Here is a 72,089-nt window from a genome sequence, read left to right on the forward strand (position 1 = left end):
TCTTTTTTTTTTCTTGATTGGGACAATCAAGTCCTAAGTTTGGTGTTGGAGCAAAAACCTTGTTTTGCTTGTCTTTCTTGCAACTCCATTTCACTTTCAAACACACTCTCTCAAACTCATGGCACCACCAAAAAGCTCAGCCTCAAAGAAAAGAAAAGTCAAGGAACCAACCTCTGGGTCCTCAAGCTCCTTCAATGATTACAAGTTCCTCTCCGCATTCAACCAAAACCAATTCTATGGTTGGGTGAGTGAGAGGGAGATCATTCCAGAAGTTGGGTTCCAATTAGGGAGGAACGAGCACATTAAAATCAACATTGAGATCAATAATAGAGGTTGGTCACTTCTATGCATCCCACCAAGAAAAGTGGTAGAGAGCTTGGTGAGGGAATTCTATGCCAACGCAGTGCCTCAACCAGGGCAACACTATGGCTACATTAGCTATGTAAGGGGGAAGTCCATTAACTATAGTCCCTCTAGCATAGAAAGGATGCTAATGGTGAAGAGGACAAGCTCCACTCAGAGCTATGAAGAAAGAATGAAGCAGCAAGACCCTGGGTTTGATGAGATCCTAAATGAGATTTGTGTGATGCATGTGCGTTGGATCAATGACAAGGATGGGGTACCTAATCAATTGAGGAGAAGAGATTTAAGCCCCCAAGCTAGAGGGTGGCTAGAATTTGTGAGGAGGTCCCTAATTCCCACATCCAACACTTCAGAGGTGACCAAGGAGAGAGCGGTACTCATTTACAACATCATGAAAGGAGAGAACATCAATGTGGGGGAGATGATTGCCAACAACATCAACAAAGTGCTGAAGAGCACCAGTGACAACACAAGGTTGTCATTCCCCAGCATTATACAGAGGCTATGTGATGAGGCTGAAGTTGAAAAGATTATTGATGAAGTGCTTGTGAAGCAAGACAAGTTCATAACTGCCAAAAAGATGGCCAAGGTGGTAGCTGTGCACCCACTCCACAGGGCCAGAGAACGAAGAGGTCAGGCCCATGAACAACAACAACAACAAGAAGAAGAGGAGGCAGAAGAGCAACCTCAATTCCTGGCACTTCAACCACCACCACAATATCAATATCAACAATTTCCAGAGGGATTCAACTGGAGCAACTGCAAGGAGATGTACACCAAATGAAGGGAGATCTACACCACTTGAGGGAAGATGTCAATCAATTCAAGAAAACTCAACAACAACAATGGAGTCAAGTCAACCAAAATATCCAACAACTCCAAGGTTATTGGGAGCATATGAGGAAGGAGCAGCAAGAATAATTTGACTGGGGAGAGGTGCGAAGTGCACTGGACAAAATAGTAAAGCAAGGTAAATGGCAACAGAGGAACCTGGCTGAATTCAGACATCTCTATGATGCCAAAACCATATCCAGGAGGTAGTATGACATTAACACACAAGCGAAGCTGAATCACTTGTGTAACGCCGTAGCCGCTCTGAACCCAGGATACCCAACCTTCATGCAAGGAATGGAAGAACTAAGTGCAAGTCAAGAAGAAATCCTAGCCAAACATAAGGAGGATGAAAGGAATTACATGAGGAGGGCAGGATTTTGGAAACCCAAGGATACCAAAGCACAAGAAGGCTCCTCCAAACCACATGAAGGTGGTTCTTCCCCCTCCAAGAAGAAGGACAAAGGGAAGGGGCCAATAAACTAAAGATGAAGCTGCTCAAGGTTGTTGAGTCCCATGGTTGACACTTTCCAATCTCTGAATTCTTGTTTAAATTTTTGCTTTATTTACTTTTTGAATAAATAATCATGCTAGGATAGTTTATGTTTTATGCATAGTTTTTAATTCCTGTTTGAAGTCTTTATGAGTTCTTCTTTTCAAGAAAGAAAATGCCATGTATTTCAAGTCTTCACTCCAACAAAAATAAAAGTAGAGTTTGTCTCCATAAGAGTCACTGTGAGTTGTGCAAAAATCATGAGAAAGACCAAGGCCAAGATGGATTATGAAACAAACTAAGATATAAGTGACCAAGTGTAAGACCTTGAATGAACTAAAAAGAAAATGAGTCATGAAAAAGCAACTAGTCCTAGAAGGTATAACTAGGGGAAGGTTAAGGGGTGTTCCTTGAATATCCATAGAACCAAGAGGTAGTAAGCAATAAAGACCCAAGGCTCTGGGCATCAACTACTGGGATAAAAAAAAGAGAGAGAAAAAAAAAGAGAAACATTGAAAAGCTCAAAAAGAATCAAAGATCTTAGTAGATGCTTGTGGTGAAGATGTGTCAAGAAGAGACCTGGGCAAGTAAATTCTTAGGGGTGTCTCAACACCTAGTACCCTAAAACCAACTGGTTTGGGAGTTCTAATTGAAAGCTTAATTAAAAGGTTGTCTTGAGACAAAACACTTAGAGTCGTGGTCAAGAAAGCAAAACAACCTTTACTACTTCAAGGTGATAATCAATAGAAAGGACCCCTAAAGCCTATACATGAAAGAACCCTCAAGGATCCAAGAGATTTTCATGACATTAAAACATTCATGCATGTGTTGAACACTTAGCCTTACTTTTAGTTGTATTGGAATCACTCAAAGCCAATGCCTCAAGTTAAAAAGGTTTACTCACATTGATTTGCTTGGGACAAGCAAAACATAAGTTTGGTGTTGTGATGACTTGCATCATCTACCCTTCTTTCTTACATAAAGAAGACCATAAAAGAGCATAAATCTCATTTGATCAGTACAATTCATGCATTATTTGATGAATATTATGGTACACTACTTTGAGATGAGTTGTGCTGAATTTCAGGTGAGAAAAGCAAAGAAAATGGGGAAGAAGACAAACAAAGAGCTGGGCGTGTGAAACTGGTGTGACACTTGAAGCAAACGCCACAAAAACGCACTGGCGTGGCACGCTAGGAGCTGGGCGTGGCACGCCAGGAGTTGGGCATGGCACGCCAGTACTAAAGTCCAGGGAAGAGATTCAAAGCATTCATATGGGCGTGGCACGCCAAAGACTGGGCGTGGCACGCTGATACAAAATTCCAGAGAGCTACAATGGAGGACACAAAAGGGGCGTGGCATGCCAAGCTGGGCGTGGCACGCTTGACTCATCAACCACTATGGGCGTGCCACTTGAGCAAAGGGGCGTGGCACGCCAACTCCCCATCCCAAGAAGAATCTTCACTATGGCGTGCCACTTGGTATCAAAGGCGTGGCACGCCAGCCCCAAGAAGTCACTTGGGCGTGCCACTTGAGAACCCAAGCGTGGCACGCCAAGCTTGAAGAGTTAACAAACCCATGGGCGTGCCACTTGAGCAGCATGGCGTGGCACACTGGTACAACAATCCAGAGAAGGGGCTGAAGGCAATTGAAGACTGGGCGTACCACTTGAGCAACCAGGCGTGGCACGCCAATGCACAAAAAACCAAAAGCAAGGACTGGGCGTGTCACTTAGTATCGAAGGTGTAGCACGCCAACCTTAGCATTTCACTATGGCGTGCCACTTGAAGGCTGAGGCGTGGCATGCCAACTACTGGAACCAAGACAAGATCATGGGCGTGGCACGCTGGTATAAGTTCCCAGAGAGGATTAAGGAGGCCAATTACATGGGGCGTGCCACTTGATATCGAAGGCGTGGCACACCAGTGTCATTCAGAAGAGGAGCATTAGGGCGTGCCACTTGAGTTCGTGGCGTGGCACGCCAAACAGAGGAACCACTCACTCACAAGAGGGGCGTGGCACGCCAGACCCTGGGCGTGCCACGCTAGTTCAACTTTTCAGAGAAGCCTAGCCAAGCATAAAGCAAGGGCGTGGCACGCCAGACTTTAGGCGTGGCACGCCAATACAAGTTTCCAGAGGTAAAGAGAAGTGAGAAAGGCAAGGGGCATGCCACTTGAGTCGAAGGCGTGGCACGCCAACACAAGAAATCCACTATGGCGTGCCACTTGAGCTCGAAGGCGTGGCATGCCAAGGTTGAAGGAGGGACGAGCGTGCCACTTGAAGGACTAGGCGTGGCATTCCAAGCTGGAAATGAAGGGCATGTGACACGCCAAAGTTACGCCAGCCACACGCCAGCTGAGAAGTCATGCTTATTGAGTGTTTTCTTTTCCCTCCAAAATGTAATTTTCCTTTTTCACTTTTGTAATTCTTTTATTTTAGTAGGAGTAGTATAAATACCCCCGAAGAGTACTGAAGAATGGGGTTAAGCAGTCAGTTTTAGATCCACTTTTACACTTCACTTTTGAGTACCTCTTGAGCTATGAGTAGCTAACTTCCCTCTCATTGAGAGAGGGAGCTCTGTTGTACTTGACGGATGAATGATAGTGAAATCCTTCTTCTCTTCATCTTCTCTTTGATTTGCTAGAAGGAATTTCGTTCTTAATGCTTAGTGTTCAATTATCTTGGGAAAGAGATTGAATGCAATTGGGTTTCATGGGAACCTTGGAAAAGGAAACATGAAACCATGCTTCAAATCCCTTCTCACACTAGAGTAGAATCTGGGTTTTGGTGTTTGGATATGTGACATATAATCTTGCCTCTACTTGGACCTATGATGGTGTGTGGTATAATCAGGGACCAAGCATATCTCTCTTCATGAGCAATTAGACCAAGGAATTGGCTATTTTGATCAAGATCTGAGAGATTGAGTCACCAAGGGATTGGGGCTCAATCAATCATGATTGCCAAGAGGTCAATGAGTTGCATGATTGAAGAGGATATAAGCTAGACTTGACCCAAAGAGACAACATCTCCCAATCTCAATGAATTTCCCCATTCTTATCTATCCATTTATTTATAGCTTAATTTTATATTCAGCAATTTTCCATTTTCATTTACTTTCAAGTCATTTATGATTCTGCACTTTACTTTCTGCCATTTATATTCCTGCACTTTATTGCTTTTCTTTATATTCTAGTTATTTACATTTATGTCATTTACATTTCTGCACTCTACAATTCTATTGATCCACTTGACTAATTCATCAATCGATTAAAATTGCTCGAATTTGCCAATCTCTGTGGATACGATCCCACTCCACTGTGGGTTATTACTTGACGATAATTTTGGTGCGCTTGCCAAAAGGACTAATTCACCAATTTTGAATGGGGTGTGAATTCCGGTCATCACAAATCTTTGAGAAACATGACTAAAGGAGAATTGAGTGACTATGCCCTAAACACTGAGCGAGTTGAGTGAATACACATCCGGTGAGGGGTTCAGTCGCTCAATTCTATGTTCTTGTGCATTATATTGTATCTTCTTGTAAGTTGTTTGTTGGTTAGTTTTGAAAATCTCAATTCAATTCTTTGGACTTTGTTCATAGTGTATTGACTCTTTGCCTTGGCCCTAAGGCTTGTTTCGGATTAATTGGGATCTCTTGTTTGTTTTGTACCAAATTAAATAGGAACCATAGTGTACATATATATAGATAGCATTTAGTGTAGTTGCATGCACGTAGTTAGTTTCATTTAATAAATTTCTTACCCTCCTTATCCTTCTCCTTTGATTGTGATTAGCATGAGGACATGCTATTGTTTAAGTATGGGGGAATTGATGAGTCCATATTTGACGACATATTTTGCTTTGATTTGAGTGGATTCTATCATATAAGCCCATATTTATTCATCCAAATAGCATGCTTTTGTGTTTTCTCTCTAGATTGTGCCTAAAGGTGAAAACATGCATTTTTGTGCTTAAACGAGTTATTTTAATCCCACTTTTATGCCACTCAATGCCATGGCATGTTTGATGAGTGATTTTAGGTCCTAAATGCAAGTTTAGCAAGGCAAAAGTGGAAGGAAGCATGTACAAAGGGAGAAAACTTGAAGGAAAACAAAGGAGAAGCACAAATTGGAGTGTGCATGCGCACGACCTAGTGTGCGTACGTACAAAAGCCACAGAACCATGTGTGCGTACGCACGACAACCTGTGTATACGCACAAGAAGAAAATTAGCATGTGTGCGGACGCACACACCTGTGCGTCCGCACACGTCCCAACACGTGACTCATTTAATGGAAATCGCTGGGGGCGATTTCTGGGTCTCCAGAGCCCAGTTTTTGGACTTTTTTATGCTGATTCTTCCTATATTAAGCAAGGCCTCACTCCATTTAAAGGGGGAGCAATTAGGGTTAGATTTTAGTCATGTAGCTCATTTTCTAGAGAGAGAAGCTCCCCCTTATCTCTAGAACCTAGGGTTTTTAGTTTAATTTCCTTGTAATTTCTATGTCTAATTCTTGTTTTGATCTAGTTTCTTCTACCTTTCTTTACTTTATTGTCTTATTCTCTTTAGTTTATCATGTTAATTTCTCATTTTGTTGCTTTTTATGCTTAAGAACACTCTTGTCATTTTAATTTACATTCAATGCAATTTTAGATTTCATGCCATTTATTGCTTTATTGAGTTGCTATCTTTACTTTTCTTGTTTGGTAGTTGTAGCATTTATTATTTCTTGTTATTTTACCATGCTTTATTTTCACACCCACCAAGTGTTTAACAAAATGCTTGGTTGGGTTTTTGCTTAGTTTCTCACACTCTTGGATGGGAATTTGGGTGGTTGGGTAAACTTGAGTGGTGGATGTCCACTTCCACATTGTGCGAGGGTTGTTAATTAATATAGTTTTCCTTGACTCTAAGTGACCCCTTTAGTGTTGACTTAGGACTTAAGGATTGAGGTTAATGATAAACCCTGATTTTGTGGTTTATCTTGTGCTTAATTTTTGTGGTTTTATCAACTTTTCTCACATTTATTCAATGAATTAGCATGATTTTGCAATTCTCCCTTGATTTGTGCTTAAATGTGAAAACATACTTTTTAAGCCCTAAAATTGGTGATTTTAATTCACTTTAATTCAATTCAATGCTTTGATGTGTTTGTTGAGTGATTTCAGGTTTATAAGGCAAGTATTGGATGGAAGGAATGAAGAAAAAGCATGCAAAGTGGGAGAACTCATGAAGAAATGAAGGAACTGTAAAGCTGTCGAGCCCGACCTCCTGGCACTGAATCGACCATAACTTGAGCTACAGAAGTCCAAATGAGGCGGTTTTATTTGCGTTCGAAAGCTAACATCCGGGGCTTCGAAATGATATAAAATTTTCTATATGTTTCTTGACGCATAGGGGCGCACACGCGCCATGTACGCGTGCGCGCTGATGCTGCTCGTGGGTCCACTTTAGTGAAATCGCCCCCAGCAATTTCTAAAGCATTTTGGGCCCAACCCAACTCATTTCTGATGCTATTGAACCCAAGGATTGAGAAGAGAATGAAAAAAGTAGTCATAGTGTAGTTTTCATCATGTTTTAGGTAGAAATTCTAGAGAAAGAGGCTCTCTCCTCTCTCTAGATTTTAGGGTAGTTTTAGTTAATTCTTCTTGGATCCAAGTTTTAATTCTTGTTTTGATTTAGTTCCTCCTTTTAATTTCTTGTTGTTACATATCTACTCTTCTAGTTTTACTTGTCATTTCTTTTATTTTGTCCTCTTTTATGTTTATGAACAATTGTTGGATCTTAATTTTCTTTAATGCAATTTTATGTTTTCATGCTCTCTTATGTTGATCTTGATTGTTATTATTGATCTTTAATGCAATTTTATGTTTTCATGCTCTCTTATGTTGATTCTTGCACTTTTATTATTCTTTCCTTTATTACCCACCAAGTGTTTGACAAAATGCTTGGTTGGATGTTAGAGTAGATTTTGAGCATTCTTGGCTTGGAAAGAGTAATTGGGCAATCTTGAGTCATGAAAACCCAACCTATGTTGGTGACCTAGAGTTGTTAGCTAATATTGTTTCCATTGACGCTAATCTTTTGCTAATTTAATTAGTAAGTTGATTAAGAGTTTTGGATTGAGATTAGCTAGTCTTATTAGACTTTCTCTCATGGAAGATAATATGATACCTTCTTCCAGTGTTGGAGATGACGTAATAAGATAAATTCTTGTTATTATTGTGGTATGATTGATTAGTCTTGTTTGACTTTCTCCCTATTTGTTGGAGTTGACTAAATAAAATGAATTAATCATTGCATGACTAGGATAGAAAGCCTATGATCTCAACACTTGCCATGAATGTCTCTCTTTATTACTTGCTTTCTTTAGTTACTTGTTTGATTTACTTTTCTTGTCATTTATTTTGTTGCCCCTCTTATCAAAATCAAACCCCCCTTGCATTTTCATAGCCGATAATTGACCACTTCATTGCAATTCCTTGTGAGACGACCCGGAGTCTAAATACTTCGGTTAATTCTTATTGGGGTTTGTACATGTGACAAAACCATATTTTAATTTGATGTGAGAGTTGTTTGTTGGTTTGGAGCTATGCTTACAACGAAATTTTTCTTTCTATGAGAGAAATTCCTTACCGACAATAATTTTTGCTATCAATTAATTATGCCTAATTGACTTATCCTCGATGTAGGGTTGACTAATTAGGATTAATTCACACACAATTACCATGTTTGTGGTCCAACACTAGCATAGGAATCCTTAATTACCCACTTCTTGCCAAGAGTTCTTTTTAGCATTTAATTTCCCATTCTTGCTTTAATTGATTTGACTTTCAATTTCTTGCATGCTAAGTTACCTTCTTGCGCTCTAATTTCTTGCCATTTTAATTCCTTGCTCTCTCTTGCATTCACAACCCCCAATTCTCCCTCATCGCCAATAACATGACATTTCATTGCAACTTCTAGGGAAGACGACCCGAGGTTGAAGTACTTTTGATCTCGGTTATTTTGTATTGTATTTAATATTTGATCTTGAGAATTCATTGTTGGTTTGGACTATGCTACAAACGAATTGATTCTTGTCTTTGATCGATTCCGAACCGACATAAAATTTTCATTGTCAGCAATCTACCTATATGAATGCAACTAAAATGAATGCTACTATCCACTTGGTCAAAAGCAAATCAATCTTCCAAGAACATATATGAGTACGTAGGGCAAAATGATAAGACAATACATGAACTCTACCAATTCAAACATCAAAGTGAAGTGCGCATATCTTGCGTGAAGGACTCTCGTGAGAGCCGGGAGCAAGGAATTGGACTTCGAACCCTCACCGGAAGTGTTTGCACTCTATTCGTTCGGTGTATAGGGTTAATCACTCAATTCTCCCCCACTTCATGCTTTCCAAAATTTGTTCTTCCTCTAACAATCAATAATTATTCTATGCATGCATACATATATCATGAGATCTTTTCTTAGGTTGTAATGGTGCTAGGGTCAAGGTAGGGTTATATATATGATTAAGTGGACTAGAATTTGAGTCTTTGATTAACCTAAGCTTCCCACCTAACCCATATAGCAACCTATACAATTAAGTGCTAACCTAGCTACCTATTATCCACTTTTTCACATACTCATGCATTTTCTTTTCACTTCACAACACATATGCATTGATTTTTATTGAACTTTACTTTGGGGCATTTTGTCCCCCTTTTTATTTCTTTCTTCTTTTTTTTCTTTTTGTTTTCTTTCTATATTTTTTTCTTTTTATTATTTATTTTTTTCTTTTCTTTTTGTTTTTCTCTTTTTTTTCCTTTTTTATGTACTTATATATAAAGGTATCAATGCATATGGTTTACACATTTAATTAACACATGAGTATGTACCCAATTTCCAATATTTTCAACAAAAACAAAAACACACTCTTACCTCAACCAGTGTCCCCAAGTCTCCCCACACTTGAATGACACACACACACACACTAGCCTAAGCCAATCAAAGATTCAAATAAGGACATTTATGGTTTTCCACTTTAAGCTTGTAATGTGCTAAAATTAAGAACAAGTGGGTTAATCGTAGGCTCAAAGTTGGCTAACAAAGATTGTTGTAAGGTGAGGCTATTTGGGTGAGTGGCCAAGTGAAATGATGGCCCCAATCACACACATGCATTCATACACACAATAATTGACATATAGAGTCAAACAAATCAAGGATTACAATCATAGAAGGAGAACAATGCACACAAGAAGGAAAATAAGTGGTTATAAGGTGTAACCATGCAATTAGGCTCAAATCTCACATGCTTGTGTTCTTAGCTCAAAACCATGTTCCAAAATACATTCCTCAAGCAAGCTTAACACCAAAAAAATTTCAAATTGGTAGGATGCCCTAAAAACACAGTTTCTTGGAAAAGAAATCATTACCCTAACCAAGTAGTCCTAATCAAGGGTCAACTATCATGCAAAAGGTGTCAAAAGCAAAAATATTCATGCAATCTATCCTACTTAACAAAAGAAAATCAAAGTTTATTTGGGTGTTACCTACGGAGATCAGTCGACCAACCTCCCCACATTTAAGAATTAGCACGGTCCTCTGTGCTATTGGTGAAGTGCAGGGGGCGATCGAGTCCGGAACTTCCACTATCCCCTTCATGATTGCTATCTTAACTTAAGTTTGAGGTGGATGTGGAGATCTCCGGGTCCTCCATAGGTGGGGTCACAAAACTCAAAAGCTTCTTCACATAAGCAAACTGGCATTGGTTCCGCCGTTCATATCGGTCCATCTTCTTATGGAGATCCTCAAGCCGTTAGTGGGATGATCTTGGTGGTGCGGATGAAGTGTTGGGGATGCCCGCGGGAATAGTGGTGCGGATATTTCTAACCCACAAACTAACCGGCAAGTGCACCGGGTCGTACCAAGTAATACCTTATGTGAGTAAGGGTCGATCCCATGAGGATTGATGGATTAAGCAACAATAGTGTTTGATAGGATTAGTTAGACAAACAGAAAAGAGTGTTTTGGTATTCAAAAAAAACATTAAATAGTAAATTAAGAATTTCAGAAAGCAAGCAGCAATGAGTTGTGAAATATATATATGGGAAAACAGTTAAGCCTTCAGAGTTATCTATTTTCTGGATTGACTTTTCTTATTAACTAATTTTAATCATGTAAGATTTAATTCATAGCAAACTATTTGTGACTAGACCCTAATTCCTTAGACCTTCCTAGTCTCCTCTAAAATTCATCAACTGCCAATCCCTTGGTCAATTAATTCCAATTAGAGGGTGATGATCAAATTCTAGTTTGTATGCCACAAGAATCCTAATTATCCAAAAATAAAGGGATTATATGTCACGTATCTCGTTAAATACAAACAATTAGAAATTCAGGATAATATGTTTTCAAGCTATTGTTCAAGTAAAGAGCTTTTCCAAGTTATACAAGAACTCAATTAGAACATGGGTCATACTTCCGTTCCACCCAAATTCATAAAATAAAGAACAAAAACAATTATTGAATTATAAATCAAAACATGAATAAAAATAGAAAAATAATATTATCAATCCATACAATAGACAGAGCTCCTAACCTTAACAGTGGAGGTTTAGTTGCTCATGGTTCAGAAAGAAAAATAAGGATTCAGGTAAAATGTACTGAGTTCCCATCTCCCCGGATTAGGTAGAATTCTCCCTTTTTATAACTAATCCTAATAAATTTAAAATCTAATTTTTAAAATTAAAATTAAAATAATATCTTTTTCTAAAATTAGATTTGAATTTAAATTTGAATTAATTAACAAGTCTTCAGTTGATGGGTGGGGACCAGTTGCTTTGTCCATTCTGCAGCTTCTAATCTGTGTTTTCTGGGCAGGAAACTGGGTCAAAACAGCCCAGAAATCGCCCCCAGCATTTTTCTGCATTTTCTACAAGTGGGGCATGTCACGCGTACGCGTCAGTCACGCATACGCGTCGATGGTCTTTTTCGCGAGTCACGCGTACGCGTCATTCACGCGTACGCGTCGCTAAACGAATCTTCAAATCACGCGTATGTGTCAGTCATGCGCACGCGTCACCATGGATACTTCCAAATCACGCGCACGCGTCAGTCACGCGTGCGCGCCGATCCTCGCTGCCATCTTCTTTGCTTCTTGTGCTGCAGAAACTCCATCAAATCCAGCCGAATGCTACCTAAAATAAACAGTATTGCATAAAACTCAAAATAGCATCCATAGTGGCTAAAATATAATTAATTCTTGATTAAACTCAACAAATTACATGCAAATTCACTAGGAAAAGATAGGAAAGATGCTCATGCATCAAATAGCTATGTCAAGGTTCCCGGTTTCCGCCGGAAGCTTGAGATATTTTTCGGTTGGGACGACATCACCCTCTACCGGAATCATTGCCTTCCGATCCTTAGCCTCCTGGGGAACACCGGCTGTAGCAACTAACTCGGTCACCAAAGTCGGGAAGGGTAGGTTTCCCCTAGCATGGACACAACTCATGGCTTGTCGGATGATGAGAGGGATATTGACCGGTTTCTCCGTTAGGATGCACCAGACTAATAGGACTAGTTCTGCGGTGATAGATGACCCATAGATGGTTGGGAGCACATAATGGGATAAGATTTGGGCCCATGCCTAAGCCTCTACAGTGAGAAAATACGCGTCAATGCCCTTGGGCCAGAGTCTCATTCTCCCTTGGGTCCAAAATGCTTCCGGTTTGGCAATTATACGAAGAATAGCATCCCAATCGAAACCATATTCACAACGTTGTGATAATACCTCTTTGTAAGCATCCATCCCATCCGCCAATGGCACGGTCTTAAGCACTCCTTGAATAGCTTCCTTCGAGACAGGGACTTGTCTTCGACGCACAAAAACTGATGCAAGAGAGGGTAAGTGGTAGTTGGAGTAAAACTCCACCACCCAAGAAAGGTTGGCCTCCTGCGGTCTTCTTATGGGATTGCCTTTTGTGTGCTCAAGACAACTCAAGTGGTCCGCCACTAAGTTTTGCGAACCACTCCTATCTTTGATTTCTAGATCAAATTCTTGTAAAAGCAATACCCATCTTATCAACCTTGGTTTAGACTCTTTCTTAGCCAACAAATATTTCAATGCCGCATGATCTGAGTACACTACCACCTTAGAACCAAGTAGATAAGCTCAGAATTTATCTAAAGCAAAGACAATAGCCAACAATTCCTTCTCAATGATAGTGTAATTAGATTGGGTTCCATCTAGAGTTTCAGAGGCATAGGCAATGACATAAGAAATTTTACCTTCGCGCTGTGCTAGTGCGGCTCCCACCGCATAGTTTGATGTATCGCACATTATCTCGAATGGCCGACTCCAATCCGTCCCTCTTACAATGGGAGCTTAAGTCAAAGCAACTTTGAGCTTGTCAAAGGCCTCCATGCATTCTTCACTTAGATCAAATTCAACATCTTTTTGAAACAATCGAGAGAGAGGTAGTGCCACCTTACTAAAGTTCTTAACAAATTGCTGGTAAAAACATGCATGACCAAGGAACAAACGGACTTCCCTCATGGAGGAGGGGTAAGACATACTGGAAATAACATTGATCTTTGCTGGATCTACAGAAATATCATTATTAGAGACAATGTGTCCAAAAACAATACCTTGTCTAACCATAAAATGACATTTCTCAAAATTTAAAACAAGATTTGGTTTAGTACACTTCTCTAGCACTTTTGCAAGGTTGTCCAAGCAAAGATCAAAAGAGTCCCCATATACGCTAAAATCGTCCATGAACACCTCTATGCAATACTCTAGAAGATCCGCAAATATACTCATCATACACCTTTGGAAAGTTGCCAATGCGTTGCACAAGCCAAAGGGCATTCTCTTATAGGCATAAGTTCCAAAGGGGCATGTAAATATAGTTTTTTATTGATCTTCTAAAGTAATGTGGATTTGGAAATACCCCAAATAGCCATCTAAGAAACAGTAATGAAACTTACCGGACAATCGATCAAGCCTTTGATCAATGAACGGTAATGGAAAGTTATCCTTCCTAGTGTCCGTGTTCAAACGCCGATAGTTAATACACACCCTCCATGAGTTTTGCACCATTGTGTTTATGAGCTCTCCGCTCTCATTCTTGATCATAGTAACACCGGATTTCTTTGGGACGACTTGTACGAGGCTCACCCATTCACTATCCGAAATGGGGTAGATGATGTCCGCCTCCAATAACTGGGTTACCTCATTCTTCACAACCTCTAAAATTGTAGGATTCAAACGCCTTTGAGGTTTCCGAATGGGCCTAGCTCCTTCTTCTAAGAAAATACGGTGCTCGAATACTTGAGGGCTTATGCTTATTAGATCTGCCAAGCTCCACCCTATAGTCTTTTTGTTCCTCCTTAAGACATGAAGCAACTTCTCCTCTTGTTGAGGAGTGAGCTCCCTTGCAACAATTACCGGGAACTTTTGAGCTTCATCAAGATAGGCATATTTTAGGTGGGGTAGTAGTGGCTTCAACTCTACACTTTGTTCATGGCTTGGCATTTGAACTTCCGGTAAGACCGGAGTGGGTAAGGTGTTCTCTTCACATTTGTGGGGGCTCCCCACACTTGGACCTTCAATCATACTTTTCTCATCAAGATTAGCATTATGTACATCGGCCACAACATTGTCAATCAAGTCACACCGGAATATGGAATGATCCTCCGGTGGGTGTCTCATGGCTTCTGATGAGTTGAATTTTACACCGGTTTAGATTTTTTCCACTCAAGATAACGTACGTTGCAAGTATAGACCAATCCAGCAAATTAAATCCCAAGCATCAAAGTTTAATATTTCTGTTTTAAACCGAGAGTAATTCAACCTCGGGTCGTCTTCCCTAGGAGTTGCAATGAAATATACAATTATTGGCTATGAGAGAATTCGGGGGTTGGATGATAGCAATTGCCATAAAATTAAATTGCAAGAAAGTAACTTAACATGCAAGAAATTAAGTGAAAGCAAGTAAAGGCATTAAAAATGGAAATTGAAAGCTAGAAAGGACTCTTGGCAAGAAGTGGGTAATTATGGATTCCTATCCTAGTTGTGGACCACAAACATAATGATTGTGTGTGGATTAATCCCAATTAGTCAACCCTACATCGAGGATAAGTCAACTAGGCATAATTAATCTCAATCTCTAAGTCCTAAGTCAACACTAGTGGGTCACCTAGAGTCAAGAGAGACAAATTAATTAACAACCCTCACACAATGGGGAATGGACATCCACCACTCAAGTTCACCCAAACATCCAATTTCTCAACCAAGAGTGAGAAAAACTAAGCAAAAATCTAACCAAGTATTTTGTCAAACACTTGGTGGGCATGTAAAGAAAGCATGGTAAAATGACAAGAAATACTAAATGCTACAACTACTAAGTAAGGAAATTAAAGATAGCAACTCAATAAAGCAATAAATTACATAAAACATAAAATTGCACTAAATGTAAATTAAAGTGATAGGAGTGTGCATAAACATAAAAGACAACTAAAATGAGAAATTAACAAGATAAACAAGAAAATTAAGACAATAGAACAAAGAAAGGTAAAAGAAACTAGATTAAAACAAGAATTGAAAGTAGCAATTACAAAGAAATTAAACTAAAAACCCTAGGTTCTAGAGAGAAAGAGGAGCTTCTCTCACTAGAAAATGAACGACATGACTAAAATCTAACCCTAATTGCTCCCCCCTTCACATGGAATGAGGCCTTGCTTGATATAGGAAGAATTAGCTTCAGAGAGTCCCAAAATTGGGCTCTGGAGGCCCAGAAATTACCCCTAGCGATTTCCATTAACTGAGGCACGTGCTCGCTGTGACGCGTACGCGTCGTTTAGCGAAATGTGCTCCCACGCGTACGCTTAGGTCATGCGTACGCATCGCCGAACTTACGCGCGTGTGCGTACGCACGCATCACTGTGCGTATGCACGGAAGCTAAATCTTCCAAAACTTCATTTCTTCATGCTTTTTCCCTCTTTGCATACTTTTCCATCACTTCTTCCATCCATATTAGCCTTGTAATCCTGAAATAACTCATCAAACACATCAAGGCATCAAATGGAATAAAAGTGGAATAAAATTAGCTATTTTAAGGCCTAAAAAGCATGTTTTCACAATTAAGCACAAATCTAGGGAGAATTACAAAACTATGCTATTTAAAGGAATAAGTGTAGGAAAAGTTGATGAAATCCACCCAAATAGAGCAAATAAATATCATGAAATGTGGATTCATCACATTCCCACACTTAAACAATAGCATGTTCTCATGCTATACCAAAGGAGATGAGAAGGGGAGAGAACATTTATTCAAGGCAAGGAAACTACCTATATGCAATCTACCTATATTAATGCCACCACTTGGTCAAAATAAATAAATTTCCAAGAATACATATATACATGTAAGGGCTAAAGCAATCTCAACCATGTCAACTCCATAATTGATTAGAGTTATTGAAAAGCATTTACAAACTTGCAAGAAAGGAATTAAGTATAGGGGGAAACATAGAATTTGAGCAATCGAACCTTCACCGGATGTGTATTCGCTCTAATCACTTAAGTGTATAGGGTCATTTCACTCATTTCTCTTCCAATCATGATTTCTAAGATTTGTCTTCCATCTAACAATCAACACTTATTCAATGCATGCATACAAGTATCATGAGGACTTTTCATAGTTGTAATGGGGTTAGGGTGAAGGTAAGGTTATATATGGTTAAGTGAGCTTGATATTTGCATCTTTAATTAGCCTAAGCTCTCACCCAACATACTTAACAACCTATACAACTCAAAGCAAGCCTAACTACCCATTTCTCACTTTTCTCACACACTCATGCATTTTCTCTTTAATCACAACTCATATGTATTTTTATTTCTCAAACTTTGGGGCATTTTGTCCCCTTTCTTTCTCTTTTTTTTTTTCAAATTAAAATATATACAAAAGTGACAATGCATATGCTTAAGCATTTGATGCATGAGTATGTACCCAATTTCCAAGATTTCCAAAAAAGTGCAAAAATCCACTTTTACCTCAGCCAAAGTTCTCAAACTTCCCCACACTTAGATGATACACTCTCACTAGCCTAAGTTAATCAAAGATCCAAATGAAGGACATTTATTGTTTTTCACTTCAAGGATAGTAATGTGCTAACTTTAAGAACAAAAGGGGATTGAAATAGGCTCAAAGTTGGTTAACAAAGGAAGATAAAAGGGTAGGCTATTTGGGACAAGTGAGCTTAATGAAAAGATGGCCTCAATCACATAAATGCATATATACATCAAACAATGGACATAAAGAATCAAACAAATCAAAGATTGCAATCATAAAAAGAGAATAACACACAAGAATAAAGATAGTGGTTATATATTGTAACCACACAATGAGGCTCAAAAACTCACAAGATTGTGTGTTTATGACTCAAAAACATGTTCCACAATATATTTCAAGCAAGTTTCAATCAAAAGTCCCAACTCAATTCAATTAGGATGATAATGCCCTATCAAGAATTTTTTTTCTTGGAAAATCTCATTAAATTGACTAAGCTTATTATGCATATGCAAAGAAATGCAATAAACTGAGAGAAATGCAATTAAAGTACTAATACATGTACAAACTAAGAAAAGAAAAGTGCAACTAAAAATTCAAAAAGAAGATGAAAGTGTTAGGATTAGAGTATGTCACCCAAGACGGTCGATCCGTGATGACCTCTCCACACTTAAAGATTTACACGGTCCTCCGTGCACTCAAAGGTGAGCTTGGGGTGAAGTGACTTCGGATTGCCACCTTCAGCTGGCGGATCAATCTGCTGTTGCGCTCTTTTTCTCCCGCTTTCCTTGTTGCTTATGGTGACTCATCCATGGAAAATAGACAATAAGCTAGTAAGATCAGTGAATGCGAAAACAAGGAAGCAAAGAGTGTTGAAATGAGGTTATAAGCACTAGAATGAGTTGAGTGAATAAGTTGTGACATGAAGAGAACAAGTGTGTGAATTCTAAGTTGTGCACGATTTAGAACACACACACTAGCATGGTAAGCTAGGTCATAATTAGATAAAATAACATGCACTTCACTCATCCTAACGTGCTTGAAATACTTTAAAGAAAGCTTGTAAGTTAAGATGAACAAGCAACCAATAAAGAGGCATGAAAGTATTGAAGCATAAATTAAGAAATTGTGAATTGGATAATGAAGCGACACTGGTGCACGAAATTATGATTCACACTTTTCACAACTCTGCACAACTAACCAGCAAGTGCACTGGGTCGTCCAAGTAATAAACCTTACGGAGCACGCATGATTGGAAGAAGACAATAGGAAAGCAGAGGTTCAGGAGTAACAAAGCATCTCCAAACGCTTATCTGAAATTCCCACCAATGAATCACATAAGTACCTTTATCTTATTTTATGTTTTATTTATCTTTTAATTATCAAAAACTCATAACCATTTGAATTCGCCTGACTGAGATTTAGAAGATGACCATAGCTTGCTTCAAGCCGACAATCTCCGTGGGATCGACCCTTACTCTTCTTTTAGATCTAACCAAATTATCACCAGTTGAGCCCTTACATCTTTCTCTTGAAGTATCAACCTTGATAAGCCTTGATTTGTAACTCCAACCACTAAACATTCTTCTCTTACGCTTAATGCCACAAAGGTTCCTAAGTTGGCCGTCGTTTCAAGAATACCGTACTCAAGTGGGATAGGAAGACAAACAGAGATAAGTTTTACCCACTCAAGTGAAGGAGTAAACGACAACCTAGGTGGAGAAGTCTCCAACGTTCTTGACAAAGCGTACTCAACTCCCGTCCATCCTTTTCGAAGGGCTTCTACTTCCACATCATTTGCAGACTCAATCAGAGAAGAGTCTTTATACTCAAGGAGTTCGTTTGAAGATGTAGATTTATTACTAGGAGGACTTGATGCATGATTCTCATCACCAAGGGAACTTACTTCTTGAACTATCCCATCCAAGTCTTCATAAGGAATATGCCATAGAGGTTGTACACTGGCCTTCTTGACATCAATTTCAATCTTATTGGAGGGGTACTCTACAATTCTAGATTCCCATGGAGGTTCAGCATCTCCTAAATCTTCAACCACTTCTTCCTCTGCAACTATTATGGCTTCCTCCACTTGTTCCAATACAAAGCCATATTCCTCGTTGTCCACCGGAGTTTCTAGTGTCTCTTTCATGCTACGCTCTTCTTTTGATTCTCCACATGTAGCCATGGGAGTACTTTGAGTGCTCAGATGTTAGGAAGCTAATCGATTTACATTTACTACCTCGGTAAAGGCAGTCGCGAATTCTAGTACTCCCTGTTTCATTTCTCTTTGCCCTTGAAGAAGAACACCAATAGTATCATGCATTGAAGGTTGAGGTGGATGTGAGGGCTCATTATTTGGGAGGAAAGGTTCATGATAAGAGGGTGGTTCATCACTCTCCATCTTTTCCACTTGTTGCACAGCACACTTCAATTCCTTACTCTCAAATTGAGATTCCTTAGCCATGAAAGCTTCGGGTGCTATTTGGTTTATCGCTCGGTCCAATTGACGCAGGGTTGCTTGAAATTGATCCATTATTTCCTTGAGACGATCCCTTGACTCTTGTTCTGCTCGGATATCATAAGTAGGATCATAAGGCTCTTGGATTGATGGATATGGATGTGGTGTATATGAAGGTGGTGGTCCTTGGGAGTAACTGGGTTGGAATTGGGGTGGATCTATATATGGCTCATATGGCTCATAGGGTGATTGATATGGTGGATAAAGGTTAGAATCATGTGATGATATTTGGTAGTAGGGGGCTTGTAAGTATGGTGGTCCAGAGTTGTGTTGAGGAGGCGATTCATAATCATATGGTGGGCCTTGTTGGTAACTACAAGAGGGTCCACCATAACTATTGTCTCAGTATGCATTGTGGAATGGTCTTTGTCTGTGGTACTGTGGAAGGTGTTGTTGCCGAAAGGGTTGATCAGATCCTCGTGGCTCCTTCCATCTCTGATTGTTTTGATTTTGATGCATGTTCCTGTTATAATTTCCATTCCTTGCAACAACATTGGAACCAAACTCAAAGCGATGGGGGTGAAAACTCATAGCAAATAATAAAAATTAAAAACAAAAATAAAATCAAATAAACAAGCAAAATAAAATATTTATAATAACCAATAATAAGGCACACGTTTGCAATTCCCCAGCAACGGCGCCATTTTGAAGAACGAAACTCTCGCGCGATCTAGAATTTTCACAATAAATTCGCATTGTAAGTATAGCTTCTAGACCGACAAGAATTCCTTTCTTATAAAAGTTTGGTTGTCACAAGTAACAAAACCCAATAAAATTTATAACCGAAGTATTTAAATCTCGGGTCGTCTTCTCAAGAAATTGCAGAGAGGTATGATTTATTATTGGTTATGGAAAAAGTATATTTTTGGGTTTTCTAATGTATAAGATAAAAAGCAAGAATAGTAAATGGCAAGAAAGTAAATTGTAAGGAATTAATTTAAATAAATAATAAAACTCTTGGCAAGGTATAAGAATTTGAAGTCCTATCCTAGTTATCTTTATCAGGTGTTATGAGAATTGGATTCTGCTCCCACTTTAAATTAACCCTTGCTAAACAAAGGAGAGTCAAGTAGACTAATTAATTTGATCCTCAAGTCCTAGTCAACTCCTATGGAAAGACTAGAGTTATTGGAGTACAAATTAACCAGCAGAGAATCCCAATTTCAATCAATAGCTGAGTTGGATAACTCAAGTATTGCTAATTACTTAACCAAAGCCAAAAGAGAAAAATAAATCTAAATTGAATTGAAACCATCATAATTAAAACAATCATTAATCTGAAATACCTCAAATAATATTAAATAGAATATTCAAATCTTAATATGGAAAAGTTCATAAGCCAATTTAGGAACATTAACAAGTGAAAGCATTGGAATAAATAAAAATAGAAAATAAATTAAAGGAATATTGAACCTGTGATTGAAAAGAAGTAGCCTAAACATAATAGAAATCCTAAATCCTAATCCTAAGAGAGAGGAGAGAACCTCTCTTTCTAAAACTATATCTAATCCTAAAATTGTGTATATTAAAGCTTGATTTTATGAATGAATGGATTCCCCCACTTTATATCCTCTAATTTGTGTTTTCTGAGCGGAAACCTGGGCCAGAAACAGCCCAGAAATTGCTGGGGGTGAAATCTACCACGCTGATTTTCATCACTGCGATGCGTCCGCATAGAGCACGCGTTCGCGTCGTCTAGCTGTATGGCCACTATGACGAATTATATATCAAATCGAAGCCCCAGACGTTAGCCTTCCAACGCAACTGGAACCGCATCATTTGGACCTCTGTAGCTCAAGTTATGAACATTTGAGTGCGAAGAGGCCAGGCTGGACAGCTTTGCAGTTCCTTCAATTTCTTGTATTCCTTCCACTTTTGCATGCTTCCTTTCCATCCTCTAAGCCATTCCTGCCCTGTAATCCCTGAAATCACTTAACGCACATATCACGGCATCGAATGGTAATAAGAGAGGATTTAAACATAGCAAATTTAAGAGCACGAAGCATGCTTTCAATCATAGCACAAAATCAGGAAGGAAAAAGTAAAACCATGCAAATAGTATGAATAAGTGGGTAAAAAAAAGTTGATAAAAACCACTCAATTGAGCATAAGATAAACCATAAAATAGTGTTTTATCACAGTGCATATTTTTTATAGTGAAGTTTATGAATGTTAAAATTGTTGCCTCTTGAAAGAATAATGAAAAAAGAGAATATTATTGATAATCTCAAAAATCATAAAATTGATTCTTGAAGCAAGAAAAAGCAGTGAAAAACACAAAGCTTGCGAAAAAAAATGGTGAAAAATAAAGAAAAAGAAAGAAAAAGAAAAAGCAAGCAGAAAAAGCCAATAGCTCTTTAAACCAAAAGGCAAGAGCAAAAAGCCAATGACCCTTTAAACTAAAAGGCAAGGGTAAAAAAGATCCAAGGCTTTGAGCATTAATGGATAGGAGGGCCCAAAGGAATAAAATCCTGGCCTAAGCGGCTAAATCAAGCTGTCCCTAACCATGTGCTTGTGTCATGAAGGTCCAAGTGAAAAGCTTGAGACTGAGTGGTAAAAGTCGTGATCCAAAGCAAAAAGAGTGTGCTTAAGAACTCTGGGCACCTCTAACTGGGGACTCTAGCAAAGCTGAGTCACAATCTGAAAAGGTTCACCCAGTTATGTGTCCGTGGCATTTATGTATCCGGTGGTAATACTGGAAAACAAAATGCTAAGGGTCACGGCCAAGACTCATAAAGTAGCTGTGTTCTAGAATCAACATACTAAACTAGGAGAATCAATAACACTATCTGAATTCTGAGTTCCTATGGATGCCAATCATTCTGAACTTCAAAGGATAAAGTGAGATGCCAAAACTATTCAGAGGCAAAAAGCTACTAGTCCCGCTCATCTAATTAAAACTAATCTTCATTGATATTTTTGAAATTATTGTATTTTCTCTTCTTTTTATCTTATTTTGTTTTTGGTTGCTTGGGGACAAGCAACAATTTAAGTTTGGTGTTGTAATGAACGGATAATTTATATGTTTTTTTAGCATTGTTTTTACATAGTTTTTAATATGTTTTAGTTACTTTCTAGTATATTTTTATAGTTTTTATGCAAAAATTCATATTTCTAGATTCTACTATGAGTTTGTGTATTTTTCTACAATTTCAGGTATTTTCTGGCTGAAATTGAGGGATCTGAGCAAAAGTCTAATTCAGAGGCTGATAAAGGACTGCATATGCTGTTGGATTCTGACCTTCCTGCACTCGAAGTGGATTTTCTGGAGCTACAGAATCCAAATTGGCACGCTCTCAATTGCGTTGGAAAGTATACATCTTGGGCTTTCTAACGATGTATAATAGTCCATACTTTGGCCGAGATTTGATGGCCCAAACTGGTGTTCAACGCTAGCTAGAGACCCTTTTCTGGCATAAAACGCCGGAACTGGCACCAGAACTGGAGTTAAACGCCCAAACTGGCATCCAAGCTGGCGTTTAACTCTAGAAAAGGCCTATGCACGTGTAAAGCTCAATGTTTAGCCCAAGCACACACCAAATGGGCCCCGGAAGTGGATTTCTGAACTATTTGCACTTAGTTACTTATTTTCTGTAATCCTTAGTAACTAGTTTAGTATAAATGGCACTTTTTACTATTGTATTAGGGGCTTATGCCATTTTTCACATTTGGAGGCTGGCCACATGGCCATGCCAAGACCTTTTTCTCTTATGTATTTTCTACGATGGAGTTTCTACACCTCAGAGATTAAGGTGCGGAGCTCTGCTGTTCTTCATGAATTAATGCAAGTACTATTGTTTCTCTTTCAATTCACACTTACTTCTTCTCCAAGATATACTCTCGTACTTAATTTAGTTAAGTCAGAATGAAGGGGTGACCCATGACAATCACCCACTATCTTCGTTACTCACTTAGCCAAGATCCGCGTGCCTGACAACCACAAGCGGTCTATATGATGTTCAACGTAGTCATTGGACGACAGCCGGAGTATAGTCTCTTGGGTCTCTAATCCACGGATTTGATTTGCCTCTCCTAACAATAGAGCATTTGAATCCGTGAGATTAGAACCTTCGTGGTAGAGGCTAGAACCAATTGGCAGCATTCCTGAGATCCGGAAAGTCTAAACATTGTCCGTGGTATTTCGAGTAGGATCTGGTACGGGATGACTGTGACGAGCTTCAAACTCATGAATGTTGGGTGCAGTGATAGTGTGCAAAAGGATAGAGAGATCCTATTCCGACACAACTGAGAACCGATAGATGATTAGCCGTGCGGTATCTGTGCCTGGTATTTTTCATCCGAGACGAGAGATCTGATAGTTGATTAGCCGTACAGAAACCGTACCTGGACCATTTTCACTGAGAGGACGGATGGTAGCCATTGACAACGGTGATCCACCAACATACAGCTTGCCATGGAAGGGAGCACGCATGATTGGATGAAGACAATAGAAAATCAGAGGTTCAGAAGCAACAAAGCATCTCCAAATGCTTATCTGAAATTTCCACCAATGAATTACATAAGTATCTTTATTTTAATTTACGTTTTATTTATCTTTCAATTATCAAAACTCATAACCAATTGAATCTGCCTGACTAAGATTTATAGGATGACCATAGCTTGCTTCAAGCCGGCAATCTCCGTGGGATCGACCCTTACTCGCGTAAGGTTTTATTACTTGGACGACCCAGTGCACTTGCTGGTTAGTTGTACCGGAGTTGTGAAAAGTGTGATCATAATTCTGTGCACCATACACGACTAGCATAGTAAATGACATGTATAAACTTGCCTTCCCTCTATCCTAAAACAACTCCTATAGCATAATCACTGGCATCGCACATTAATTCAAACGGCAAATTCCAGTCAGGGGGAACTATGATGGGAGCAGAGGTAAGGTTTGCTTTCAGTGTTTCAAAGGCATGCAAAGAGTCAGCATCAAATATAAAAGGCACATCAGCAACCAACAAGTTGCTCAATGGTTTAGCAATTTTAAAAATAATCCTTTATAAATCTTCGGTAAAATCCTGCATGACCCAAGAAACTCCTGACTGCCTTAACATTAGTTGGTGGTGGTTGGTGCGCAGAAATTGTGATTACACTTTGATTATGTAAAATTCATCGCTCTTTCTTTCCCTGGTAATGGTGCCAAAAACATGATGCCAATACCATGGTTCACAACTTCGCACAACTAACCAGCAAGTGCACTGGGTCGTCCAAGTAATACCTTACGTGAGTAAGGGTCGAATCCCACGGAGATTGTTGGTATGAAGCAAGCTATGGTGACCTTGCAAATCTCAGTCAGATAGGGTTAAATGTGGTTGGATTAGATAATTAAAAGATAAATAATAAAGGATAGAAATACTTATGTAATTCCTTGGTGAGAATTTCAGATAAGCGAATAGAGATGCTTTCGTTCCTCTGAACTTCTGCTTTCCTGCTATCTTCATCCAATCAGTCTTACTCCTTTCTATGGCTGGCTTTATGTGATACATCACCACTGTCAATGGCTACTTTCGGTCTTCTCTCGGGAAAATGATCCAAATGCCCTGTCACGGCACGGCTAATCGTCTGGAGGCATCACCCTTGTCAATGGCTTCATCTTATCCTCTCAGTGAAAATGGTCAACGCACCCTGTCACGGCACGGCTATTCATCTGTCGGTTCTCGATCATGCTGGAATAGGATTTACTATCCTTTTGCGTCTGTCACTACGCCCAACAATCGCGAGTTTGGAGCTCGTCACAGTCATTCAATCATTGAATCCTACTCGGAATACCACAGACAAGGTTTAGACCTTCCGGATTCTCTTGAATGCCACCATCATTCTAGCTTATACCACGAAGATTCCGATTAAGAGATCTAAGAGATACTCATTCAGTCGAAGGTAGAACGGAAGTGGTTGTCAGGCACGCGTTCATAGGGAATGATGATGATTGTCACGTTCATCACATTCAGGTTGAAGAGCGAATGAATATCTTAGAAGCGAAATAAGATGAATTGAATAGAAAATAGTAGTACTTTGCATTAATCTTTGAGGAACAGCAGAGCTCCACACCTTAATCTATGGAGTGTAGAAACTCACCGTTAAAAATACATAAGTGAAAGTCCAGGCATGGCCGAGAGGCCAGCCCTCAAACGTGATCTAAGATAGCATACAACTGATCAAAGATACCTAATACAATAGTAATAGGTCCTATTTATAATAAACTAGCTACTAGGGTTTACAGAAGTAAGTAATTGATGCATAAATCCACTTCTGGGGCCCACTTGGTGTGTGCTTGGGCTGAGCTTTGAGTGTTGCACATGTAGAGGTCCTTCTTGGAGTTGAACGCCAGCTTTTGTGCCAGTTTGGGCGTTCAACTCTGGTTTTGGATCCTTTTCTGGCGCTAGACGCCAGATTTGGGCAGAGAGCTGGCGTTGAACACCAGTTTGCGTCATCTAAACTTGGCCAAAGTATGGACTATTATATATTTCTGGAAAGCCCTGGATGTCTACTTTCCAACGCAATTAAACTCGCGCCATTTTGAGTTCTGTAGCTCCAGAAAATCCATTTTGAGTGCAGGGAGGTCAAAATCCAACAGCATCAGCAGTCCTTCTTCAACCTCTGAATCTGATTTCTGCTCAAGTCCCTCAATTTCAGCCAGAAAATACCTGAAATCACAGAGAAACACACAAACTCATAGTAAAGTCCAGAAATGTGAATTTAACATAAAAACTAATGAAAACATCTCTAAAAGTAACTAGATTCTACTAAAAACATACTAAAAACAATGCCAAAAAGCGTATAAATTATCCGCTCATCACAACACCAAACTTAAATTGTTGCTTGTCCCCAAGTAACTGAAAATCAAATAGGATAAAAAGAAGAGAATATACTATAAATTCCAAACTATCAATGAAATATAGCTCCAATCAAATGAGCGGGACTTATAGCTTTTTGCCTCTTGAATAGTTTTGGCATCTCACTTTATCCATTGAGGTTCAAAATGATTGGCATCTATAGGAACTCAGAGTTCAGATAGTGTTATTGATTCTCCTAGTTCAGTATGATGATTCTTGAACACAGCTATTTTATGAGTCTTGGCCGTGGCCCTAAGCACTTTGTTTTCCAGTATTACCACCGGATACATAAATGCCACAGACACATAATTGGGTGAACCTTTTCAGATTGTGACTCAGCTTTGCTAAAGTCCCCAATTAGAGGTGTCCAGGGTTCTTAAGCACACTCTTTTTTTTTTTGCTTTGGACCTTGACTTTAACCGCTCAGTCTCAAGTTTTCACTTGACACCTTCACGCCACAAGCACATGGTTAGGGACAGCTTGGTTTAGCCGCTTAGGCCAGGATTTTATTCCTTTAGGCCCTCCTATCCACTGATGCTCAAAGCCTTGGGATCCTTTTTATTTGCCCTTGCCTTTTGGTTTTAAGGGTTATTGGCTTTTTGCTCTTGCCTCTTGGTTTTAAGAGCTTTTGGCTTTTTCTGCTTGCTTTTTCTTTTTCTTTCTATTTTTTTTTCCACAAGCTTTGTTCTTTGCTGCTTTTTCTTGCTTCAAGAATCACTTTTATGATTTTTTAGATTATCAAATAACATGTCTCCTAGTCATCATTCTTTCAAGAGCCAACATATTTAACATTCTTAAACAACAACTTCAAAAGACATATGCACTGTTCAAGCATACATTCAGAAAACAAGAAGCATTGTCACCACATCAATATAATTAAACTAAGTTCAAGGATAAATTCGAAACTCATGTACTTCTTGTTCTTTTGAATTAAAACATTTTTCATTTAAGAGAGGTGATGGATTCATAGGACATTCATGACTTTAAGACATAGTTACTAACTACTAATGATCATGTAATGAAGACACAAACATAGATAAGCACATAACATAGAAAACGAAAAACAGAAGAAATAAGAACAAGGAATGAATCCACGTTAGTGATGGTGGCATTTCCTTCTTGAGGAACCAATGATGTCCTTGAGCTCTTCTATGTCTCTTCCTTGTTTTTGTTGCTCCTCCCTCATTGCTTTTTGATCTTCTCTTATTTCATAAAGGATGATGGAGTGTTCTTGATGTTCCACCCTTAGTTGTCCCATATTGGAACTCAATTCTCCTAGGGAGGTGTTGATTTGCTCCCAATAGTTTTGTGGAGGAAAGTGCATTTGAGGCATCTCCGGGATCTCATGGTGATGAGCTTCATACGCCTCTTGAGCTCCATGAATGGGCTCTCTTGCTTGCTCCATCTTTTTCTTTGTGATGGGCTTGTCATCTTTAATGAGGATATCTCCCTCTATGTCAATCCCAGCCGAATTGCATAGGTGGCAAATGAGGTGAGGAAAGGCTAACCTTGCCATAGTGGAGGACTTGTCAGCCACCTTGTAGAGTTCTTGAGGTATAATCTCATGAACTTCTACCTCTTCTCCAATCATGATGCTATGGATCATGATGGCCCGGTCTATAGTAACTTCAGACCGGTTGCTAGTGGGAATGATTGAGCATTGAATGAACTCCAACCATCCTCTAGCTACAGGCTTGAGGTCCAATCTTCTTAGTTGAACCGGCTTGCCTTTGGAGTCAATCTTCCATTGAGCTCCTTCTACACATATGTCCATAAGGACTTGGTCCAACCTTTGATCAAAGTTGACTCTCCTTGTGTAGGGGGGTGCGTTCTCTTCCATGTTTGGCAAGTTGAACGCCAACCTCACATTTTCCGGACTAAAATCTAAGTATTTCCCCCGAACCATTGTAACATAGTTCTTTGGATCCGGGTTCTTACTTTGATCATGGTTCTTGGTGATCCATGCATTGGCATAGAACTCTTGAACCATTAGGATGCCGACTTGTTGGATGGGATTTGTTAGAACTTCCCAACCTCTTCTTTGAATTTCATGTCGGATCTCCGGATACTCATTTCTTTTGAGTTTGAAAGGGACCTCAGGGATCACCTTCTTCTTGGCCACAACATCATAGAAGTGGTCTTGATGAGCTTTGGAGATGAATCTTTCCATCTCCCATGACTCGGATGTGGAAGCTTTTGTCTTCTCTTTCCCCTTTCTAGAGGATTCTCCGGTCTTAGGTGCCATCAATGGTAATGGAAAAATCAAAAGCTTATGCTTTTACCACACCAAACTTAGAATTTTGCTTGCCCTCGAGCAAGAGAAGAAAGAATAGATGAAGAAGAAGAAAATAACGGAGGAGAGGGAGAAGGGGTTGTGTTTCGGCCAAGAAAAGAAGAGAGGGTTGTGTTGTGTGAAAATGAGGAAGAATGGAAGGCTTTATATAGGGGAGGGAGGGGGGTTAAGTTTCGGCCATGTAGGGTGGGTTTGGGTGGGAAATTGATTTTGAATTTTGAAGGTAGGTGAAGTTTATGAGGTAGGTTTATGGGGAAGAGTGGATGGATGTGAGAAAGAGGGGTGAGAAGAAGTGAGTGGAGGTAGGTGGAGATCCTATGGGGTCCACAGATCCTGAGATGATCCTGTGGGGTCCACAGATCCTGAGGTGTCCACAGATTCTATGGTAGGAAGAATTTAGACAAAAATCCAGTGACTACCTTATCCTAAGTGTCCAAGCTCTCCTTGGGTTGAGAATCTAGCTACAGCTTTACTTTATCCCTCACAGCAAATGGGAAGAGCATGAGTTTGTAAACCTCAGGATTCACTCCATTTGTTTTCACAATATCACAAATTTGCAGAAAAATAGAAATAAATTGATTTGGATCTTCCTGCAGGAGTCCGTGATACTGACAATTTTGCTGCACAAGAGAGACTAGTTGATGCTTCAGTTCAAAATTGTTTGCAGCTATAGGAGGCACCACAATACTTTTCTCATGGAGATCTGCATTGGGGGCAGTGTATGAGCCAAGCACTCTTCTAGGTTGTTCATTTTCATTCAGATTTTCCACATTGGCATCAACAGCTTCCTTTTCAAAGGTCTCACTTAGATTTTCACTAGCCTTGTAAAGTCTAGCTTGTTGCAAGCACCACCTCAAAGTCCTTTCAGGTTCAGGACCAAAATTTGTAAGAGGTTCCTTGTCTCTTTTCCTGCTCATAAACAGACAGAAAACAAGAAAAGTGGGATTCTCTACGTCAGAGTATAGGGATTTTCCAGTGAGGTAACCTGTGTAAAGAAATAAAATAAAACACTAAACAATTAAAGCAAGGGATTTTCGAAAATTATAATAAAAATAGAGCTAGAAATTTCGAAATATATAACAAATGAACAAGAAAATTAAAATAAAATTAACTAGGTAACACCAAACTTAATTTCAGAAATTAAGAAAAATTAATAACAGAAATTTTAAAAAATTATAGAGCAAAATTAAATAAAATTAAAGCTAAAATGCCTAATCTAGGCAATCAAACAACTGTAGTTGTCAATCACAGTCATTCCCCGACACCGGCGCCAAAATCTTGGTGCGAAAATTATATCACACAAACTAACCGGCAAGTGCACCGGGTCGTACCAAGTAGTACCTCAAGTAAATGAGGTTCGATCCCACGAGGATTGATGGACTAAGCAACAATGATTGCATGATTTACCTAGTTAGACACATAGAAAATGGTGTTTTGAGAGTTCAAAAGCATTAACAGTAATTCAGAATGACAGAAAACAAGCAGTAAATTGGTGTGAAATATATGGAAGAAAACAATTAAGGTTTCAGAGATATTTATTTTTCGGATTAACTTTTCTTACCAACTATTTTAATCATGCAAGATTCGATTCATGACAAACTATATGTGACTAAACCCTAATTCCTTAAACCTTTTTAGTTTCCTCTAACCTTCATCAACCGCCAATTCCTTGGTCACTTGATTCCAATTAGAGGGTTATTAAGTTCAATTCTAGTTTATATGCCACAGAAATCCTAATTACCTAAATATAAGAGAATTATATGTCATCTATCCCGTTAAGTCTAGATAATTAGAGATTTAGGAGAAATTGTTTTCAAGCTGTTGTTCAAGTAAAGAGCTTTTCCAAGTTTTACAAGAACTCAAATAGAACAAAGGTCATACTTCCGTTCCACCCAAATTCATAAGATAAAGAACGAAAACAATTCTTGAAATTGAAATCAATACATGAACTAAAATAGAAAAGTTATAGTATTAATCCATAGAATAAATAGAGTTCCTAACCTTAACAATGGAGGTTTAGTTGCTCATGGTTCGGAGAGAAAACAAGGATTCTAAAAAACTGTAAATTGCGGAATGTGGTCCGAGAGAAGAGAGGAGTCCAAAGGGCTTATTCTTTTCCCTTTTATATCTAATTCTAATTAATGTAAAATATATTTTCTAAAACTAAATAATATATTTTTCTATTTATAAATAAAATAAAAGTTAAATCAAAATCAATTAATATCTCGTGCAGGTCTCGATGGATGAAGGGGGACCACTTTGATTCCTATAGCTGGTGCCTAACTTCATGGAGGTTACGCCTAACTTGGAGGAGGCAGCAAGGATTGGGCGTGCATTGCTTGACCTGGTGCCTAACTTGGGATAGTGTGGCTCCTAACTTGGACCTGGCCGAATCCAATTGAGCGTGGTGGTTGTACCTGGCGCCTAACTCGAGAAACTCCAAGTTAGGCGCCACCTTGACAGCATCATCCGTTTTCTTCTCTTTTTCTACAAAAACTCCATCAAATCCATCCGAATGCTGCTTGAAATAAACAGAATTGCACATGACTCAAAGTAGCATCCATAGTGGCTAAAAGATATTTAAATCTTGATTAAACTCAATAATTTGAATGCAAATTCACTAGGAAAAGATAGGAAAGATGCTCACGCATCAATACTACTTCCTTCCTTGTAGATATCAATAGTGTCACTGCCTTTCTCATCAGTTACCTCAGCAGTGATGTTGTTGATGATATATGTTGTCTTAGTTTTGAGGTGTGGAGGGAAGCCATGCTTTCTGTAGCAATTGTCCACTAAATGGCCATCTCTGCCATAAAATGAGCATTGCCTGAGAGTGTTTCTTCCTCCATAACCTCTGCCTCTGTCACCTCTACCATCTCTTCTATTACCTCTGCCCCTAAAGGAGGTATGACTATTCTGATTGCTGATCGCATTGATTTGTAAGTTGGAATTCATGAAATATGAATTGGAAGCTTGTCTCTCTTATTGTATCAACATCGGAAAAAATGTATCTATTGGTGGGAGGAATTTCATCAGCATTATGCTGGACCTGATTGTGATGTATTGTTCATTCAATCCGTACAAAAATCTAACAACAAATATATCATCTCTATAGGTTCTGACAATGGAGGAGCAATTGCAATTCGAGTTACAAATGCGCGTGGGAAGAGGTCTATAATCCTCCAATTCTTCCCATATACTTTTCAATTGTGTAAAATAAGGTGTTATGGCTAGGTCACCTTGCTTGATCGAGAAAATATCCTCTTCAAGTTCTGCAATCTGGAACACATCTCCTTGGTAAAATCTCTTCTTTAAATCTTCCCATAAATTGTTAGCTACAACATTCTAAATCGCACTATTTTGAATTTCTTGGCTGAGAGACAAGTTGATCAAAAAAACTACATCGTATTACATCTTTCCCATGCTTCATAGGTTGGATAAGTTTTAATTGGTTTTGGAAGAGAACCATCAACAAATGCAATCTTGTTATTTGAAATTAGGGATCGCAACATCAATCTTGACAAGGAATTATAATTCTTGTGAGTTAATATTTCAGATATGAGAGAGTTACCTGGACTATCACCAGGATGAAGAAAGAACAGGGATGAGAGATCCATGAAAGGATTCGCTAGAGGACGAAAAGAATTTTCTTGAAAGGTGTTTATCTGAGCTACCAGATAAGTTAGCGCATTAAGATCGATGCCACTCGGTGCTTGTTGTGTGTTAACCGTTGTAGGATCCATGGCTTGAAATTGTGAGTAATGATCGTTGCAAATCAACGAATCTGAGAAATTGATGCAGATTCAGACCTTCTTTTGTTGATCTCGTTGATTTGGAAATGTTTCGCTTCAAGATGTGTAGTGTGTGAATCTAGGCAAATCTCATCAATTTATGTGGTATGAGTTCAAGAAAAGAGGAGAAATCAAGAAGGGAGAAAGAAATCGAAGAAAGGGAGAAAGGGAGAAAGGGAATAGAATTTCAAAGAAGAAATTATGGAGTGTTAAGGAGAAGAGACGGATCAGAAAGAGAGACTGAAGTGATTGCAAGCGGCAATTGCTCACCGCACCATGTTAAATCCATAGCTGGAAGACATTGAAAGAGAAAAGTAAACTTGAATTGAGGCTCTAATTGTGAAAATCCCACAAACCAGAGGAAGAGAGGGTGAAGTTGAGGGAACTAACAATTCTAATTCTCACTCTTCTGATATGATGACTTTGGACTAACTATTGATTATATACACTAAACTTGTAACTAACTATCTATACTACACTAGTATGTGCCTACTACTACTGCACTCACTCCTTATATATGTATTAGCTATATTACCTAAGTGACAGTGAGAGACGCAGAGAGAGAGAGAGAGAGAGAGAGAGAGAGAGAGATAGCTCGCATGGCCTACGTTGTTGCACCCTGCCTGCGTCGCCGTCGCCGATTGATGGAGGGTTACCATCACCAAATTGAATGCGCCGTGGTTAAGGTCTTCAATGTTGCCGTCAAAGGAGGTCTATCGCCGAGGAACAGAACGTGACGGAGAAGAGAGACCAAAGCGGTCACACACGGACGAGGGAAAACGGCGTCGCGGATTGGAGCTGGATCTTTCTGCCGCCGTTTCGTCACTACTACGGCTGGGTTGCCACCGCCGTCACCGTTGGGTCTGATCAGAGAGAGAGAAGGTGACGGTGGTGGATGTTGGTGCTGTTGCATGCGAAAAGAAAGGGCCGGTTGCTGTCTCAAAGCCGCTACGTCACCATTGGAGTTTCTTGTCGCCATTCCACCTGCCGAATGTCATCACCGGAGCTATAGCCACTCCGTTCTTTGGGTTCTTCTCTAAATACAGTAGGTTGTCTTACTCCAAAACCTTTATAGTCACTGTTCTATTATATATTACTAAGGTTTTCACGATATAAAATGTCTCAGGGTTGAGTTACTGTTGTTGTATGGTGCTTCTATGGGTATCACTGTTACGAAAAATGGTTGGATTCGATGCCGTTTATTTTGGGCCAATAGAAAAGGATTTTTAGACGCGTTTGGCTTTGTGGGTTTCGAGGAATTAAGATACGGACGATTTCTTAAACTCAATTTACTATCAAAAATTGTTATAAGTCGATATTAATATGAAAAATATATTTTTATGATTTCGTAAGTCTTATGAATTGAACTGAGTTGCCTTGAATGAATGTGAATGCTAGTTTGAATAGTTTATTGATTGATTGAAGATGTTTAGTTGGGTTTTGTACTTGGGTTAAGGTCGTTATGATGATGATTGGATTGTGACTGTTTCTGATTAATGAGTTAGAAAGTTGGTTTGATTTAGTACTATATAAAATGATTTTCTTAGTTTGGGGTTAATTTGATATTAAAAATGTATCGGCATTTGAAATGATTTGAGATATTGGGAATGGGTTTTGTTGATTTATTGGAAATAATTCTGAGAATTGAAAATGATTTTGACATTGGAATTAGTTTGAATTGTTGGTAATGAATTAAGATTTGAAAATGATTTATGGTATTAGAATTAGTTTGAGTTATTGGAAATGGTTGAAAAGAGGTTGAGATACAGTTTGGTTGAGGCTCTTGAAGGGTGGCAAAATCCGAATTTTAGAGGAGATGCTGTCGAAATTTTATAAAAATTCCCAGACTTTGTTTAAAGAATTATTTAAAATGAAAATTTGATTTAAGAATTATATTATTTGATTTCAATTTAATACGGAAAGAGTATGTTTTGAGTTCTATTGAGAAAAGATTTATGTTTTGAATTCGAACTATTAAGAAAAAGGATTATGCCTTGGGTTTGATTTATTAAGAAATGATTTATATCCTGGGTATAATTTATTCAGAAAAGCTTTATGTTCTGAGAATGATTTATTAAGGAAAAATTATTCTTTGAGTCTCAATTTATTAAGAAAAGAATGATGTTTCGGGTATGTGATTGAATGGAAACGAGATTGGTTGTCGCTCCCCTAAAGTTCAGAGACTTTGCGTAGAATTTAATTTAATAAATCTTGACTTAAGGCAATTTGATGAAATTTAATAACTTATTTTGTCTTGAGTTGCATAATATATGTGAGTATGATTGATGTTGTGAGGACGGTAGTTTTGTCCCGCTCACGGATTTGGCAAGTTGAGGGTGAAGGATTCCCTCTCTTGTCGTTGTATGAATGTGGAAAAGGTGCAAAGGCATTCTCCTTCGTATTATTTTCTCCACATCTTTCTCTGGTTGTAAGATGAAAAGACACACTCATTCGTTGTAAAAGGCACTCTCCTTCGTGATTCCTCTAGGAGAAGGTGGAAAGGCACTCTCTTTCGTTTGTGTTCCTTCTGGGAATGCGCAATCTAGAGACAACGTTTGGGTTAACTACCAGATGTGTCGGGTTCTGGTAGTTTAATAATTAATTTAACCTTCCTTTTTTAAATTGTCTTCGGGTTAGCTACCGAATATGTCGGGTTCTAGCAGTTTAATAATTAATTTAACTTTCTTTTTTAAAATTGTTGTTCAAATTGTTCAATATTTACATTGTTTACTTATACTATCTCATAATTAAAATAGTTACTTCATTTATTTTGTGGCTTTAATAAGAAATCAAAATCGAGTGTAAAAGGAAGATAATAAAGGGAGATTAATCTCAAGTCTTAACTTCAAGAAGAACATAGAAATGTAATATAATTTATCACTCCCCCTTTATTTAATTCACCATTATTATTTTTACCAATTCAAAAGGTGAACAATGTAGCTATTACATATTATTACTAACATTTTACACGACAAAAGCATTGACTTGTTTTATCGCAAAATGATGATCTTGCAAAGATTCCATAAAGCATCATGCATTCTCTCCAACAAAATGCACAGCTAACATCAAATGCTGCGCATATACAATCTTTTGCCTCTGTTATAATATGCATTCGGCTTCCTACAATATATTCCATTAGTCAAGAAACTAATAAACTCACAAAAAAAAATTTTATTGCACACAAAATTAGAAATAAAAATGTCTTCAATATAATTGGTTTTTTGGATGTGGTGCATACCAAAACCAATGAAAATAGCAAGCAAAAGGATGCAAATATAAAAGGAGATTTTCATGTTGTCCTTCTTTTGAGAAATAGCTTCAAGCTTTCAATAATGGTGATATCATATGCCAACAGAAGTTCTTATAAGTATTTATGTGCTCGGTCCAAACGATTGAAAAAATACTATTAACTTTCTTGCTGAATTCAAATAATCTTAAATTATTATTAAGATAATATTTAGACTGGTCTTTAAAATTACACTTGCGTTTTAATTTGGACCTAAAAATTTTGATTTGCTCAATTTAATCTTTTTGTAATTTAGTATTTGTAACTCACGTTAGTATATATATATATATTTTCTTGTATCACAAAACTGTTAGCAGTGTGAGGAACTGACGATTATCCTATTAGACTTCCTAACAACTACATGAAGTGACAATTGAAATTTTTTACCTCAATTTTCTCTTTAAGAAACTTTTAAAACTGTTAACTGAAATTAGGATTAGAATTTTAAATGCGTTATAGAGAGCAAAATAAGGTAAAAGATTTCGATTGTCACGTGAAATAGCGGTTAAAAAATTCAATATGACAATTGTCTGCTTATTTTAGTACACCATTAATGATTTTGTGACAAATAAAAGCTCAAAAACTAACATGATCTACAAACATTAAATTAGAAGATTAAATTAAATAAATTAAATTAAAACTTTGAAAACCACATTGAGACGAAAATATAATTTTAAGAGTTAATTTAAATATTAACTCATTATTATTATTATTCGAAATACAATTAATTTCGGTCAATAAGAAATACAACCTAATAATGAGAGCATTAAATACATTTTATTCAATATTCTTTATTTTGTCATTAATTAAGGTTTATTTGACCATAACAATAAATTTACAAAAATGTTCTCTATCTTATCATCTAAATTCAGCCACTAATTAACTACTAGTCACGTATATACGTTACCCCAACTGCTAAATCCAAAATTATTGCATCCATATCATATATAATTGATGTGTCTAAATTAATTTAAATGATCAACAGTAAACTCTGAAATAAACTTCACATCCACGATAAATTAATTTTTAGTTTGTTGAATTGGAGAATACTGTGGGCAACTAAAAAAGAAAGAAATAATATATAATCAGTATATTTCACCGTCTAATTAAATGCTTTCGACTTATTTCTAACGTTTTTTTCATTAATAATTTGTAGTCTAGCGCTACTCTTAAGTTATAATGTTGGTATTAAATATCTTTAGCGGCGAGTCGCACTAGTAAATTTAAATGCGCAATAAATACATTAAAAAATTAAATGCGCAATAAATACATTAAAATTTATATTTTGCATCTGCTTTTGTAAAGAAAAATAATTGATAACTTCAATATGTTTTTTAGAATTATATTAACTAAATTTTGGAATAAATTATTAGTTCCTATTCAAAATAATAAAAAAATAACATATTTAATGAGAATAATTCTTAAAGATTTATAAAAAATAAAAATTTATAAATAATTAAAGTGTCGATTTAATTTTTTTTTTTATAGATTAATGTAGGTGTTTTCTTAAATTTGTTAAAAAATAAAATTTCTAATTTAAATATTTTTAAAACAATTTGTATATATTCAACAAATAATATTGTGTCTCCTACACAAGACGGATTTATTTAGGCTGCATTTAGTTTTAAAAACAAAATATATAATTGTGTCTCTTACACAAGACGGATTTATTTAGACTGCATTTAGTTTTAAAAACAAGATATACAAGATAAGATACTAAAAATATGATATTAAGAATAGAGACACAAAAATTAATATTTTTGTATTTTATTTGATGATAAATTAAAATAAATTATAAAAATTTAATTTATTTTCACTACAAGAATTTGACAAATTAGCGACAAATTTTTGCGAGAAACATTTTTTGTCACTAATCCATCACTAACTTGCGAGAAATTAGTGATGCACTAACGACAAAATTTATGAGCGGTCACAAAATATCCAAACTTGAGAAAAGCGACTAATTAGCGAGAGATTTACGAGTAAGTTTGTTTCTCGCAAATTGACTTTTGTAGCTAAAAAAAGTGCGAGGAAAATTCTCTCGCTAATTTGTCATAAATTAATTAGCAAGTGACAATGTTCTAGCAAATCAGTCACTTAGGGTTCAATCGAATTAAAGTAAAGTAGCAAGGGATATTATTGTCACTATTCTGTTGCAATTGTTTGATATACAATTAGCGAGAAATAATTCACACACTAGTTCGTCGCTAAATAAACTTTGTGCAAAAAGTCTAATTAGTGAGGAACAATGTTACTAGCTAATCCGTCACAAAGACTTGAAATACATTTTGCGATGAACAATTTCCTAGCTAATTTGTTACCAAAGTTTTTATTTTTAGCGAGTAACTAGTTTCTGCTAATTTGTCGCATAATATTGTCAAATTCAAAATTAGGATAGCAACAGAAAATAGTTGTCGCTAACTCGTCGCAATGTATAAATCATTCAGCTAGGGAAGTGTTCTTTGCTAATTAGTCGCTAAAGTGGAAATACGGATATTGAGCACCTAGGACCTAAGTAGCGAGAAATTTGCGACCGTTTAACAACTGACATACTTCATTCCCTGATTTCAAGTCGCTGATTAGCGAGCGAAATATATTTGTCGCTAAATTGTTGCAACTTTAGTTTAGCAAGCGATTTGGCAACTGCAATTTCATCGCAAAGTAAAAGCTATATCCTACCTATTTTAGAGCAAATTACTCGCTAATCTCGTTGGAAATCCGTCGCAGAGTTATAACAAATCCAAAACTAACCGAGAAAATGTTAGAAGTAAGTGGTCGCAATTGAGTCACTAATCAAAAGCTTATTTAGCGAGGAATCAGTGACTGCTTAATAACTGATAGACTTTCCTTACTTATTTCATGTTGCTACTAATTTGTGAAGGAAAACATTAATCCTTATTCTATCCTTATTTCATGGTGTTACTAATCGCTAACCTCTATATAAATCCATGTGAAATTCATGAAAAGTTTGAAACAAATTTGCCAAGCACGCTAATGTAATTTGTCACAATTTTGTCATTAATCTAAGTCTATCTTAAATGAGAGAATAATTATTAATTAAAGTCCCAAAATCGTGACTAATAATTAGCTAGCTAATTTTTAATAACTAATAACTTATAATATTCTAATAAGATGTCAATTCTCAACAATTTCACAAATAACACAAATAAAAAGCTTTTCCTTAAAAATGGTTTTTTTTTCCAATTAGATCAAAAATTTATAGTTATTTTTAATGAGAAGTTTCTTGTTAATTTGAATTGAAGTTTAAAATTAGTATCATTTAAAGAAAAATTTAAAAATTTAATATTTTAGGAAATAGGAGCATAATGTTGATAATTTTCATTCATAAAATATACTAGAAAAATATATAATAAATAAGATAATTAAATTGTTATATATGAGGATTTATTTGTATATGATCGTACAAATTTTATTATTAATTAAATAGAATTATTTTGGAATTCATTCAATAAATATTAATCTAAGCTAGCTCTTGAATTAATTTGTAATTGTAACTCGCATTAACCCTTGAGTTGATTTTCGTTAACGATGTGTTAATTTGATACATTAACTTGCTGCAATTTTGATTTTTCGCTCAGGTTCTATATGATCGAGACCTATTAGAGCTTTTAGAAGCTTGATTGCTGCTCCAGAGTTCCAAAATTTTCAAATTGTACTTGTTATTGTCGTCTTCGTGAGAATATTGAGAGTCCATCAAATTTATAAGAAGTATAGTAGATCTCAGTCACATAAAACTTAGGTGAGGAGCTCAAATATTAACAAATTAATATGCAAATTTCAGGAGTCAAATTGAATATTAACTCAATTTTCAATAACTAAACTACATTGATACAAGAAGTAATTAATACGTATGTATAGGAATAGATTTTCAAGAATACAAATTATTTTAATTTATTTATTTTAATATAAGATTATTGATATTTATATAAATATTTTTGTATTTATTAAAAAATTTTACCTATTTTATAAAGAATTTTTTAAAAGTTAATTTTCTTTAAAAAATTAAAATAAAAATTAAAAACAAAAGAAAAAAAATATAACAAAAAAAATAAAATAAAGTATATTAATTAAAAAACATTTAATTTCAAAAATTAAAAACGCATGTATAAGCACACTTTTTATTATTTCAAATAAAAATTTGTGTCTCAGCGCCAATACTTCAAATAAAAAATTGAAAATTCCATTTTCTCCGCAATGGATCCATTACAAAGATTCTTCTTCTTCTAGGGCACGTAGCTACGCACACCCCACATAGCACGCACTTGACGGCGTCGCACCCTTCCCCTCATAGCTCACGAACGGCGTCGCCACCCTTCCCCTCTCAGCTCTATCTCGGTCTTTCACCAACGGCCGTCACCCTTGCCCTCTCAGCCCTCTCTCTGTCTCTCACCAGCCACCTCCATGGCTTCCGTCACCACTCATCAACCTCAGAGTCACGACGTGCTGCACTGCTTCTCGCCTCTCAGTGACGACGACCCTCAGCGACGAGGATTGCGAAGTGTGATGACACTTCTCTGACCCTCAATGACGACGACTGCTTCTCCCCTCTCGGTCATGATGGTGCTGCCCCGGTCGTCCTCTTCTTCTCTTTTCTGACCTCTGCTCAAACTCAGGTAAATAATTATTGGAACTTTTGATTAGGGATTTTGATTATTGGAACTTTGATTAGGGGTTTTGATTATTGTTCTGATTAGGTGTTTGTTGTTCTTCCTAATTCAGTATTTGATTATTGTTCTGATTAGGTGTTTATTGTTCTAATCAAAATTTTGATTATTGTTCTGACTCTTGATATTGGAACTTCTAATTAGGTGTTTATTGTTGTTCTGATTTTGTTCTGATTAGGTGTTTATTGTTCTAATCAGAATTTTGATTATTGTTCTGACTCTTGATTATTGGAATTTCTGAAGTAGGGATTTCTCCAAAGATCGGGATTTTGGTAGGGAAGCGAGCAGTATTGGGGATGTTCCTATGAAATAAAAAATTGTATGTGCTTTTTGTTCTCTTATTTTGCCTTCATTTATCTATGGACTTGTATGCATCATTTACCTTTTTAGGTTTTTTCCACTAAATTTTGTTAGAAACTTGAACCTTGAGTTTGAACAGTAATTGCTTTAGATGATGCCATTCACTGTTTTGGTTTCTCAAATGATGATGGTAGCCTTTAGCTGTTAGTCTAGCTTGTTTTAGAGAGTACTATTCTTGTTGTTCATAAATGGTTGAGGGAACAGTGGCCACTCAGAACCATATATCTCTAATCAACAACCACCGGTTGGTATAAAGTTGATTGAAAGGGAATTGGTATAACTAGATTAGAGCTGCATTGCTACACTTGCATGGTAACAATACAGTAATGTGATTAAATTTATATGCCCTATCGGGGTTCATAGTCTCTTTAACGATCATTTATGGACCATTGTTTTTTGATATTCTTTGACCCATCATACCTTTAGATTTATGCCTTTTATCCTGGTTCTAAGGGTTCTGTTCATAATTGTTGTTCACTAATGAGGGCAGGGTGTAGTGATTAAAATTTAACCTTCCTAAATTTTGTCTATATGGTTTTAATAACTAATACATGTCTGTACTCTATTAGTTTATTTTTTGAACATAAAATAAACAAACTTGGGTCAGTATATTTTTAGTCTATTTTGTGGCAGTTAAATGTTTTATTTGTCATTCTTGTCATGTTTTAGTCTACCTTTTGAGAGGTAAACTTCTAGTTTACATTATGCAGGGTCTAGAAGTTGTAATAAGGGTAACAAGAATGGGTGTATGTGTGCCACCTTGTGTGCCAAATAAAAACAATCAAAAATTGCTCAAACTGTGTCCTAAAATGATGTGCTTTGAGCGAAAAAGAATATCATGTGCTTTGAAACTAGTGTGCTACTCATGTTTTACTTGCTTAATTGCTTAAGTTCCAAGATGGAGTTAATTAATGTAAGCTGTTAGAATGAATATATAATTCTAACCTATCATGAGTTAACTGTTTGAAATGTACAAAATGTACAGTAATGCTGTTAAAGACTGATTTTTGAATTATTAGAATGCATAATAGTGCTTTTAAAATGTTTTAAACCTTATATGCATGAAGTGGCTTTTGGAAAATAAATATGAAATGGAGCTTTTAATCCTGTCCTCCAAGTCACTCTTAAGCTATCTTCCTTAATTGAATTTATTTAGGTGACCATATTTCTGTCCTGTGTTAGTGTTCCTTAAGTTGTATATGATGCCATAATTTTTAGAGCTTCCTTTTCATTTTCTCATTAATGATAATGTTGTAGAGACCCTCATCTCTGATCTCCACTCTTATTCCTTTTGAAGTGTAGTTGCTGCCATCTCTTTCCATTCCTTGCATTTCTCAGGTTTGTCCTCTACTTCTTCTTCTTCATCATCAAACTCACCCTCAGATCTTTTTTTTTAAACCCTCTCCTTCCATTTTATTTCGGATAAGACCCTCTTTGACCATATGAGCAATAGTTCTTATATTCTCTAGACCTCCCTCTAATGGGGTACCATTAACCATCTAGTATTTATTTGTTGGTATAAGCAGCTGGGTTTCCATCTTTACGCACTTTCTTCTTGCTTCTCTTTAAATAGTCTTGTTCCTCTTGAAAAGGCTGACAGTCATGTAGATCCCCTCTCGGGTGCCCAACACCATCCATAGTGGCTGAAGGTTGCAAATGACGGTCTATAGCACATGTATGCACCCCACTTTTTCTTTTGTTTTATCTGTTAGGAAATGTCTTATCTTGTCTATGATGTTATGTACTTTGAAAGCATTTATTTCACATTTCGATGTCTCAGTATAGGTCTTCTGTTTTTTGTCAATTTTATAACTTCTATGGTATGCTTTGATTTCCAGTTCTCACATGCATCTCTGAATATTTTCATGATTTGGTTGTAATAAATCAAAATAATTAAACTGTCAATGTTTAGTACTTCCCTTTCCTACTAGCATGATCCAAGCAGCTTCATAATTACAATCATTGGTTTAAGTTTCTGTTGCTTTGAATGTTGTGGCCACATTTAATTCATCTTAGTTGGTGCTATTTATGTTGATAATAGGCACCATTATTACACCTTTTCTTTTTTGTATACAAGGTTCTATTACAATCAACTTAATGATATGGTTTTCGCTGCATTTTATAATGATTTATTTTTCATTCTGAAAGTTAAGCCAGACAGCTGGTATGTGTATTTTTGGTATTAGTTTAGGTTCAGCTGAGTGATTGTATTTTTTCAATTATTTTACTAATTTACTATGTTATCTATACAGAAAATTTCTAAGGTTAAAGATGCTATTTCAATAGCAAATAATGCATGCTGGTCTATTGGAGAACTTGTAGTTAAGGTATGTTAATGTTATGTGCTACACTCTGATTAAATTTTGTAAAACTGTATTGTGGCTGAAATCTAATTGGCTTAGTCAGAGTTATGTGCATAATGTAGTTTTAAACTATTAGTTTCAAAAGCCAATTAGGACAAATCGCTCTGCTCTTTGTGATTGCAATTTGGCTATTATCTTTTTATTTTCTAGTTATGTATTTTTGTCTTGTGAAATTTTATAACAATATGATTATTTTAGTTCTGAAGAGTATTTCAATTTATTTATATATTTAATATTTAATTGACATCTTTTAGATGGTTGGGATTTTCTAGGTCCTGTTAGTTCTATGCATTCACTAAATTTTCTATAATATGCGACAAATTTTGTGTTAATTATCTAAACTGACAAAGAGTTGAATGGCACTCTTGTTAGACATTAGGCTTTGGATATCTTTGAATAAATCATTATTGCTCCAGCTCCTTGTTTTGGAATAGATTCCTATAACTTGGAATTGGAGTCTCAGCTCAAATATTCTACAGATTTTGTTATCTGGTATTTATGTCTATGTGGTTTCTTTTTTCCACCATGAGCCTTTTTTTGACCATGAGTTTTCATTTTTTGTTTTTGATATTCGGTTATTAGAGTGAATATCTTTTGACATAAAATTATTCTTTTCTATTTTCTCCCCTCATGTGAAAGTTGAACAGATTCAAGAAAGAAGATCAAGAAAAGTTCTGACATTTATCCCCTAATGTGAGAGTTGAATAGATTCAAGAAAAGAAGATCAAGAGAAGTTCTGACATGAATGTTGACCATTTGAAAGCAGTGGGAAATGGCTATAGTTCAAGTAATTCCAGTAGCTCCATTCCTTACCTTGCAAATGGAGCATACCTTCACTAAAATTACCTGCAGTAGTTGTACTTTGGCCTTTCAGTTGATTTTTTCCTCCTCACATTTCTTTCTTGAGGGTAAAACTTTAATGTGACGTTTCTTCATGAACAAGAATTTGATGTATTAAGTATTAACTGGAAATAAGAGACAAAGCTATACAAGGTTTACTACAGATTTGGTTCTTGGCTGAATAAGTTACAACTGTCTTTACATCTATATTTTGTTTACAGATAATTTTTATTATTTAAAGAAATTATTTAGAATAATGATTACAGAAAAATTAGCGACATACTCGTTGTTGATAATGGTGATAAATTAAAAATTCTATTGCAACTGAAACATTTATGAGATATTTATCGATTTGTTACTAGTTTAAAAGGAAATTGCGATGACATTTTGCGATAGTATTGCAACTAATTGATTACATATTATTTCCTAGCAAGTTAGCGACTACTTCATAACTCTACTTTCTCATTTAGAATAGGTTTGGTTTAGCGACAAAATTCCTACAAATTTGATTAAGGATTTTCAAAAATTAGCTATAGATTTGCTACAAAATGCGACAAATTTACGATCATATTAGCGGACAACTTGCGATGAGTTAGATTCGAAAAAATCCTCGCTAATTAGCGTCAACTAAGCTTTTTATTTTGTCTACGAAGTTAGCTTGCGTTTAGCGACAAGTCTGCTGCACTAGAGTTTGTCGCTAATTAGCGACTACCGTTTAGTCTATTTCTTCTATGGAATTAGCTTTTACTTTAGTGATGGATTTCCGACTATCTATTCGGTAGGTAAAAATCTTTCCGATGAAATAACGACTGTTGTATTTGCCTCACTGATCTGCGACTTGTAATTAGCGAGGAAAGCATTAGTTGCTAGGCGGTAGCTAATTTGTCACAAATTATATTTTGCGTCAGATTAGCGATTATTTTACGACTATTTTCGTGGTAGCTAATCGGCCATATTCTTGTAGTGTTTATTTTTTATTCGAAATATTTAAGAAACAAAATATAATAACAAAAAATATAATTATAAAAATTAACAAAAATAATTAAATAAAAAATAAATTTATCTTTATTGATATTTTTGTATTATTTTTATTAAAATAAATATAAAATATATTAATTTAGTATCTATAAACATAATATTTTTATTTATATTTTATTTACCCAACATAATTTTATGTCTCTTTATTCTTATTTTAATATCCTGTAATTATAAAAAAAAAATTCCGCCAATGACTGCTTGAGATCAGATGATTTGAATGGATGAATTATGTTATCATGCATGTTCCGAATGTGAACTACGTAACATTTTTGCGTAAGATCGTCTTTTAGTTGGGATGAAATATCCAAATAGAAAACAAAATAAAAATGTTTGATTAATTTAGTTTTGGCAATAAGTATGAGATTATTTACATATACATAAAAATATTTACATTAAAATAATAATTAAAAAATTTTAAATAATTTGATAATAAGTTTAACAAAAATATTTAATATAATAGGTGTTAACATTTTAATTATCGTTTTAATGTGATTAGGAACTTAATTATTTATTTTTTGTTCTATTATTTTCAATTGCATTGTCTATATATTATTCATTGAACAACTCCAATAATAATTTTCATTTCAATTTTATTTTAGTCCTATAAAATATCACATCATCATGTGTGGGATGATATATTATAAATAGTGATTTAAAATTAATATGGCATTTTTCACTTAAATATTTGGTTTTAATTTATTAAATTTTATATTATTTTTAAAATTTAATTATTTTATTAGTTTCTATAATTTTATTAAATTTTTAATTAAGCTTCTATAATTTTTTTCTTTTTAATTGTGTCTCTGTACTGCTTTTATTTTTGTAATAGATCATTCTTAGTATAAAAAAAATGTTAAAATTAACTAAATATTTTTTCGAAAATTGAAAGCATCTAAATTAAGAATCTAATTAGAGCTTTTTCATCACATGTTTTTTGAAAGAAATATTTATTAATTTTAATGTTTTAATATAAAAAAATCTAATTACAAAACTAAAAATAATGTAGGGACTCAATTAAAAAAAGTATATAAAAATTTAATTATAAATTTGATAAAATTATAAAGATGAATATGATAATTAAATTTATTTTAATTATTTTATAAAAATATTATACAAATAATAAAATTTTATTAATTTTTTATTAAAGTAATATTGTCTTTTTAAGGTGAGATTATTCTCATTTCATCTATCTATAATCCAATTCAATATAAATTTTAACTTTAAATTAATTCAATTTTTACAATATCGAAAATCATTCTCTACAAACATTCTATTAGAGTTGTTTTCAGTTTGTAAACCAAAATTAGAAACTTTCTTAGATGGAAAAAGAATATTTGAATTCTTAAAGAAGTAAAGTAGATGATGAAATTGGTAACAATGTGGTGGGGGTTTTTTTTTGTAAATATGAATTTTTAATCTTTTTATCAATAAAGTTATAAACCCGGTTTTTATCACTAAGAATCCAAATTTAGTAACATGGAGAACAGATTAAATTTCATACGTAGATTTTTGCGTGTCCAAAAGAAATTTTTTATTATGATCTAATATTTTTTTTAATAATTCAATAAAAAAAGTTGAGTTTACAATTTAACTATATAGAGATATTTTAGTTTGTTTAAAACTTACAATTTATAATTTTTAAAATAATTAAATATTCTTTATTATAATTAAAAAAATATTTCAATCTCTTAAAATTAATTCTAAAAAAATATTTTTTCTCGTTTAAAGATTAAGTATAACAATATTTTAGTTATTTTTATATTAGATAAATATTCTAATTTCTAATATAATCAAACAATTTTAATTAATCCTAAAAAGATAATTTAGTATTTTTTACTAATGATTAAAGAGTATTTTAGTATTATAAATATGGATTACAAGAATATTTTTATTTTTTTAAATCATATTCAAATTTTTAATTTATAAAACAGTTAAATAATATGAATTAATCGTATCACGGTATTTTAGATTCTTTTTAAAATTAACTTTTAAAAATTGTTTTGTTCTGCTGAATATTAATTATAAAGATATTTTATTATATTAAAAAATTAACGTTTACAATTTCAAATATAATTAAAGAAGTTTTATTATAAAAAGGATATTTAATAATTTAAAATTAATCATAAAAAATTATTTTAGTCTTTTAAAATTTAAGTGTAAGAATATTTTAGATTTTTTTATATATAAAATTTTTAATTTTTAATACAATTATATCTTCTTAGTTAATCATGAAGGATAATTTAATCTATAAATTATTTATCGCGGAGTATGTTAATAATTTAACTTTAGTATTTTGATATTTTTAAAATTAACTTTAAAATATTGTTATGTTGTTTAAAAATTAATTAACCTTAAAATTCCAGTTACTATTTTTTCATAAAATAAAAAATTATTTAATTTATTCAAAATATTAATAAAAAAATATAATTGATCTTTAATTAATATTGTCCAAAAATTATCAATCAACATATTTAATCGGTCTTTTTATAATTAAAATCATTTAAAGGCTAAATATTTTAAATTTATATCTTTTGTATGGAGCTAATAAAAATTATGAAATTGAAATATACTCTTTTGATTCTTTAAGAATGAGCTTTAAATTTTTTTACGATAGACAATTTCCCAAAACTAATATTCTGGTATATTCGTTTAAGACGTACTTCAGTATGGAAGATTGGAAGGTTACCTTGAAAGCATTTAAATATTATTTGTTTTTAAAGATTAAAAGTGAGACTAAGAGATTTAGATACAATATTGTGTTTGATAGTCAGATATTAAAACTAAAATACAAAATTTTATTTTTTTTAATACTTTCAAAAAGAAAGATATAAAATATTGAAATGTTTTAGAATAAAAACCAAATTTTAATATTTTTTAATAATTAAAAATATTTTAATAAATATTCTTATTTTATATTTATATTTTTTTAAATTAAATAAAATATTTAAGACATAATTCAATCTTATACACTTTATATTAAACATAATACAAAGATTTAATTAATGTAGTCTTAATTTTTTTAAGTTTTGTCTTTTAATTTTAATCTTTTTTTCAAACGTAAATTAGTGTGTGAACAAAATTTTTTTTTTTGGAATTATCAACATTATCTATCACAGAAATGTATTTCTAAAACCATAATAAAAAAGATATTTTAAACATATAATTACTGGAAAGATTGCTAGAGTCAATAATTTTCCACTAAAAGTTAGTACAATGCAAAATGACTACTTTTTCTTTCTCACAAATTTGTTCGATAATTCTAAACAAATAAAAGTCTCTATCAATGAAAAGGCCTTATACATACAAATACAAAACAGAGATTTTTATTTGGTAAATACATGGCAACAAAAATAAAAATATTATTCGAATAAATGGAAAAGGCCGGGGAGTGATTGATAAATAATACAATAATAGAACCACCGTTATTATTACTTGATAGAAAGAAAATAATGGTAGAGCCACAAGTGCATTTCGTTTATAAAAAATTAACATAGCCAGGTGCAAGTGCAGAATTTTGTTAAGGAATCACATTCTCCTGTCGCCCTGCTACCATGAAAAAACCTACAAAAGTTTTCACATGCATATATCCTTGCTTCTGGAATACAATAACCTCTGTCTTTCATTGTCCCATGGCAAAATCCGGTTACTGCCTCTGTTATTTGTAATTGGTTATTTCCTACAAATATTTGGACATAAAATAAAGATTAAATGTCATTTTTAATTGTTAATTATTTATTCAAAAAATAAAATATTTTTTTGTATAATTCAAAAATTTTTAATTAATCCCCAACAATTCATATAACTAATCAAAGTGATTTTTATAAATGACCAACTGCTAATATATCATAAATTATTTAGTAATAATTAAAAATTTTTAAATTGTGGATGAATGTTTTGTCTTTAGAATAAATGATCAAATTTAAAAGAAACATTTATTCCAAAGTAAATTATTATTAGAAAAAATTAAAAACATCATTGAATATTTATTGAAAATGCTGGAATTTAGTGCTCACCAAAACCTGTGGAAAGAACAAGTAGTAAGAGGATGAGGAGATAGAATACGATTTTCATATCGTTTTTTTTTTTTTGGAAATTTAATTTTCTTCTTGTTGCTTTCATCAATGGTATGCATTCCCCGTATTAAGTATTTATAGGCACTCAACGACACACATACAAAACAATGTTAAACTTTTCTACTGATAAGGCTGGCAATGGATAGGGTAGAGTAGGGTTTGAATTCTACTCTAATTCTATCTATGGGTTGAAAATTTTTTTAAAACTCTACCCTACTCTACCTACGGGTTGAGAATTTCTCAACCCTAACCCTACCCACACCTTAAAATTCTAAAACCTTACTCTATCCGATCCTACCTCAGAAAAATAAAAATTTTTACGTAAATATAAAATTCAACCATTCCAAATTTTATACATATTAATAACATAGAAAATAAAAAATTAAGTTCAAATTAAAATTAAAAACAATAAAATCTTAAAGAAATCCAACATAAAATTACAAATAATATGATCATCAACTATCTTAATGGTTATTTCAAATTTTTATAAGAGAAAGATTGTGAGTTCAATACTCACTTTTTCACTACATACATAACTTATATATATATATATATATATATATATATATATATATATATATATATATATATATATTAGAAGTGCAGATAGAGTAGGATAGAGTATACTCTAAATCCGTACCCTTTTCTACCCGCAGGCAAATTCATACCCTATTCTATTCACAGCGAGTAGGGTAGACAATCCTACCCAAATAGATTGGTCCGCATTAAGTACCCGCGGGTACGATATATATTGCCAACCCTACTTACTGAATTGATAATTCTGGATTAATTTTAAATAATATTATTTTATATGATTATTAAGTTTGGACTATTTATATTTAGTGATTTACCGTGAAAATGTCATCACTTTCATTTTCCATATTAATCCTAATTTAAAATTTTTCATGTTTAATCGTTATATACTTATATCGACATTTTTCATTTATTATTAGAATTTACGCTCCAAGAATATATTTATTATTATAAATGAATATTCATTTTCACTTATAATAAGAAGGTTTGGGAACGGATATAGACAAGGCGAGTAATGACCTCTCGGCCTTTTAAAATTTTAAAAAATTATACTTATATATAAAATATGTGTTTAAAAAAATAAAAAATATTATGTAATTTAATAGTTTTATATGTATTATTTTTTATTATGTGATAAGTTTATATTTTAGTTATTTAGTTTATTAATATGTTTTATTTAATCAATAATTTAATATCACACACTTAAATCTTTATAATTTTCAAATTAATTTTTATATACTCATCTTTATATCTATTTAAAAAAATTATTTATTTTTTTAGTGTTAGCATATTTAACATCTATATTATTATTATTATTATTATTATTATTATTATTATTATATAGAATATTAATAAAAATTTACATAGTTCTGTTTTCTAATTACATTATATATCTTAGTTTTTTTTTCTAAAAAATATTCATTTTTATTTTAAATTTATATTGTTAAAAAAAGTTTTACCTTACTTTTTCTTAATAACTTATTTTAACTATTGTTTTATTTTGAATTTTATATTTTATAAGAGTACGTGTCTTTCACATAATTAATGGTTTATGACTTATTTTTAAATTGAGAAAAACTCTGCGTACAAGCAATTAGGGCTTGTAAGTATTACAAGTCAATTAAACTCTAATCCCCAAAATTCGCTGTAAGTGCTACATTCTTTACACGCGCTACATCCTTTCTTCTTCTCCTTCTTTTTCGATCGTTCTTTTCTCCCCCTTTCTCACTGGTTTGTTCTTCGTCGTTGACGTTAGTTCCTCCACATACTGTTACGGCACGTTTTCATTGCACCTTCTTCTTCTTCTTGCTGCACGTTCTTCTTCCTCTTCCTCTTCTTCTTCCTCTTCCTCTTCCTCTTCTTCTTCTTCTTCTTCTTTTCTTCTTCTTCTTCTTCATTGCACTTTCTTTTCTTTTTCTTCTTCTTCTTCTTCTTCTTCTTCTTCTTCTTCTGCACGTTCTTCTTCTTTCTTTTTTCTTCTTCTTGCTGCACCTTCTTCTTCTTCTTCTTCTTCTTTTTTCGTTATTATTGATTTCTATTGTTTTTTGACATCAAGCTCTGAAATCGTTTTTGAAGAAGAAGAAGTAGCAGAAGATGAGGAGGAGAAAGAGAAAGAGTTCTGAATTATGCAAGATTTTGGGTGTATTTCTTAAATCCTTTGGGTGTATTTTCTGTAATCTTTTGGGTGTATTTCTATAATCGTTTGGGTGAATTCCTGTAACCGTTTGGGTGTATTTCTGTAATCTCTTGGGTGTATTTTATGTAATCGTTTGGGTGTATTTCTGTAATACTTGCTATTTTTTCTGAAATGAAAAATACACCCATAGATATCAGTAAGATACACCCATAGATATGAGTCAGATACACCCATAGATATCAGTCAGATATCACTCAAATATACCCAAATGATTATAGAAATACACCCAAAGTATTACAGAAAATACACTCAAACAGTTACAAGAATTCACCCAAACGATTATAGGAATACACCCAAAGGATTTAAGAAAATTCAGAACTCTTTCTCTTTCTCCTCCTCATCTTCTGCTGCTTCTTCTTCTTCAAAAACGATTTTACCATGAAAAATCGAAAAAAAAAAAGAGAAAACAGAGAGAAAAGACGTAAATGAAGAAGAAGAAGAAGAAGAGGAAAACGAGGAAGAAGAATGGTGCACGAAATTGTGATCTCCAGGCTCGAACAAATCCTGGTAATGGCTCCAGAGCTTGGTGCTCTGATCTTAATTCATAATTGTCACAACTTCGATACAACTAACCAGCAAGTGCACTGGGTCGTCCAAGTAATACCTTACGTGAGTAAGGGTCGAATCCCATGGAGATTGTTGGTATGAAGCAAGCTATGGTCACCTTGTAAATCTCAGTCAGGCAGATATAAAGTGATAATGGTGTTTTCGAATAATAAATAATAGAATAGGGATAGAGATACTTATGTAAATCATTGGTAGGAATTTCAGATAAGCGAATGGAGATGCTTTTCGTTCCTCTGAACCTCTGCTTTCCTGCTATCTTCATCCAATCAGTCTTACTCCTTTCCATGGCTGGCTTTATGTGATACATCACCACTGTCAATGGCTACTTTCAGTCATCTCACGGGAAAATGATCCAATGCCCTGTCACGGCACGGCTAATCTTCTGGAGGCATCACCCTTGTCAATGGCTTCATCTTATCCTCTCAGTGAATAATATGCTCACGCACCCTGTCACGGCACGGCTATTCAACTGTCGGTTCTCGATCATGCTGGAATAGGATTTACTATCCTTTTGCGTCTGTCACTAACGCCCTGCAATCGCGAGTTAGGAGCTCGTCACAGTCATTCAATCATTGAATCCTACTCGGAATACCACAGACAAGGTTTAGACCTTCCGGATTCTCTTGAATGCCGCCATCATTCTAGCTTACACCACGAAGATTCGGGTTAGGAGATCTAAGAGATATTCATTCTAGCTTAATTCATGTAGAACAGAAGTGTTTGTCAGGCACGCGTTCATAAGGGAGAAGGATGATGAGCGTCACACATAATCATCACCTTCATCACATTCTTGGGTGCGAATGGATATCTTAGAAGCAAAATAAGAAGAATTGAATAGAAAACAGTAGTAATTTGCATTAATCTTTGAGGAACAGCAGAGCTCCACACCTTAATCTATGGAGTGTAGAAACTTTACCGTTGAAAATACATAAGTGAAAGGTCCAGGCATGGCCGTGTGGCCAGCCCCTATGGTCTAAGAACAATGCGTTCAAAGATGATCCTAAGATCCTAAGATGATCAAAAGATGCCTAATACAATAGTAAGAGGTCCTATTTATAATAAACTAGTCACTAGGATTTACATGAGTAAGTAATTGATGCATAAATCCACTTCCTGGGCCCACTTGGTGTGTGTTTGGGCTGAGCCTGAGTGTTGCACGTGCAGAGATCATTTGTGGAGTTGAACGCCAGTTTCTGTGCCAGTTTGGGCATTCAACTCTGGTTTTGGATCCTTTTCTGGCGCTGGACGCCAGATTTGGGCAGAAGGCTGGCGTTGAACGCCAGTTTATGTCGTCAATTCTTGGCCAAAGTATGGACTATTATATATTGCTGGAAAGCCCTGGATGTCTACTTTCCAACGCAATTCGAAGCGCGCCATTTCGAGTTCTGTAGCTCCAGAAAATCCACTTTGAGTGCAAGGAGGTCAGAATCCAACAGCATTAGCAGTCCTTCTTCAACCTCTGAATCTGATTTCTGCTCAAGTCCCTCAATTTCAGCCAGAAAATACCTGAAATCACAGAAAAACACACAAACTCATAGTAAAGTCCAGAAATGTGAATTTAACATAAAAACTAATGAAAACATCCCTAAAAGTAACCAGATCCTACTAAAAACATACTAAAAACAATGCCAAAAAGCGTATAAATTATCCGCTCATCACAACACCAAACTTAAATTGTTGCTTGTCCCCAAGCAACTGAAAATCAAATAGGATAAAAAGAAGAGAATATACTATAAATTCCAAACTATCAATGAAACATAGTTTCAATCATATGAGTGGGACTTATAGCTTTTTGCCTCTTGAATAGTTTTGGCATCTCACCTTATCCATTTGAAGTTTAGAATGATTGGCATCTATAGGAACTTCAGATTTCGAATAGTGTTATTGACTCTCCTAGTTCAGTATGATGATTCTTGAACACAGCTTTTTTATGAGTCTTGGCCGTGGCCCTAAGCACTTTGTTTTCCAGTATTACCACCGGATACATAAATGCCACAGACACATAATTGGGTGAACCTTTTCAGATTGTGACTCAGCTTTGCTAAAGTCCCCAATTAGAGGTGTCCAGGGTTCTTAAGCACACTCTTTGTTTTTGCTTTGGACCTTGACTTTAACCGCTCAGTCTCAAGTTTTCACTTGACACCTACACGCCACAAGCACATGGTTAGGGACAGCTTGGTTTAGCCGCTTAGACCAGGATTTTATTCCTTTAGGCCCTCCTATCCATTGATGCTCAAAGCCTTGGGATCCTTTTTATTTGCCCTTGCCTTTTGGTTTTAAGGGTTATTGGCTTTTTCTGCTTGCTTTTTCTTTTTCTTTCTATTTTTTTTTCTATTTTTTTTCGCCCTTTTTTTTTTTCTGCAAGCTTTGTTCTTTGCTGCTTTTTCTTGCTTCAAGAATCATTTTTATGATTTTTCAGATTATCAAATAACATGTCTCCTAGTCATCATTCTTTCAAGAGCCAACATATTTAACATTCTTAAACAACAACTTCAAAAGACATATGCACTGTTCAAGCATTCATTCAGAAAACAAGAAGCATTGTCACCACATCAATATAATTAAGCTAAGTTCAAGGATAAATTTGCAACTCATGTACTTCTTGTTCTTTTGAATTAAAACATTTTTCATTTAAGAGAGGTGATGGATTCATAGGACATTCATATCTTTAAGACAAAGTTACTAACTACTAATGATCATGTAATGAAGACACAAACATAGATAAGCACATAACATAGAAAACGAAAAACAGAAGAAAGAAGAACAAGGAATGAATCCACCTTAGTGATGGTGGCGTTTCCTTCTTGGGAGCCAATGATGTCCTTGAGCTCTTCTATGTCTCTTCCTTGTCTTTGTTGCTCCTCTTTCATTGCTTTTAGATCTTCTCTGATTTCATGAAGGATGATGGAGTGCTCTTGATGTTCCACCCTTAGTTGCTTCCAATAATTGTGGAAGAAAATGTATCCCCTGAGGTATCTCAGGGATCTCTTGATTTGCAGTCAAATGTTCTACCACTGAGCTATAGACCCTTGATGGAAGCTTTTGTCTTCCCTTTCCTCTTTCTAGAGGTTTCTCTGGCCTTAGGTGCCATCAATGGTTATGGAAAAAACAAAAAAGCTATGCTTTTACCACACCAAACTTAGAATGTTGCTCGCCCTCGAGCAAAAGAAGAAAGAATAGAAGAAGAAGAGGATATGGAGGAGATGGATGGCTGTGTGTATTCGGCCATATGGGTGGGATTGGGTGGGAGAGAGATGTTGAATTTTTGAAGGTAGTGGGTGTATGGATGTGAGTGGTAAATGGAAAGTAGAAGGGATGATCATGAATGGGAAGAGAGATGATGAGGTAGGTGGGGATACTGTGGGATCCACAGATCCTGAGGTGTCAAGGCATTTACATCCCTGCACCAATTTAGGCATGTAAAATGCCCTTGCACACAACTCTGGGCGTTCAGCGCCAGGTTGGTGCCCTTTTTGGGCGTTCAACGTCCCTTTGCTGCCATTTCTGGCGTTGAACGCCAGAACCATGCTTGTTCTGGGCGTTCAGCGCCAGGATGCTCCCATTCTGGGCGTTTAGCGCCAGAACTATGCTCTGTTCTGGCGTTTGAACGCCAGACAGATGCTCCTCCAGGGTGTGATTTTTCTTCTGCTGTTTTTGATTCCGTTTTTGATTTTTTTGTTTATTTTGTGACTCCACATGATCATGAACTTAAGAAAACATGAAAAGCAATAAAAATAAGAATTAGATAAACATTGGGTTGCCTCCCAACAAGCGCTTCTTTAATGTCAATAGCTTGACAGTGGGCTCTCATGGAGCCTCACAGATGTGCAGAGCTTTGTTGAGACTCTCCAACACCAAACTTAGAGTTTGGATATGGGAGTTCAACACCAAACTTAGAGTTTGGTTGTGGCCTCCCAACACCAAACTTAGAGTTTGACTGTGGGGGCTCTGGTTGACTCTGCTTGGAGAGAAGCTTTTTCTGCTTCCTCTCCATGGTTGCAGAGGGAGATCCTTGAGTTTTGAATACAAGGGAGTTCTCATTCCATTGAAGGACTATTTCACCTCTGTTAACATCAATCACAGCTCTTGCTGTGGCCAGGAAAGGTCTTCCTAGGATGATGGATTCATCCTCTTCCTTTCCAGTATCCAGGACTATGAAATCAGTAGGTATGTAAAGGCCCTCAACCTTTACTAATACATCTTCTACTTGTCCATAAGCCTGTTTTCTTGAGATGTCTGCCATCTCTAGTGAGATTTTAGCAGCTTGCACCCCATAGATTCCTAGTTTCTCTATTACAGAGAGGGGCATGAGGTTTATCCCTGAACCAAGGTCACACAGAGCCTTAAAGATCATGGTGCCTATGGTACAAGGGATTATGAACTTTCCAGGATCCTGTCTCTTCTGAGGCAATGTCAGTTGATCCAGATCACTTAGTTCATTGATGAACAAGGGAGGTTCAACTTCCCAAGTATCAATGCCAAATAATTTGGCATTTAGCTTCATGATTGCACCAAGAAACTTGGCAGTTTGCTCTTCAGTAACATCCTCATTCTCTTCAGAAGAGGAATACTCATCAGAGCTCATGAAGGGTATAAGGAGGTTCAATGGAATCTCTATGGTCTCTAGATGAGCCTCAGAGTCCTTTGGTTCCTCAGAGGGAAGCTCCTTATTGATCACTGGACGTCCCAGGAGGTCTTCCTCCTTGGGATTCACGTCCTCTCCTTCCCTTACAGGTTCGGCCATGGCACTTATGTCAATGGCCTTGCACTCTCCTTTTGGGTTCTCTTCTGTATTGCTTGGGAGAGTACTAGGAGGGATTTCAGTGATCCTCTTACTCAGCTGGCCCACTTGTGCTTCCAGATTTCTAATGGAAGATCTTGTTTCATTCATGAAACTTACAGTGGCCTTAGATAGATCAGAGACTAGATTTGCTAAATTAGAAGCATTTTGTTCAGAGTTCTCTGTCTGTTGCTGAGTTGATGATGGAAAAGGCTTGCTATTGCTAAACCTGTTTCTTCCACCATTATTAAAGCCTTGTTGGGGCTTTTGATCCTTCCATGAGAAATTTGGATAATTTCTCCATGTTGAGTTATAGGTGTTTCCATAAGGTTCACCTAAGTAATTCACCTCTGCTATTGCAGGGTTCTCAGGATCATAGGCTTCTTCTTCAGAAGATGCCTCTTGAGTACTGTTGGATGCAGCTTGCATTCCATGCAGACTCTGAGAAATCATATTGACTTGCTGAGTCAATATTTTGTTCTGAGCCAATATGGCATTCAGAGTATCAACTTCAAGAACTCCCTTCTTCATAGGCGTCCCATTGCTTACAGGATTCCTTTCAGAAGTGTACATGAACTGGTTATTAGCAACCATGTCAATGAGTTCTTGAGCTTTTGCAGGCGTTTTCTTTAGGTGAATGGATCCACCTGCAGAGGTATCCAATGACATCTTAGATAACTCAGACAGACCATCATAGAATATATCCAGGATGGTCCATTCTGAAAGCATGTCAGAAGGACACTTTTTGGTCAACTGTTTGTATCTTTCCCAAGCTTCATAGAGGGATTCACCTTCTTTCTGCCTGAAGGTTTGAACATCAGCTCTAAGCTTGCTCAGCTTTTGAGGAGGAAAGTACTTGGCTAAGAAAGCCGTGACCAGCTTATCCCAAGAGTTCAGGCTGTCTTTAGGTTGAGAATCCAACCATAATCTAGCTCTGTCTCTTACAGCAAAAGGGAAAAGCATGAGCCTGTAGACTTCAGGATCTACTCCATTAGTCTTAACAGTATCATATATCTGCAAGAATTCAGTTAAGAACTGAAAAGGATCTTCAGATGGAAGTCCATGAAACTTGCAGTTCTGCTGCATCAGAGAAACTAATTGAGGTTTCAGCTCAAAGTTGTTTGCTCCAATGGCAGGAATGGAGATGCTTCTTCCATGTAAATTGGAATTAGGTGCAGTAAAGTCACCAAGCATCCTCCTTTCATTATTATTATTTTCGCCTGCCATCTCCTCTGCCTGTTCGAAAATTTCTGAAAGGTTATCTCTGGATTGTTGTATTTTAGCTTCTCTTAATTTTCTCTTCAGAGTCCTTTCAGGTTCTGGATCTGCTTCCACAAGAATGTTCTTATCCTTGCTCCTGCTCATATGACAAGGAAGAATGGCCAGAAAAATGATAATAATAATAGAGATCCTTTATACCACAGTATAGGGATCCCTTTGTAAGTAGAAGAAGAGGGGGAGATAAAGGATGTGATGTAAAGGAAGAAACACAACTGTGAGGATTGGAATGTGAGATGAGATGTTAGGATATGAATGAATAAATAGAATGAGATGGGAGAGAAGGAGGGAATTTTCGAAATTTATTTTTGAAAAGGAGTTAGTGATTTTTGAAAATAGTTTTTGAAAAAGCTTAGTATTTTTTCGAATTTTAAGTTTTAAAAATTAAAATAATTAATAAATTAAAAAAGAAATTTTGAAAAAGGGGAGAGATATTTTCGAAAAATGAGAGAGAGAGAGTTAGTTAGGTGGTTTTGAAAAAGTTAAGAAACAAACAAAAAGTTAGTTAGTTAGTTGAAACAAATTTTTGAAAAGGTAAGAGGTTAGGAGGTTAGAAAAGATATTTTGAAAAGATATTTTTGAAAAAGATAAGATAAGAAGATATTTTTGAAAAGATATGATAGAAATTAGTTTTGAAAAAGATTTGATTTTTAAAATCACAATTAATGACTTGATTCATAAGAAATCACAAGATATGATTCTAGAACTTAAAGTTTGAATCTTTCTTAACAAGCAAGTAACAAACTTCAAATTTTTGAATCAAAACATTAATTGATTATGTTATTTTCGAAAATTATGATATAAAATAAGAAAAAGATTTTTGAAAAATATTTTTGGAATTTTCGAAAATAACTAAGAACTTTGAAAAAGATTTGATTTTTTGAAAAAGATTTTGAAAAAGATAAGATTTTCAAATTGAAAATTTGATTTGACTCATGAGAAACAATTTGATTTTAAAAATTTTTGAAAAAGTCAATCCAAATTTTCGAATTTGATGAGAGAAAAAGGGAAAGATATTTTTTTGATTTTTTGAATTTTTTTGAAAAACATGAAAATTATGCAATGCATGAAATTTTTAGATCAAAACATGTGATGCATGCAAGAATGCTATGAATGTCAAGATGAACACCAAGAACACTTTGAATGTCATGATGAACATCAAGAACATATTTTTGAAAAATTTTAATGCAAAGAAAACATGCAAGACACCAAACTTAGAATTCTTTAATGCTTAGACACTAAGAATTCAAGAATGCATATGAAAAACATGAAAAGACACAAAACAAAAAATCATCAAGATCAAACAAGAAGACTTACCAAGAACAACTTGAAGATCATGAGGAACACTATGAATGCATGAAATTTTCGAAAAATGCTAGATGCATATGCAAGTGACACAAAACTTATAATGTGACTCAAGACTCAAACAAGAAACAGGAAATATTTTTGATTTTTATGATTTTCTAATTTTTTTGGATTTTTATTTTATATTTTTCGAAAATTAGAAGAAAAAATAAGGATTCCAAAATTTTTAATATGAATTCCAGGAATCTTGCCATGTTAGTCTAAAGCTTCAGTCCAGGAATTAGACATGGCTCACTAGCCAGCCAAGCTTTCAATGAAAGCTTCAGTCCAAAACATTAGACATGGCCAATGGCCAGCCAAGCTTCAGCAGGTGATCGTGGATCAACAGCGGGTAGATCAGGAACAGTAGCAGGTGGATTAGCTCCAACTAGCTTGCTCTTGATAACAAATTGCAAGCCTCAGTCCAAATGAATTTAGACATGGCTTTACAGCCAGCCAGGCTGCAACATATAATTACATGGGCTGGAGTGATTAGTTGAATACCAATCCCAAAGTAGTTTGGGTATGGCGTTACAGCCAGATATGATTCAACATATTTCATGAAACACTAGAATTCATTCTTAAAAATTTTGAAGCCATAGAATAATTTATTTTTGAAAACATTTTTTTTTTCGAAAACAGATGAGAAAATTTTAGAAATATTTTTGAAAAATTTTTGAAAATAAAATAAAAAGAAAATTACCTAATCTAAGCAACAAGATGAACCGTCAGTTGTCCATACACAAACAATCCCCGGCAACGGCGCCAAAAACTTGGTGCACGAAATTGTGATCTCCAGGCTCGAACAAATCCTGGTAATGGCTCCAGAGCTTGGTGCTCTGATCTTAATTCATAATTGTCACAACTTCGATACAACTAACCAGCAAGTGCACTGGGTCGTCCAAGTAATACCTTACGTGAGTAAGGGTCGAATCCCATGGAGATTGTTGGTATGAAGCAAGCTATGGTCACCTTGTAAATCTCAGTCAGGCAGATATAAAGTGATAATGGTGTTTTCGAATAATAAATAATAGAATAGGGATAGAGATACTTATGTAAATCATTGGTAGGAATTTCAGATAAGCGAATGGAGATGCTTTTCGTTCCTCTGAACCTCTGCTTTCCTGCTATCTTCATCCAATCAGTCTTACTCCTTTCCATGGCTGGCTTTATGTGATACATCACCACTGTCAATGGCTACTTTCGGTCATCTCACGGGAAAATGATCCAATGCCCTGTCACGGCACGGCTAATCGTCTGGAGGCATCACCCTTGTCAATGGCTACATCCCCTCCTCTCAGTGAATAATATGCTCACGCACCCTGTCACGGCACGGCTATTCATCTGTCGGTTCTCGATCATGCTGGAATAGGATTTACTATCCTTTTGCGTCTGTCACTAACGCCCTGCAATCGCGAGTTAGGAGCTCATCACAGTCATTCAATCATTGAATCCTACTCGGAATACCACAGACAAGGTTTAGACCTTCCGGATTCTCTTGAATGCCGCCATCATTCTAGCTTACGCCACGAAGATTCGGGTTAGGAGATCTAAGAGATATTCATTCTAGCTTAATTCATGTAGAACAGAAGTGTTTGTCAGGCACGCGTTCATAAGGGAGAAGGATGATGAGCGTCACACATAATCATCACCTTCATCACATTCTTGGGTGCGAATGGATATCTTAGAAGCAAAATAAGAAGAATTGAATAGAAAACAGTAGTACTTTGCATTAATCTTTGAGGAACAGCAGAGCTCCATACCTTAATCTATGGAGTGTAGAAACTCTACCGTTGAAAATACATAAGTGAAAGGTCCAGGCATGGCCGTGTGGCCAGCCCCTATGGTCTAAGAACAATGCGTTCAAAGATGATCCTAAGATCCTAAGATGATCAAAAGATGCCTAATACAATAGTAAGAGGTCCTATTTATAATAAAGTAGTCACTAGGGTTTACATGAGTAAGTAATTGATGCATAAATCCACTTCCTGGGCCCACTTGGTGTGTGTTTGGGCTGAGCCTGAGTGTTGCACGTGCAGAGGTCATTTGTGGAGTTGAACGCCAGTTTCTGTGCCAGTTTGGGCGTTCAACTCTGGTTTTGGATCCTTTTCTGGCGCTGGACGCCAGATTTGGGCAGAAGGCTGGCGTTGAACGCCAGTTTACGTCATCAATTCTTGGCCAAAGTATGGACTATTATATATTTCTGGAAAGCCCTGGATGTCTACTTTCCAACGCAATTGGAAGCGCGCCATTTCGAGTTCTGTAGCTCCAGAAAATCCACTTTGAGTGCAGGGAGGTCAGAATCCAACAGCATCAGCAGTCCTTCTTCAACCTCTGAATCTGATTTCTGCTCAAGTCCCTCAATTTCAGCCAGAAAATACCTGAAATCACAGAAAAACACACAAACTCATAGTAAAGTCCAGAAATATGAATTTAACATAAAAACTAATGAAAACATCCCTAAAAGTAACCAGATCCTACTAAAAACATACTAAAAACAATGCCAAAAAGCGTATAAATTATCCGCTCATCAAAGAACGTGCAGAAACGAAAGAAAAGGAGAAGAAGAAGAGTAAGAGGAAGAAGAACGTGCAGCAAGAAGAAGAAGAAGAATTTCAGAAACCATGAAAATCGAAAAAAAAAACGAAGAGGAAGAGGAAGAGGAAGAGGAAGAGGAAGAAGACGAAGACGAAGAAGAAGAGAAGAAGAAGAAGAAGAAGACGAAGAGGAACCGTTTGAGTGGGGCGCGTGTAGTTACGCTCCATTCAAAATGAGTTAATGCGCGTGTTAATGAAGTTTGGGCTGATAACTTGTAAAACTTGTACGGCCTTTTTACTTGTATGTGTAGCAGGCCCCTTTTAAATTTTTTAAAATTTTTAAGAGAACTAATTTTAATTAATAAGATATATACTAATTTCTTAACTAAACATACTATAATTTATTGATATTTTATAATTTTATAATATATTATTGATATTATTGTGTATCTTTTATATAACTATCAAACCAAAAATAAAATTACGAAAAAATTTATAAAATTATTTTTTTGTATATATTGATAAACCTTTTAAAAAATTAACTCAATAACTACATATTATGTCTAAATTGTATTTATAAAATGAAAAATATAATTAAAAAATTAGTCTAAAATTTGGTCCCATATATAAAATTTCTGAATCCATCCTTAATGGGAATGAAAAATAAATCTGAATTAATAACGTTAACCACAAATGCCTTATATTATTATTATTATTCTTATTATTATTATTATTATTATTATTATTATTATTGACTCATTTTTACCATAAAAAATTTCTATTCCTCTTTTTTAAATGGAACACACATTATATGTCCTATATCTTATACTTAGCATTAATCAAGAATTGGTATAATTATTATCCAATAATTTATGTGTTGGAGTAATTTGTTTTTCTAATTGACATATGAGAGAAGAGCTATTTGGATGTTGGTGATGACAACTAATCAAGTAAGATTGTTAGAACAAATATTAGAGAACAGATATTAAAAAGTTGATAGTTGGTCTAACATGCTACCTAAAGATAGATTGTTAGAACAAATATTAGAGAACAAATATTAAAAAGTTGATAGTTGGTCTAACATGCTACCTAAAGATAGATTGTTAGAACAAATATTAGAGAACAAATATTAAAAAGTTGATAGTTGGTCTAACATGCTACCTAAAGATAGCATTGAGGGTTCTAATTTGGATTCGAATGTATCGCCAAAGAGCATAATGTTGCAAGCAAATTTAAAAAGTTATGAGAGTTTTGTGATTAGAACCCAATGACTAATCCCTATTAAGTTAATCTAGTATTTGATGGGGATCTTGCAAAAAAAAAAAAACGGTTATTACCATCAGATTTATTACTAAACTTTTAAGCAAAATAAACAATTTTAAATATTATTGTCGAATTTATCATCAATTTTTTGTCTTGGAGAATGTCGTGATGCTAATATATTACCATTCGAATTCTGAAATTTGATGGTAATTACTATCAAATTTACCCGACGGTATTGACGAAAATTTAACAGTAATAGCAATAAAGGTAGACAAAGATTTGCTTTTATTATCGTTTGATTTTTTCATCAAATTTTCTCCATTGTAATTTCGACGGAAATATATAAAACATAAAATTAAAATTAAATAAATTTTATTAAGTTACCGTCAGATCTGGTCCACACAAAATCTGACGGTATTAAAAAAATTAAATAGTCAACTATATTATAATTTGATGTTCTACATTATTGTAGATCCAATTTAAACGAATTTGAAAATCGACTGTAATTTTCATTAAAACAGTAACTAAAAATATGAATAACACAAATACAAGAGTTAAATTATTTTAAACCATACACATAACAATGTCAATTATTCGAAAGCATACAGATAAAACTAACAATGTCAATTATTCGAAATAAACAGCGTAGAGGTCAACATAGATGACGGCGTTGTCCTCTTGTCGATCCTAATTATCCTGCTGCTGATGATGACCCTACCCCTAAACTCGATCCAACTCGCATCATCTTGTAGAAGACGGCTATCTCCAATCTTATCATTTGGATTCGGTCCCTTAGGATCTCCACACGAGCTGCCTCATCAACTTTTCCTCTCATGCGATACCAACTCTCATTGATCGAGGGGGCAAGAAAATCGCGGATGTGGTTCTCAGCCACATCAATGTGTTATCCTTACTCATCCAAGCCCTAAGTTAGGTCGCGGACATGCAAGCGCAGCTCGACCATAGTCTCCTGAAATGCTAGAGGAGCACTCGTATCCGAGGAGGCCACCACTAAAGGACCGGATCAAAGAGTGCTGAGGAAGAAGAGTCTAATTCCATAAATGTAGTTCTTGTATGGTTCCCTAACAACATCACACCATATTGCATTTAGATGCACCACAATGACATTGTTTGACATGTCACCTTCCTCAACACTCTTTTGGGATGCTTGGGTCCAAGCTTAAAATTCCATCTCATATGTATCCTGTGCAAAATAAAAAGAAAATTGTTTTAACAAAATTTCAAATAAAATTGCTTGAAACATTTATTAATAATTAGATACATACATTTAATCTCCAGGATTGGTCATCTACCCACAAGCCTTTGTTCTCTTTCTGCATTATATCAATACAAACAATGCAAGGCAAAAGCACATTATGGATATAAGTTATTTTAATTACTGTGGAAAATAATTTTTCAACTTCTCAGTCGTAGATCTAACGGTCGTCAAACTGTCGCAATGCAAGAATCTCCCTTTCGATGATGCCATGTTTATCTTGTATATAGCCTGACAGCACTTGAAATCTGGATCATGCTCAAAATAGCACTTTAAGTTCCGCAAAACATTGGGAGGCATCTAATTTAGCCTTTTCTCCCTGCCGTGGCGTATGTTTGTTAATTGCTACTGAATCTATCGGCTTATGTGGTAGTCAAACGTCTTCCTAACTAGATGCAGAGGCTCATGCTCTAGATTGAAGTTCTCCTACACAAAAAACATTGATAATTAATAACCATTGATCATCGAAATAAAGTTAAAATGTTATAATATTTATCTTACCTAGCACTTTTGGTACATCCTATCTCTAACTAGCACGGGTATCTTTAGGTAACTCATCCATGCATTAGTATACATCAAATTAAGAATCTCCAACATGGCCTGAGTTACTGCATTGGATGGTAAGAAACTAAATAAATAATTTAGGTGTTAGTATGTATAGCATATATGAAAACACATAGAAAAAATAATGAATAGAACCAATAATAACGATGAAGGAAAACAAAAATTATTATCTATTTCTTCTATCAAGATTTATTGGCTTTCTGTTGTCTTCGCCCACTGTAGAAGTCTATGAGGAATCCCCTACTGGTGCAGGAGGTGTTAAAGGTAGGGGAAGTGAAGTCATATTTGTTATCGAACTTGGGGAGGCATGCTCATATCTAATGTGGTATAAAGGGTCCCACATAAGATGGGTTCAAGATCATAATGAATGGCTAGTATGCGGACGGTGCTGCTAACATAGTGGAAGCTATGGTAAAAGGTGATGATGGGGAGGCAGTCGCAAGAGTACTAGGGGTAGACGTTGTAGCCCTTGACATAAAAAAATATCAATGAATTAGAAATATTAGAATATCCAATATAAAAGAACATACAGTTAGAAATATAAAGTTACACATAAGCAATATAAACAAAAATATACTTATAATTATAATTTTAAATGTGTATAATATAAGTTAATAGCTTAATCCAAATCTCAATTTAAAATCTGGAGACTATCTTGGCTGCTAACTAACATCATCGTCAAATTCATCTTCTTCATCATCTGTCCCTTCATTCGCGACTACTTCTTCTTCTACTTTGTTATCATTTTCAATAGAAAGTTCAACTAATTTATCTTCCATTATAGAGGAAGTAAGAATGGTTAAAGCCTCGGTTTCCACCATCATCCTTTAAGGAGTTAGGATGTCAACTTGGTATGGTTTTGGAGTTTCTTCTCCATCACATTCAACCGGCCTTCATGGCTTAGTTTTAGCAACAACTATCGAATTAGATTTGAAACTTCTTGGATAATACAAGTAATATAATTAACGTGCATTTTGAGGTAAGATAAAAGTGTCATAATTTCTATGTTTCTTTTTGTTGTTTACTTCAACGATGTTATAGTCTTTATGTTTTCATGTTTCATGTCGTGGACTGGAATCAAACCATTCACATTTAAATAAAAATACTTGAACGATAAAAGTACTATAATTAGAGTATGTTGTGCCATACACCATACCAATCACCATTGCATTCCTTCATCTCCCTGCACTTGCACTCTAGTATTATTGTTTTCTTCAACTAAGTGCAATTAACTCGAGATTTGTTGTATCATTGAGGTTATTTTGAAGATAACTAGAGAGAAAATTGATCAAGTAGCACATAAGAATTTGCATCATGGAACCACCTAGGGGTGTTCAATTAGTGGTTTGGTTTGGTTTTTAGAGAAAAAAGTCATCCGAACTAATTATACATAAAATATTCGATTTGATTTGGTTCAGTTTTCAATTTTTACACTAATTCAAAAAAAATCCATGTCATGTAACAATTCCACAAATTCTTCCTCCTCTTCTTTTTCAACTTCCTGCATTTAAATTAAATTAACAATATTCATATTATTATCTAATTCAAACATCAACGAAAAAATGATTCAATTAATCAATTTGTTGGTGATCTTATACTTACAAATTTGTTTGGAGGAGCATTACATCTCCGTTAGTTCTACCTTCAATTTCACCAATGTTATCACTTATACTATGATCAAACTGCAAAGGGTAATTTGCATAGATAAATGAATTGAGAAAAAAATTATACCAAATATCCTAAAGTGAAACTATTTATATGCATATCTTATTTCCATATTTATGTAAATCGAATTCAATTGATTCGTTTACACTTTCTCAATGTAATCGAATCAATTAGATTCGAATTACCAGGCTCAGTACTAAATCGAAATAAATAGATTTAATTTAGTAGTAATACGCTTCTGAATGAACCCAGCCGGTAGTAAATCGAAGCAAAAGAGCTAACGGAATATGAGTTACACATATTGCTGGTAGCATCAATGAAGAGGTTAGTAAGTGAAAAAAATTTTCTTCAAGATAAATTAGAATTGTTAGCAATATGAGTTTGCTTAGAATATTGATGTGAAGGTAGAAGTCGGCTAATTAAGAAATCAATATAGAGAATGCATTGAGAGTATAGTTCTTAACCAGCTAAGATCCGCCTTGTCAATTTAGAAAAGTTGTCACAAAATTTAGAAATAAAAATACTGGGAGTATGAGTCCCAGGTCGTCTCCCAACGAGTTGTAGAAAAGGATGCTAACTTATTAATCAGGAATTTTTCGAGAGAGTTTGAGTTTGGATAATGAGTAATTAAATAATTATAAATTAAAGCAATAAAACTAAGAATGATTATTAATGTTCTAATAAAAAGCCTTGACTGGGGGAATGATTAAGTGGAAGTTCTATCCTTGCTGGGATCTCTTAAGTGTAGTATCAAAAAGGTTGTTGTTTTCACTTAGTTAGCCCTCACTAAATAAGGAAAAGTCAAGTGATTGAGCTAATCCTTATTCGCAAATCCTAGTCCTCTCCCTTGGGAAGGTCTAGCGTTAGTAAATACAGAACTAGCCAACAACTTCCAATTTAACCAACACTTAAGCCTTCCAACTCAAGTGTCTCCTCCTAATCAACCCCCTTGTCAAGTATGGAATCTACTCCATTGACATTAATATAATACTCAGAAAAATATAAGAAGAAGACATAATAAATTAAATAAAATAAAATAGAGATTGAAAATTAATTAAAAGTAAAAGTAATTCTCTTTATCAAGAATCCATGAAAATAATCCAATTGTAATTCTAAATAAAGTAAATAAGGATATGGAAGAGTAAGGGACAAAGTAAACAAACTAGAATAATATCTTCAACGGAGATGATGACTCTTCAATATCCAAAAGCAAAAGTAATAACTAGGAATGTCAAGAGAAACTAGAGGAGGAGTAATTCTCTCTCTAGATTCAGATCTAAAACTAAAAGTAATCCTAATGTGAATGAATGTGTATCTCTGTCTATGTGTGTGTTTTGAGTCTCTGCATGTTTCCTGGCCTTATTCTGTGTTTCTGGGCCGAAAACTGGGTTAAAACGCAGCCCGAAATTGCCCCTAGCGTTTTCTGTTAATTTTGCAGATCGCGCAGGTCACGCGTACGCGTCGTCCATGCGTTCGCATCATTCAGTGATTTTCGTTGTCACGCGTATGCGTCATCCACGCGTTTGCGTCATTCGTGCGGACTCCAATCCATGCGTTCGTGTCAGGCACACGCTTGCGTCGCTACGATTTTCTCCATTCTACGCGTTCGCGTGAGCCATGCGCATGCGTCGGTATTCGCTGGTCATCTCCTTAGTTTCTTGTGTTCCTTCCATTTTTGCAAGCTTCCTCTTCATTCTCTAAGCCATTCCTGCCCTATGAAGCCTAAAACACTTAACACACGGATCACGGCATCGAATGATATAAAGGAGAATTAAAATATAGTAATTAAAGATCTTTAGGAAGCAAGTTTTCAATCATAAAACAATGTTAGGAAGGAGTTATAAAATCATGCAATTAGTATGAATAAGTGGGTGAAGACTTGATGAAACCATTCAATTAAACACAAGATAAACCATAAAATAGTGATTTATCAACCTCCCCACACTTAAACATTAGCATGTCCTCATGTTTAGCTTAAGGAGGTAAAATAAATGAGTAGGGAAAAGTAAGACTCATGCAATGCAATGCAACCTATGTATATGAATGCAACTATATGATTCTGTTTACTTGATTAAAATAAATAAGCTCTTCAAGACGAAAATAACTCAAACTTCACTAATTCAAACTATATAGTAAAGACAAGTGATGAGCGGATAATTTATACGCTTTTTGGCATTATTTTTAGTATATTTTTTGTAGGATCTAGTTACTTTTAGGGATGTTTTTATTAGTTTTTATGTTAAATTCACATTTCTGGACTTTACTATGAGTTTGTGTGTTTTTCTGTGATTTCAGGTATTTTCTGGCTGAAATTGAGGGACTTGAGCAAAAATCAGATTCAGAGGTTGAAGAAGGACTGTTGATGCTGTTGGATTCTGACCTCCCTGCACTCAAAGTAGATTTTCTGGAGCTACAGAACTCCAAATGGCGCGCTCTCAACGGCGTTGGAAATTAGACATCCAGGGCTTTCCAGCAATATATAATAGTCCATACTTTGCCCAAGTTTAGACGACGCAAAAGGGCGTGGAACGCTAGTTCTACGCTGCAGTCTGGAGTTAAACGCCAGAAACACGTCATGAACCAGAGTTGAACGCCAAAAACACGTTACAACTTGGCGTTCAACTCCAAGAATGACCTCTCCACGTGTAAACTTCAAGCTCAACCTAAGCACACACCAAGTGGGCCCCTGAAGTGGATTTATGCATCAATTACTTACTTTTGTAAACCCTAGTAACTAGTTTAGTATAAATAGGACTTTTTACTATTGTATTAGACATCTTGGGACGTCTAGTTCTTAGATCATGGGGGCTGGCCATTCGGCCATGCCTGAACCTTTCACTTATGTATTTTTCAACGGTAGAGTTTCTGCATTCCATAGATTAAGGTGTGGAGCTCTGCTGTTCCTCATGATTTAAAGCAAAGTACTACTGTTTTATATTCAATTCAAATTATTCCGCTTCTAAGATATCCATTCGCACCCAAGAATATGATCAATGTGATGATTATGTGACGCTCATCATCATTTTCACTTATGAACGCGTGCCTGACAAACACTTCCGTTCTACATGCAAACAAGCTAGAATGAATATCTCTTGGATATCTAATACAAGGGACGGAGTCCGAGTTATTAGTGTCTTCGTGGTATAAGTTAGAACCCATGGATGGCCATTTCTGAGATCCGGAAAGTCTAAACCTTGTCTGTGGTATTCCGAGTAGGATCTGGGAAGGGATGGCTGTGACGAACTTCAAACTCGCGAGTGATGGGCGTAGTGACAGACGCAAAAGGAGGGTGAATCCTATTCCAGTATGATCGAGAACCTCAGATGATTAGCCGTGCCGTGACAGAGCATTTGGACCTTTTTCACAGAGAGGATGGGATGTAGCCATTGACAACGGTGATGCCCTATATAAAGCTTGCCATGGAAAGGAGTAGGAAGGATTGGATGAAGACAGCAGGAAAGCAGAGGTTCAGAGGAACGAAAGCATCTCTATACGCTTATCTGAAATTCTCACCAATGAATTACATAAGTATTTCTATCTTTATTTTCTGTTTATTTATTATTATTATTCGAAAACTCCATAACCATTTGATATCCGCCTGACTGAGATTTACAAGGTGACCATAGCTTGCTTCATACCAACAATCTCCGTGGGATCGACCCTTACTCACGTAAGGTTTTATTTCTTGGACGACCCAGTGCACTTGCTGGTTAGTTGTATCGAAGTTGTGACAAATTATGAATTAAGATTAGAGCACCAAGCTTTTGGAGCCATTACCAGGGATCACAATTTCGTGCACCAAGTTTTTGGTGCCGTTGCCGTGGATTGTTCGAGTTTGGACAACTGACGGTTCATCGTGTTACTCAGATTGGGTAATTTTCTTCTTATTTTATTTTCAAAAAGTTTTCAAAAATTTTTCAAAAATATTTTCTTCTTTTTCGTTTTTCCCAATTAATATTCGAAAAAAAAATTATATTTTTTCTTCAAAAATCCTTCAAAAAAAAAAAATTTCCCTTTGTTTTCGAAAATTATTCAAAATTTTTAAGAATGAATTCTAGAGTTTCATGGTAACATGTTGAAGCCTGGCTGGCTGTAAAGCCATATCCAAATTCTTTTGGATTGAGGCTTCCACTTGTCAACATAAAAGGCATGTATATGAAGTTGGATAAAGTATTAGCTGTTATATGCCTGATTTGTATCTTCTAAAGCTTGGCTGGCTAGTAAGCCATGTCTAACCCTTGGATTGGAGCTTTAGGCTAACATTGAAAGATTCCTGGAATTCTTATTAAAAATTTTTGAATTTCTTATTTTCTTTTTCCTATATGTTTTTCGAAAAAAATATACAAAAATCCAAAAAAATTAATAAAATCATAAAAAAAATATTTTATGTTGTTTGTTTGAGTCTTGTGTCAAATTTTAAGTTTGGTGTTAATTGCATACTCATCTTGCATTTTTTCGAAAAATTGCATTCATGCATTGCATTCATCATGATCTTCAAGTTGTTCTTGATAAACCTTCTTGATTGATCTTCATATTATATTGTTTTGTGTTGTATGGTATTTTTCATATGCATTCTTGAATTCTTAGTGTCTAAATATTAAAAATTTCTAAGTTTGGTGTCTTGCATGTTTTCTTTGCATCAAAAATTTTTCAAAAATATATTCTTGATGTTCATCATGATCTTCAAAGTGTTCTTGGTGTTCATCTTGACATTCATAGTGTTCTTGCATGCATTGTGTGTTTTGATTCATAATTTTTATGTTATGAGTCTTTTTCATGTTTTTCTCTTTCATCATTAAAAATTCAAAAATCAAAAAAATATCTTTCCCTTTTTCACTCATAAATTTCGAAAATTTGGATTGACTTTTTCAAAAATTTTTAAAATTTAGTTGTTTCTTATGAGTCAAATCAAATTTTCAATTTAAAAACCTTATCTTTTTCAAAATCTTTTTCAAAAATCAAATCTTTTTCATTTTTCTCATTTATTTTTGAAAAGCTTAAAAAAATATTTTTCAAAAATCTTTTTCTTAATTTTATCTTATAATTTTCGAAAATATTATCAACAATTAATGTTTTGATTCAAAAATTTCAAGTTTGTTACTTGCTTGTTAAGAAAGATTCAAACTTTAAGTTCTAGAATCATATCTTATGATTACTTGTGAGTCAAGTCATTAATTTTGATTTTAAAATTCAAATCTTTTTCAAAACTAATTTTAATAATATCTTTCTATCATAATCATATCTTTTTTCAAAAAAAAAATTTGATTTTATAATATCTTTTCTAACTTCTTATCTTCTTATCTTTTCAAAATTTGTTTCAACTAACTAACTAACTAACTTTTTGTTTGTTTCTTATCTCTTTCAAAACTACCTAACTAACTATCCCTCTCTAATTTTCGAAAATACCTCCCTCTTTTTCAAAAATTTTTTTTAATTAATTAATTATTTTAAATTTTAATTTTAATTTTATTTCCCCTTCAATTTTCGAAAATCATCAACTCCTTTTCAAAAATTATTTTCGAAAACTTCTCTCTCTCATCTTCTTCTATTTATTTAATTCATCTACTAACACTTCTCTTCATCTCAAATCACTGCTCCTATCTTCACCCTTATGTTTGGATTATCCATTCTTCTTCACTCTTACTCCCTTTCTTCTTCTACTAACAACAAGGGAACCTCTATACTGTGGTAAAAAGGATCCCTATTATTATTTTCTGTTCCCTTCTTTTTCATATGAGCAGGA

General features: G+C 35.2%; 1 long non-coding RNA gene and 1 other non-coding gene across 7 annotated transcripts; both read left to right on the top strand.

Annotated features, from left to right (window-relative positions):
• The first annotated feature begins 39,660 nt into the window (after positions 1-39,660).
• Positions 39,661-43,894, top strand: LOC112773105 (uncharacterized). Of its 6 annotated transcripts, none has more exons than XR_003187796.3 (6): positions 39,661-40,117; positions 40,412-40,487; positions 41,831-41,866; positions 42,102-42,203; positions 42,781-42,855; positions 43,531-43,894. It is a non-coding gene; the product is annotated as an uncharacterized lncRNA (long non-coding RNA). The 6 variants fall into 6 exon arrangements; XR_003187792.3 differs by having other exon boundaries at positions 39,678-40,117; positions 41,826-41,866; XR_003187794.3 differs by having other exon boundaries at positions 39,692-40,117; positions 41,786-41,866.
• Positions 43,895-57,142: 13,248 nt separating this feature from the next.
• Positions 57,143-57,250, top strand: LOC112774175 (small nucleolar RNA R71). Its single transcript, XR_003188675.1, has one exon. It is a non-coding gene; the product is annotated as a small nucleolar RNA R71 (small nucleolar RNA).
• The last annotated feature ends 14,839 nt before the right edge of the window (positions 57,251-72,089 follow it).

This window comes from Arachis hypogaea, chromosome 18 (assembly GCF_003086295.3).
Source record: "Arachis hypogaea cultivar Tifrunner chromosome 18, arahy.Tifrunner.gnm2.J5K5, whole genome shotgun sequence".
NCBI lineage: Eukaryota > Viridiplantae > Streptophyta > Magnoliopsida > Fabales > Fabaceae > Arachis > Arachis hypogaea.